Raw genomic sequence first — 72,089 nt, forward strand, 5'->3', positions numbered from 1 at the left:
CTGGAATAAGGTTAATGTTCAGTGTCAGATAACAACGGTGAGGATGACGACTGGAATAAGTTGCAGTTTCAGTGTAGGACAACAAGCATGAGGATGAATGCTCAAATGAGGAGAATGATCAGTAGGAGACAAAAAGCATGATGATGACTATTGAAATAATGTTAAAATTCAGAGCACAATAACAAACATGACGATGAAGGGTGGAATAAGATGAACGTTCAGATAACACAGCAAGCATGAGATGGCTGCTGGAATAATTTTAAAGTTTCAATGGAGATTCCGAGCAAGAAGATGGCTGCTAGCAAAGTGTAAGGTTCGGTGTGTGCCAACAAGCATGAAGATGATGACTGTAATAAGGTTATAGTTCAGTGTGTGACAGCAAGTACAAGGATGAACACTGGAATAATCAATCTCATCTGTAAAACGGAGATAAAAGTAGTACTTATCTTATACGGTTTTTGAGAAGATGAAGTGAGATGGATGAAAAGAGCTGAGCACAATTCTTGGTCCTAGTAAGCTTTAAATCATTGGTAGCAACGGCTGTTTTCTTATGTATCATCACCTCCACCACCAGCAGGAGCGCCATTATCACCATCACAGTGGCCATTTCCAGCAAGTTAGTGCCTCTTTCAAAATGACTGTTGCTGCGTGGCTTCCTCCGTTGGCGAGGTTTAACAGGAACCCTTCTTCTTTCAGGAATGTATATACACACAGCTACACTGTTTTCAGTGGCTAATGTTTCCCATCTGTGGTTGGGACCTAGGCTCCAGAAAAACAACTTAGTCACTAGGAGGATTGAAAGTGGCACTCAAGGTGGGAAGTACAGGCCTGAAGTTCCCGAAGTGGGGAGTGGAGAGTGCCTTGCCTCCACCTATAAATCTGGGAAAAAATAGGACTTCTCTTCTGTTACTTGCACATATCCTCACTTCAGAAGGAGCCTGAGAGAGGCAGACACTTAGCCAAGGGGCAAACACTGAAAACAGTAAATTTGATCTGTCGGGTAGATACCATATTTAGAGAAGGAATGAAGTTACCCTGAGTGGGAGGCTACACAGGTTCCTTTGTGTACGGTGAATAGTCCTGCTTCTCTTTCTGCTCCTTTCCCACCATGCTTCCAGCTGGCATCTCTTACCTGTCTCCTCTAGTGGAATCCTCGCCCAAACATCAATCATTGTGTCATCAAAGGGAGAAGGATCCAAGCAAGGTCTGACTCTGGGAGGAGCGCTGTAGCAGAGGCTCACAGGTCTACTCTTTGGAAATCTCTCAGTTACTAGGCTATTCTGAGCCACTTTATGCAACAGTACAGCAGAGACACCTAAGACCTTCTGCCCAGTCTAGCTAGGGAATGAGGAAAGTCCAACTAGAAATACACTAAAATTCTAACTGTGGGTGTAATTCCAGGTGGATGGATTTTGGATTTTGGGTGTAGACGTCTCTAGACCTTCTACAAAGAACTTATTACATCTATAATTTGAAACATCATTTCCAAAAGAATAAAAATTGAGAACATCTAGCTTTTTTGTATGTTGTGCCTTTTCATCAAGTATTAGCAAAATTGTCTCCTACATAGATAATCCATAGAGTTTGAGTCTATGGCCTTCCCTAAAAGTTTCAATGATAAATCATTCTCTTTCTGATAAGGATAATAACAAGGAAAAGAAAAACACGCTTAATCCAATAATTTGTTTGATGTGGAATACATCGCCTCAATAATTTATAGCAAATTAACATTCTCACCAATGAGGAACCGTTCACTGAACAGAAGGCACATGAGTAAAAGGACAAAGGCTGGCCTAGGAGTCAACTCCTTGCAAATGATCCAAGGAGCCATACGCTACTGTCAATTCCGAGAGGAGTCACCTTCCCTTTCCCGGGGGAAGGGGAGGTTTTCCAATTCTGGAGCTTGCCACCAATTAGAGTCACCCTTCTTGGAGTCCTCTGCCTTGTGACCTCTTTTTCAATACCAATTCTCAGTGGGACTGCTCATTAAACCAAACAATTCATTGAGGACTTCCCCCAACCTACTACAATAAAGACACCCAAGATGACTGGGTTTCTAAGGTAAAAGAGGTTTCACAGATGTATTTTACTTCACAACTTTCTTGGTCTAGCAAATAAGCAACACTTTGGTCAAGAGCCAAATATAAATCTAGGTAGTGAGTGGCTGGCCCTTGGTCACTATCAAAGCCCTCATTGGAAGTTCTCATAGTGAAAGAGCTTGGCTGCCATGGCTCATAAGTGGTCTGGGGTTAAGCTTTTTCAAAATATATGAGGCCTCAGCTTTTCACACCTGGAAAATAACAATGATCTCCACCTTCCTAGGCTTTTACATAATTTAACAAATTATAGTAATAAATCAAAAGTCTTTGAAATGTCAACATGCTCTACAAAAGTGAGGCAGGCTGTTCAGTTTCTAATCAAATAGAAATTTAGGGTGTTGGACCTTCGGTGTGGGGAACAGCTGGCCTCATGGGTATACAACCTGTGCATTCAGAGCCCCATGCTTGGTTTAATGCTTTGCTATTGGTATCTTGAAATTCTTAGTTTTTGAGGAAGAGATCCCTCATTTTCATTTCACACTGGGGCCCTACAAATTATGGAGCTTTACCTGGTATCAGGTGCATGACACCACCTTGTGAATAAAACCTATGCATATAGAAGAATACACTAACCAGAGATGTCTACTAAGAATAAGGGTGAAAAGTCTCTTTGAGAACATTTTCTAATAGTTCATATTTATATTTAACAATCCCTCTGCTCAAATTGTCAAGTCTTCACCTGATCCTCAACGAATTAATCACTGCCTGGAAAAGAACTGAGTTTATATAGGCAAGGAAAGAGCAGAAACTTTTCTGGCACTACCAGTTAATAGGCACTCTCTGTTCTGCACAGTGTACTCATCCTAGAAAGTCCAGATAGGCCCTGGTTGCTGAGCCATATAGACCTCCACACACATAAGGTGTCTAACTGACCAGAGCAGAACCCATCTCAAAGCAAGGAAAAGCCCGGGGTCCTGAGCCACCTCATGCTTCACAGCAAGATTACAGAAGGCTGGCTTCCAACGAGAAGCTCATGTAATCTCTGAGGAAACTTGCTGGCCTTAGGAAAGGAAACAAACAATTAAAGGAAATGATGATAAAGTCTGAAGAGCTTAGGGGGTTGGGATGGGGACAAGGGATGGGAAGACAGTCAGGTAGGAGGAAATGCTAATCTAAACACCAAAATGTTCTGCTCCAAAATATGGATTAAGGATATGGGATACTAATTCCTTGAGTACCTCTGTGTGTTGGGCACTTTACAAAGATATACACACTTGATCCTCATAACATCCCTGATAGCAAAGTCTGATTCCCATTTGATGGCTGAGGAAACTCAGGCTTGAAGATGATATTTAGTGAGAATGAGCCAAAGATCTTTCAGACTCAGATACTGGAGATTTATTGTGAATGAGACATGGTTTGTGGTCCCAGCAACGTCTACAAAGCAAGAAAATGGACAACAATTTATCAAAGGTAACGATGTGGAGGAGTATTGTATCTATTACTTAGATTGCTGGCCTATGCCTCCACATGCCTATTCCACCACTGCAGGAGAGACTGGCAGACCACCACTCCCTGCTCCCCTCTTGGTCCACGTGTCCCATCTTTCCCCTTTCTCATAGATAGAGTTGGCTTTAAATAACATTTCAACCCATGTTCTCACCTCTAAAACAAAGGCCCCTGAGCAGCACACCTGCACTCACTGGGTTCTTGCAGTCGCTTTTCAACAATCCCATGCAGTCATCCTCCTGCTGCTTCCTGCTATGGCATGGCTTTCTAAAATAAGGATAAAAATAAAGATCAAAACTTTGGTGCTTAGGGGCCGGCCCCGTGGCCAAGCAGTTAACTTCGTGTGCTCTTCTTCAGTGGCCCCGGGGTTCGCTGGTTCGGATCCTGTGTGTGGACCTACACACCGCTCATCAAGCCATGGTGTGGCAGCATCCCACATAGAGGAACTAGAATGATCTACAACTAGGATATACAACTATGTACTGGGGCTTTGGGGAGAGAAATAAAAAGAGAAAGATTGGCAACAGATGTTAGCTCAGGGCCACTCTCCTCATGAAAATAAATAAATAGCCAATGAAAAACAAAACTTTAGTGCTTAAAAGGTCAAAGTCAGGTTTATTTTAAATGAGAACCATCTCTTAAAGTCAATTTGTCTGTAACAGCGGTACCCATAGTGGATAGAGGAACACAAATAAGGACTGGAGAAGATGTCACTGTGTAATGACAGGAACAGGTTGTAGAAAAAGGGTCTCTATCATGGACCTAGTCAGCAGTGCCCAGGAGTGACCCTGCCACTGCTGGAGTTCCTGTCTCTAGAGACCCAGAAAAGGGGTTTCAACATCAACACCAACACCATCTTTTTTTTTTTTTTGAGGAAGATTAGCCCTGAGCTAACATCTGCTGCCAATCCTCCTCTTTTTGCTGAGGAAGACTGGCCCTGAGATAATATCCATTTACATCTTCCTCCACTTTATATGTGGGACGCCTACCACAGCATGGCTTGCCAAGCAGTGCCATGTCCATACCCGGGATCTGAACCGGTAAACCCTGGGCCACTGAGAAGCGCAACATGTGCACTTAACCACTGCACCACTGGGGCAGCCCAACACCATCTTTAACAGTGGCACAACGGACAGGAAAAAGGGGCTGCCCTCTGCCCAACTACATAGAGATGCACTTACTTGCCTGGCTGGTCTTAACAATTAGTTCTGGTTCCACTCTCTTCAAGTCACAAACCCATAAGCTGACCACTCTTGGAATTTTTCCATCAGAGGTCCTGCAAAAGATGACCATTGTACATGCTCTGTACATATGACTGTCTCTACATGCTGTCTGCCCTAGAAGGCTGACCCTCATAGACTGCCTTACCTGGGCTTCCTTGCCCTCTGGCTGGTAGTTGGGTTTGGCCAACAGTAAGCAACTTCATGTGATCCAAGGATGGGAAGAGAGAGGCCAAGATGTTTACTCCCTACCACAACCCTAACTTGTCATTGTGTCTCTGGCAGAGGCTATGTCCCTCCACAATTGTAGCTCCTGGTGACTGACCCTTCCTCTATGAATCTACAATAACAGAAGGTAGATCAGTGGTTGCTCAGGTGTGGGAGGCAGGAAAGGATGGGAGGAAGACATTACAAAGGGGCATGAGGAGACTTGAGGGTGATGGATGCATTCATTTGATTGCACTGATGGTTTCAAGGGGGGGTATATACATGTCAAAGCTTATTAAATTATACACTTTAAATATGCTCCATATATTGTATGTCAGTTATACCTCAATAAAGGTGTCTAAAAAATGAAATGAACATTGTCTTTTATTTCATGTGATACACAAAAAATTATTCTTTTTTTGGCTGGAGCAGGAATGTTCTCTTGCTGTGCACAGACACTTCCTGTAGCTCCACTCTCCTACTTTCTGGCATGGTGAGCCAGAAGCACCCAGCTGCCACTCCAGCCGGGCAGAGGAAAACCAAAAATTATTTTGAAATGGGTACCAGATCAAAATGCAAAAGTAAAACTCTAAGACATTGTTACTGAACCAAAGTGGGTCCACTTCTTGGTGAGTTAAAATCAAAGCCTTCACCAGAAATAGTTGTCACACGAAGTAAGATTTATCTTCAGCAACTAACAAGACCATGGAATCGTTTCCAAAGCCATGGCCCCTGAGCAAAGGAAAACAGGTACCTTTTATTTCAGATGAGGAATGAATATTCAAAAGGGAGGTTTCCTCATCACATGTAGAGGTGGGTATTTGCTCACGCCGGTGCAGTTTGAAAATATGCTTCCACATACATTACATGTTATGGCAATAAGGCCTAAGCTCCTCCTAGGACAGAGATCTTAACATTAAAATGCAGCAAAGGTGACTCAGGTACTTCTCAGCCCATCAGAGCAGGTGTTGCTTTTGTGGTCGGGTTTGAACTGGCTCAGGGTGATTGGTAATTGCATCTTTAACATAACTAAAAGAGAAACAGTCAAATGCTTCCCAAACCTCCTTTGAGTTACTCAGGGTGGTTAGTCCGTGATAATTTCCAAAATAAAGCATAGGAGAAGACCTTGGTAACTTTGGGATAGGCACAGATTTCTTACACAGGACCAAAAACTATGAACCATAAAGAAAACATTGATAAATTAAACTTCATCAAAATTGAAAACTTCTGGTCTTTGAAATACACTGCAAAAATTAAAAGGCAAGCCATAGACTGGGAAAAAATATTTGCAAAACATGTATCCAACAAAGGCTTGGTATTTAAAATATATAAATGCCTCTTACAATTCAATTATAAATAGACAACCAAATTTTTTAAAGGTAGTGAAAGATTTGAATGAACACTACAAGAAAATAGATATTGCATGGCAAACAAGCATATGAAAAGATACTCAGCATCATTAGTCAGAAGTGAAACGCAAAAGAAAGCCACAATGAAATATCCGTACACACCCATTAGGATGGCTACAATGAAAAAGACTCCCACTACCAAGTGTTGCTATTAAATGAAGTCGCTAAATCCAGCCCACATTCAAGGCTGTGGACTGCCCAAGGAAGTGAATACCAGGTGGTGGGGGATCACTGGGAGCAGTCTTAAAAGCTGCCTACCACAAGTGACTGAGTCAACAATTTGTAACATAGCCATACGATTGAAAACTACTTAGTGTCGACGAAAATAATCCATAACCAATCTATAAACGAAAATTTGGGTGAGTTTATTCTGAGCTTAAATCTGAGGATTATAACCCGGAAGAGTCCTTCCACAAAGGAACAGAGCACTCCAAAGAAGTGGGGGTATACAGGGTGGTTATATACCCTCACAGAGTATGTTTCACATGTGATTGAAATGTCCCTTTTACAATAGTCACGAGGCTGCTCTGTCAGCACAGCGATTGATGGAAACGGCAGATAGGTCTGCTGTCTCAGTGAACGCTGTGGGGTGGCAGGTGTGTTGCCTCGGGCTGGGCGGTCACAGATGAGCGCTGCAATCCGTTTCCAGCCTAAAGAAAGATGCTTAATCTTTAAGGAGATGCCAACGTTGGGAGGGGGAGAGAAGTTGCACCTCTATCTCAAGGGCCTTTGCGCTTGCCATAGGGAATCTCTAAAGCAGATATACAATGCATGCTCAACAGCCTCGGTCAGGCCCTTTTGGAAAGAAAAGGTCAGGCCGAATTAGGTTTACACAAAATGGCTTCCTCATATACTCCGATACATCCTATTACTTGCCATTTTTATTTGTCATTAGCAATAAAAAGAAACTAAATACTCACATGCAACATGGACAAATCTCAAAAATGTAATGCTTAGCAAAAAAGAGTAGACATAAATGATTTCATATTGTGTGATTCCGTTTATGTGAACCAGCTAGAAAAACAAATCCATAGTGACAAAAGAAAAATCTACAGTGACAGAAAACACACCAGGAGTGGCCTGCTCCAGGATATGGAGGGAAGCAGTTGGTTGAGAGGGGCACAAGGGAACTTTTTGTTGTGATGGAAATATTCTATATCTTGATTGTGGTGATAGCTACACAGATATATAAATGTAACAGAACTCATCAATATGTATCCTCAACATGGTTGCATTTCCTTGTATGTTAATTATACCTCAAACACAGGAAAACTCCGGAAGGTGGGAGTAAGGACTGCCTAGGGACCTTGGGACTTGAGGAAAGACAAGGCAGTGAGTTCCCGGGGCTTTCTTTTGGCCTCCCACAGATCCCTGCCAGGGCACTGGAGAAGCCTGCAACCTAGAACCTCCAACAAAGAAAAGCCTGCTCTCCTGAGTCAAAGAACTGGGAAAAAGGTGGCCTAACAGGACAGGACACCTTGTTAACTGTCCTCGCCTTCCTCCAGTCAAAGCGCCCCACTCCTCTCCACAGTTTCAACAGGGCTAAGTGGGGAGCTGATCTTCAATTCCTTCTCCAACCCCCTCGTGGAAACAGTTGGGCAGGACTGGTCAGCCCTCTGCTTTTCCGTCCACTGACAACCGCCAATTCTATATCCAGCAAATACATCCTTCAGGAATGAAGGCAAGATAAAGACTTCTCAGATGAAGGAAATCTAAGAGAATCAGTTGCCAGCAGACCTACCCTTAAAGAATGGCTAAAGGAAATTCTCTAACCAGAAAGGAAGTTATAACACAAGGAGGATGGGACTTCAGGAAGGAAGACAGACCAATGAGATGAGTAAAAGTCAGGGTAAATATAATAGAATAACCATCTCCTGATTAATTTTTTAAGATCAGGTTTTATAGTGAAAACAAGCTATAACGTCATCTGCTGTGGGTTCAATGTACAGAGAGGAAATACTTAAGCTATTTATATTTAAAAGGGAGAAAGGTAACGGTGTTAACGAAACAAAGGGGATTTGCCTCCTGGCGAATTCAGTCAGACTCTCCACCAGAAGGAAGTAGCTGTCTCACAAAGTAAAGTATATTTGCAGCAAATAAGAGACCATGTGGAATCATTTCCAGAGTCATGGCGTCCCTGAACAAAGGGAAGCAGGGACTTTTATTTCAGATGGGGAATGAATATTCAAAAGACAGAGGTGGGTACTCGCTTGCACAGGCTCAGTTGGAAAACATGCTTCCCCACACTGCGGGTCACATTATGGTAAGAAGGCCTAAGCTCCTCCTGGAGAGATCTTAGCATTGAAAATAAGGCAAAGGCCACAGGCATAGCTCTTGTGGTGAGGCCTGGTCGGTTGAGGGTGGTTGGTGATTGCATTCCTTAGCATAACAAAAGGGGGAAAAAAATTTGGAAGAATAGCTCAATGCTCCAAACCCAGCCTTGAGTTCCTCGGAGCAATTAGCCCATGACAAAGGGACCTAAATGGGAGTAAATTTTCTCCACTTCACTTGGTTTAAGTGCTCATACCAGTAAACAGTGGTATGTATGCATGTATATTGCATTAAAAAACTATAAAGTAAATAATAAAACTATAAAATAAAATACGTGAGATAAAAAGCTATACCAAGAGCTATATTCAAAAACACTATAGAGAAATCAAAATAGAATTTCTAAAAAATGTTCAAATATCCTACAGGACGGCAAGAAAAGGGAAATAGGAATGAGAACAAAATGAACAACCAGAAAACAAATAATGGCAGATTGAAGCTGTAACATGTCAATAACCACTTTAAATGTAAATGGCATAAGAAGAACAATTAAAAGACAGAAATTGTCAGGGTAGATGCTTAAAACACATCACCCATCTCTACACTGCCTGCAAGAACCTCACTTCAGAGTTTTATGTGATTTTAAAGATTTGTTCATTTTAAAGCATAACTTTATGCTTCTTATACAAAAAACATGTTTTCAAAATAAAGTACAAAATAAAATTACTTAGTTTTATAATGAACACAAATATTAGTGAACATGGAAGCAAGAGCCTGGAACTGTAAAGAATCTTTCAGGCCATCTAGTTTAATGGCCCCATCATGGAAAACTTAATTTAGCAATATTCCTGACCAATAATTAATTTCCAGGTGGTGCTAGTGATGCGGACTTGGTGAGTCAAGGAGTTGAAAGAAAGATTTCTTGGACTCTTAAAGTCTGGCAGTAGTGCTCCCTTATTTAGAGAATAGCATGGGGACAGGACCCATGGGCAGTAAGAGCTGCAATGTGTTGAGGGTTAGAGCTAAATTTATAAGGCATAGATAGGTGAGTTATTTCTTTACAAGACAAAGGAAAGATAAAAAAAAATTGTTAAAATGGTAGCAGTGTAGTTAGGGTCTGATTATTGGGCGGTCCTATAACTTCAGATAAGAATCAGATCGGATTAAGTCAGAGCATCCTATACTTCCCAGATCGGTATGTAGGGCAGGTCACCTTGGGCTTCTCTCCCTGGGGCAGCCTTGATTCTCATCACTAGGACACTTGAAATGACAGGGACCTCATTGGTTCTCAAGGCTGCCTACTCCTTATGTTGGCTAAGGACAGTTTCAGCCAATTGGCCTAAATTCTAAACCGTGGAATAGTACAGTAGAAGTTTAATCGCTCTTGAGCCTGGTAAACCTTCAAATATTTGAAGAAGCTCTGATGTTTCCTTTATAAGTTTTGGTTCTCTAAACTACAACCATTTTTTCAATCATTCGTCACAAGACATGGAACCAGTTCCTTCATCACCCACATTGTCTTCCTCTGGAAATACTCCAGAGGAATGCTCTCCTTAAAGTAATAAAACAAAACTAAAAAATATTTAAAAGGGGGGCCAGCCCCGTGTCTGAATGGTTAAGTTCACACACTCCACTTTGGCAGCCCAAGGTTTTGCCAGTTCGGATCCTGGGTGCGGACATGGCACTGCTCTTCAAGCCATGCTGAGGCGATGTCCCACATAGCACAAACAGAAGGACCTACAACTAGAATATACAACTATGTACTGGGGGCTTTGAGGAGAAGAATAAAAAAAAGAAGAAGAAGAAGATTGGAAACAGATGTTAGCTCAGGTGCCAATCTTTAAAAAAATTTTTTTAAAAATCGAAAGCATACAGAGTTTGGTTTCTGACTACAGTGGGATCAAACTAGAAATTAATAGAAAAATAACAAGAAAATCTCCAAAGGTGGAAAATAAACAATACACTCCTAATTAATTCTACATAATTTCTATGTAGTAACAATGAGCATGTACAAACTGAAATGAAAAACACAATATCATTTATAATTGCTTCAAAGAAAATGAATACTTAAGAATAAATTTATTAAACATGTACAGGAATAAGACAGAAAATTATACAAATTTTGATGAAAGAAATCAAAGATCTCGGGGCTGGCCCAGTGGCATAGCTGTTAAGTTCACACATTTTGCTTCTCGGCGGCCCGGAGTTTGCCGGTTCGGATCCCGGGTGCGGACATGGCACCGCTTGGCAAAAAGCCATGCTGTGGTAGGCATCCCACATATAAAGTAGAGGAAGATGGGAATTGATGTTAGCTCAGGGCCAGTCTTCCTCAACAAAAAAAGAGGAGGATTGGCAGTAGTTAGCTCAGGGCTAATCTTCCTCAAAAAAAAAAAAAAATCAAAGATCTAAATAAATAAATAAATAGACATACTGAGTTCATGAATTTGAAGACTAAGTATAGAAATGGTGTCAATTCTCCCTCAAATTGGTGTGTGAGCTTAACTATTTCTAGCAAGACTTAATGTACCCATAGACAAGCTTATTCTAAAATTTATATGAGCAAACACAAGTCCTAGAATAGCTAAAGAAATGCTGAAAACGAAAAATAAAGTGGGATGACTCACTCTACCTGAAATGAACACATACTATAGATGTAGCTACAGTAATCAAGACACTGTAGTATCGGAGAAAAGATAAACACATAGACCAATGCAACAGAACAGAGCACAGCAAAATAGACCCATAGAAATATGCTCAACTGATCTTTGACAAAGATGAAAAAGAAATTCAGTGGAGGAAGGATAACCTTTTCAACAAATTGTGAGCTAGCAATTGGACATATAGTCAAAAACTGAACCTGATGGGGGCCAGCCCAATGGCTGAGTGGTGAAAGTTCCACATGCTTCAGCAGCCCAGTTCGCCAGTTCGGATCTTGGGCACAGACCTACTCCACTCATCAGCCATACTGTGGCAGTGTCCACATACAAAATAGAGGAAGACTGGCACAGATGTGAGCTCAGGGCTAATCTTCCTCAGTGAAAAGAGGAGGATTGGCAGCAGTTAGCTCAGGGCTAATCTTCCTCAAAAAAAAAAAAAAGATTTTCATCATCGTTAGCTATTAGGGAAACACAAAATAAAATTACAATGAGCTATCACGATACACCTATCAGAATGGCTAAAATAAAAAATAGTAATAACACCAAATGCTGACAAAGATGCAGAAAAATTGGATATATTCATAAATTGCTGATGGGAACATAAAATGTTACAGCCACTCTGCAAAACAATTTGGAAGAGTCTTTCAAAACTAAACATGCATTTACCTTTCGACACAGCAATCACACTCTTGGGCATTTACCCCCAAGAAATGGAAATTTTTGTTCACACAGTAACCTGTAAACAAATATTCACAGCCTAATAGCCAAAACCTGGAAACAACCCTGATGTCTTTCTCGGGTGAATGGTTACAAAACTATGGTCCAATCATACCATACTACTCAGCAATAAAAAGAAAGAAACTATTGACACTCGACATTCCCAACAACTTGGATGACTCTCCAGAGAATGATGCTGAGTGAAAAATGTCAATCCCAAAAGGTTCCATACTATATAATTTCATTTGTATAACATTCTTGAAAAGACAAAATTATAGAAACAGACAACAGATTAGTGGTTGCCAGGCATTAAGGAGGGAGAACCAGATGAAAGTGAGTGTGGTCAAAAAGGGGCAACATGAGGGATCTTTTTGGTGATGGAACTATTCTGTATCTTTTTTAAAAATTTTATTTTTATTTATTTTTTGAGGAAGATTAGCCCTGAGCTAACTGCTACCAATCCTCCACTTTTCGCTGAGGAAGACTGGCCCTGAGCTAACATCTGTGCCCATCTTTCTCTACTTTATATGTGGGACGCCTGCCACAGCATAGTGTGCCGAGCGGTGCCATGTCCACACCCGGGATCCAGGCCAGCGAACCCTGGGCCGTGGAAGCGGAATGTGCGCACTTAACCGCTGCACCACCGGGCCAGCCCCACTATTCTGTATCTTGACTGTGGTAGAGGATGCATGAACCTACACATATGATAAAATTGCATGGAACTAATACACACACACACAAGATCAAATAAATTGGGGAAATCTGAACAAGATAGATGGATTGCATCGATATCCTGATTTTAAGACCATACTATAGTTTTTTTAAATTTAAAAATTTTTTTTTATTATTTTTTATTTTTTCCTTTTTCTTCCCAAAGCCCCCCGGTACATAGTTGTATATTCCTCATTGTGGGTCCTTCTTGTTGCGGCATGTGGGATGCCACCCTGCAGCGGAGTGCGCGAACTTAACCACTCGGCCACGGGGCCAGCTCCCTACTATAGTTTTGAAAGATGCTACGCCTGTGGGAAACTGAGTAAAAGGTATATGGGGTTGCTCTGTATTTTTTCTTACAACTGCATGTAAATCTCAAAATAAAAAAGTTTAATTAAAAAATCAATTGCAGTTCTGTATACTAACAATGAACATGTAGAAACCAAAATTAAACACACTTACAGCCACTCCAAAGAAAATGAAATAGATATAACCAACAAAATATGTACAGGGTCACTGACTGAGTACAAAGAAGTAGCCCAAAGGAGTTCTTTTGTGGTGATGAAATATTTTTGTGCTTGATTGTAGTTGTGGTTACACAAACCCTGACATGGAATAAAATTGCTAGAGCTATACATGTGCACACACACAAATTAATGCAGGTTACAAAAATGCTGGCAGCTGAATTAGGCCTGTAGTCTAGTTAATGGTAATGTTCCAATTTCAATTTCCTGGTTTTGATATTATGCTGCATCTATAGAAAATATCACCATTGGGGAAGCTGGGTGAAAGGCACAAGGTCTTTTTTGTACTATTTTCGCAACTTCCTGTGAGTCTATAATTATTTCAAAATAAAATGTTAAAAATAAATGAGATGAGGACAAGGAGAAGTTTCAGAAATGAGTGGAGGAAAAAGGCTCTGGGAATGAATGAGGCTGGATCCAGACTGGAACAAAGGGCTCCTATGTGGTTTAGGTCTCTATTTCTGTGGCCCCTTCTTTTTCAAATAATTAATTTTTTCATTGTATTATACAAGTAATACTTATAGATATACATATACATAGAGAGTAAGAAGTATGTCTTCCTTCCTACTGCCTTCACCAGAAGTAAAGTGTGGAGTAGTTTGACATATCTGCGCTGGCATTTTTTCATGCATTCATACCCACGCATGGTTATGTTGATAAAATCATGATGCCACACAATAATCCAGTGTCTCTGAAACTCGCTTTTTTCCTTGACCATGTAGGAATGACCATTGCTCAATCCGTGTATATGAAGCTGCTGGGTTCCTTAAATAGTTATACAGAAGCCACAGAGATGTTCAGGTGTGACAGTGAACAGGCATTTTGAGAGGGTCTTAATACTCAGCCCAGCCTTCCCTGTGAAAACTGGGATGAGTTCGTGGTAAATCTACTTCTTGCAGACAGCTTTTAAAACTCATGACTATGAGGAAGCGTGAGCATTTCAACAGTCTTGAAAACATGGTGGAGTTTCGGTTAGATTTGGCTTAGACTAACAAATTTAGATGCAACAGTGAAAAGGCCTTTATGCCCAGGAGCAAGAAAAAGGCTATGAACCAGAGCAAATGAGACCCTGAGAAGCTCCTGTGCAGCTCGCAGGGCAAACAATGGATGAAGAGGAGTGTTTAGAAATCACTAGGGGGGAGCAAGGAGTTCAGGACAGGCCACTCCAAAGTATGCCACCTTAGATATTTTGATTATTTTGAGCTGAAGCCACTTGAAAAACAGCAAATGCAGGGAGAGGCTTTCTCTGAAATCCCCTTATCTGCCTAAAGACAGATCCTCCAGAAGGAACTTGACCGGCCTAAGTCCCTTCCTTGGAAGTTTCATCAGCCGGGGAAGATAGCCTCTTACTAGAGGAGAGGGGCCTATTAGTGCACACCACCCCAGGCAAACTGGCACAAATCACCGCGCCTTCCATCTGCTCTTCTAAGGACCCGTTCATCTTTTCTGAAAATCATTCTCTCCCCGAAATTGCCTACATCTTCCTTCCTCCTCCCCTTTTAAGATTACAGTATATAAGCTTGCAAATCTCACTGCCTTTCTGAGTGTTCACTGTTTTTTCCCTGTGATGCTCCTGTGCACGTAATATTAAGAATTAATGAATGTGTATCCTTTTTCTCCTGTTAATCTGCCTGTAGTGGGTTTATTGCACAGACCGAAGAGGGGTACTGAACCTAGGAGAGTAGAGGGAAAGTGTTTCAACCCCTACAGGTGAAAGGAAGGACAATGGGGCAATTCACGAATAAAGAAATACACATGAGCAGCAAACACACCAGAAAGGAAAAAACGCTCGTGTGGGTTTGCTGACGCTCCACAGAGTTACCAGAGAAATGAATGCGAATTAGAGAAAGCTACAACGGGTTGGCTGGCCGGGTTTTCTGCGGAGACGCGGGGGAATGGTGTGAACGGCGGAGCGCGCTGTACAGAATCAGCATGGCGGTGCAGACCCCCGGCCCTCCACTCTGCCCTAGAGCGTTCCGCTAGAGCGATCTCTGCGGGTCACCGACTTCCAAGCCGCTCAGGCCCTGGGCTCCGCTCGCAGGAGCCCGGGAGGGGACGGCCTCATGGGTGGGGCTTGCCGTGGGCGTGGCCGTGGGCGGGGCTGTGTCGGCGGCGGCTCTGCGGCCCCCGGCAAGGGGCGGGGCTCCGCTGGGGGCGGGGCTCCGCCGGCGGCCTCCACTTAGGGAGCCGGCGAGGGGGCGGAGCCGTCCCTGGGCCGCGGAGGAGGGGTGGCGGCTGCGGCGCTGGCTGTGGCCCGAGCCCAGCCGGGGAGCTGGAGGCTGAGGGCTGGCCGGGGCGGGTCGCTCTAGACCTCGCGTCCACCTGCCCGCCCGCTCGCGCTCCGGCCGGTCGGCGGGGCCTGCCCGGGCCCGGGCCCATGGCGGCGTCGGTGGCTCTGACCGCGGCGGCGGCGGCGGCGGCCCTGTCGGGCCTGGCGGTGCGGCTGTCGCGCTCGGTGGCGGCCCGAGGCTCCTATGGCGCCTTCTGCAAGGGGCTCACGCGCACGCTGCTCACCTTCTTCGACCTGGCCTGGCGGCTGCGCATGAACTTCCCCTACTTCTACGTCGTGGCCTCCGTGATGCTCAACGTCCGCCTGCAGGTGCGGATCGAGTGAGCGCCCGCGGCCACAGCGGCCCGGCCCGACCCCCTACCGCCACCGACCCCCTGCGCCAGACCCCGACCCCTAGCCACCGACCCCCTGCGCCAGACCCGAGCTCCAGCCTGGGCCGTCACCAGCCCACACGCGTCGCGGCCGATGACAGATTGCACAGAAACTCGCAAGAGGGGCCCTTTCGGTCGGGCTCGAGAAAATTATTTGAGTGCAGCCAACCTGTTGCCTCACATTGGCCGAGGGGGGAGGGGACCAGAAAGAAGCAATTCTGCAGCAGGAGCTCGACTCAGCTGGCCCTGACCACCAAGGTAGGTGACCAGAGGTTGGACTGGCGGGCTGGAGGGAGGCGGTTGCCATGACATCTAGATGTCCAAGTCCCTTGGGGGTTTGGGGGAAGGGACCCCAGGAAGCCCTCCCGCAAAGCTGCGGAGCCGAGCAGGGGCAAGGCAGGGCAGACGCAGGCTCTCTGGATCCCCGTGTCATGATGGCAAGATGGGGGGAGGGGCGGCGGCAGCCTAGGCAGCTCACATCTGCATCTCGGAGGGTCAGCCCATCACCGACAGAGACCGGGGCGTCCCCTCCAGTCCACAGCCCAGTCCCCACCCCCCTGGGCCCGGAGCAGACCCTAGAGGAGAAAAGATGCTGCCACCCTTCTCCTCCACCCCCTGGGGTAGACCACCTGGAAGGATGGTTGTATTCTTGGCCACACATTCCCCAGGTCTGTCCCCTTCTGGGTCCTCAGGCCCCTGGGGCTCTCTGCAGCTCCTGGTACAGCCCTTTGCAGACTGCCTCCTGCCCTGTCTTTGGGGCCAGGGACCGCTCTCTGCCTGCTCCTGCTGTCCCGGTTGCTCCCCTCCGCCCTCTCTGAGGACCTCCCCCAAAGCCCTGCGTTTGCAGACAGGGAAGAGTGGGAAAGACTCTTCCTCTCTCGCCCTCCCCCTAGGGTCTTGCTGTTCCACCATCTCAGCCATGCTCCCTCCAGCCCTCCCGGGGCCCTCCCGGTGCCACAGAATGCCCTCCGCCAGCCCTGGACGGCCTCCAGCAGCCCACCGTGTACCCAGAGGATCTGGGGAAATGGGAATCTCCTTGAGCAGAGGGCAGCTCTCCGGCTGGGTGGGGAGAGCAGAGGGAGAAGGGGCTTGTAGAGGAATCAACAGTTGGGGAAACAGGGACCTCTCGGGGTGGCGAGCAACTCTCAAGTCTCCCTCTCTTTCTATCTTTCAGGAACTGCTGTGTGTAGGTGGTGACCCGCCCCTTCTCTGGCCTTGTCAAGAGAGTCAAATTGCTGCCCAGGGGCGCCCCTGGCCCTAGAGCTGCCTGGGGAGCAGCTGAGGGAAGGGCCTGATGGAGGAGGAGAGGAAGGGCCTTCCAGGCAGAGGCCCTGAAGGGTGAGGTAGCCCAGTGGTCAGGTTCCGGCATGCGGAAGGACAGACCCTGTCATCTGGGCCCTAAGATCTCCCAGCAATACCATGAAGGGGTTCTGTTCTCCCCTATGGATTGGAGAAACTGGGGCTCTGTGGGAGATAGGGATTGTCCCTTGTCACACAGATAAGAAGTGGTGGAGCTGAATCTGCCCTTAGGCCTGCACTCCCCCAGCTGACCCTCAGGCTTCTCCAAGACCTGGCACAGTGGGATGTGGGAGGGGAGCACAAGGCTCCCAGGGGACCTAGGGGGAGAGAGGTCCAGGGTGGGGAAGGTGTGGAACCAGCTTTCATTGGAGCCGTATGAGAGGTCAGAGGGAAAACCAGGAGGCCAGTCTGAGCTGAGAAGGGCGCAAGAGAGATGAATCCCAGCACCCCCCCCCGCCCCCCACAGGGAGCCCAGGTCCTCACCCACAGAGCCTGGCCTCCCCAATCCCCACCCCCACCTCAGGCTTGACCAAGGGCTCCACAGCAGTTGGGTGGCACAAGCCTCTGAGTTTGGGTGGAGGGGTGGGGTGGGACATGATGTAACCAGGAGGGTGAAGGGCTAACCCTGGGGTGGGATGGGACATGACCCCATCTCTCTGTCCCCAGTTTCAGCCCAGGATCACACAGGAGAATCTCCTCTGGATGGGCTTGGATTGGTCCTAGAGGCCCTGGGTGTGCTGCTGACTGGCATACCAGGATGGCCAGGGGCAGCCCAGAGGGGCGCCAGGAGAGACCCTGGCCCTCACCACCCACCCCGCTCCCACAGCTGCTCTGACACTGGTTGCTCCAGGCCCATGTACTCAGAGTCCCTGGGACTGAAAACCGCAGCAGCCTGTTCAAGCCCAGAGACAGTGGCCCACTCCCACACCATGTGCCCTCTTCAGCTGCCCAGCAGGAGCCTGAGTCCTGGGTGAAGATCTCCGCCTCTCATCCCAGGGACTGAGGCTGGACCAGAGCCACCATGTGGCCCCCGCAGTTTCCCACAGACGGGGCCTGATGGCTTCCTTCCTTGTGCCAAGTCTCCTGGGAGCCCCCGTCCCAGTGGTCCCCTTCCACCCCAACTCTGTCCACCCAGGACCACTTCTGGGAGCCTGCCAGCCTGCTGACTCCATCCGTCGATCTCCGGGGCAGCCTCTGAGAGATGAGAGCAACACGGGGCTGCATGAGAGGAGAGGAGGACGAGGGGCCTCCTTGGGGCTGACACACAGATGTGCCCCTTTCAAGCCCAGGTGTCACCCTCTGGGTGACTCCAGCATCTTTCTGAGCCAGCCAGGCGGGGAGGAGGAAGGCCTGAGAATGGCATGAGGGAGGCTCTTCACTGAACGTGTGTGCGAGTGTGAGTGTGTGTGCGTGTGTGGTGGGGTGGGGTGCTGCTGTGGGGCAGGATGAGCGCACTGGGTGCCTGGCCCTCCCTGGGCAAGCGGCTCAGCTCGACCTGCCTGGGGCCTAGGAGGCCACTTCCCCACAGACAGGGCACAGCCTCAGGGTCCCTGGCTCAGAGACCTCCTCTCCTCAGAGAGCCCCACCCCACACAGAGGGGCGCAGCAAGTCCAGATGGCTCTGGCTCTGGCTGGCTGGGCTCAGAGGGGTTGGCGGTGGGTGGGTCCTCAGCCTGAGTTCCTGCCCCTGCTTTCCTTACCGTCTGGCCTTGAGTAGTTAGCACGCTTCTGCTCTCCCCCCTTCCCTCCTCCCCTGGGCCCTGGCTGCTCGACGGGCTCTCAGTGCACTTTATTTATTTGCAGCCTGCTTTTCAGGTAGCAGAGCTTCTACAAAATCAAAGACCGACCTGAGTAAGACGACTTTCACTTTTCTGTGTGTGAACTCTGTACTGGCAGCACAATCTGGTCAGAGATAATGGTCTTGTTCCTGGTGTTGTCACATCTTGTTGTCTAAGTAAAAAATAATAAGTCCTTGAGTTCAATAAAATACAATAAAACTGGAGGCCTCCTGTTTCTGGTGTGATGCGGTAGCTTGTAGCTTTGGAGGAGAGAGGGGCGGGTGGTGAGGTCACCCTGCTGATGGCCAGGAGCTACGGAGGGGAGCACCCTCAGAGGGCTGTAGGGGGGTCGGGCTGTGGCGGGGATGTCGGGCCTGTTCAGAGGATGCTCGGAGGCCCGACTTGACCTGGACCACTGTCCCCGTGAGGAGAAGTCAGCAGCATAGGCCTGGCCTGAGAGGTGACAGTTTGTCCCATACAGAACGTTCGTTTGAATAACCTAATACCTAAGTCTTCATTGTAGAGCCTGGTGTTAGAAAGCACTTACTTCAGTTCAACCCCCAGGGTGGGCTGGGGGAGGTGAGGTGAAATAGACTGCAGATGGTTTTGTGTCACCTGGAGGCCCCCCAGCGGCAGCAGATGGCAAGGTCCCCTGCCTCCCTGCTGGCTAGGAGGATGCGGAGTTTTGGAGAGGATAAACCACCAGGACCAGAAACCTGCTTCCCTTCCCCCATTCTAGACCCAACCTGCCTCTTCAGAGCCCCCCTCAGGGCCTCCCCAGAGAAGCCGGGCCAGGGGCGCTGAGGCTGCTGCAGGGTAAGGGTGGGCAGGCGGGCAGAGGGCTGGATGAGGGAGGCCGGGGCGGAGCGCAGCATCTGCAACCGAGGAAGGAAGGCTCACAGGCCCCAGGAGGGAGGTGGCCTGAGGACACGGGGTTATGGCCACTGAGGAGCACAGCCTGGGGCAAGGCACCCTGACAAGAGGGACCCTTCCAATATCTGCCACCTGTCAACCAATTATGAGGTAGACTCTGATAGACTTAACATGAGAGACTCCATCTTTCTTCTATTCCCACACCATAGGAGGGATGGACCCCAGTCCCTGCCAGTGCCCTGAGCCTCACTCTCCTTTGTCCAGATGATCCTGTTCAGTCCTTGATGGTCCCGCACCCACTCCAGGGTTCATGTAGGCTGGCACAACCAAGTCAGGACAGGATCAGACCAGAGCTCGGGGTCCAAGGCCCGCTGAGGAGGGAGGACCACCCTTTCCTGCTATGGAAGAAGGCAGGCAGGGTCGTCCTGCTCTGGGTAAGAGTGGAGCCCTGAGCCTAGCCCTTCCACTGAGCACGGCATGGCCCCAGGCCAGCCTTGCACACTCATGCATTTTCAGCAAGGAGCCTTCAGGGTGGTTGTGGGCATTCAGTATGATGATCCCTATCCAATGTTTGTCCTCATGTCTCACCTGGAGCAGCCTTGTCACTATGAGGAGAAGAAACCAAGTAAAGGGAACCGACATGTGATAAGAGCCCACCCAGTGCCAGGCACATGCTGGGTGCTTTGCTTCTGCAATCTCATCATAGTCACCACAGCTGCCTGTTGGAAGAGGTCATCAAGAGGACATGACTGCTGGTTGACCCACAAGCTGGACCTGGGCAATCAGAGGCTCCTCAGCCCCTCCCCTGTCCTTGAAATGGATCTTCCACCCACCGTTCCCATAGTCGGAGCTGTTTCAAGGACACAGCCAGGAGAGAGTAAGGTGCTGTTGAGAACATGTGACAAACTCCATTTAACCTCTATATAAACTTTCAAGATTCTGGGGGACGGGGGCAGGGGCAGAGATCTACTCATCTTTCGGCCTCCCAAGACAAGCTTCATATGTAAGTTCCCTTGCTCATTATACCTGCCACCTACCAATCTGGAGTGGTCTGCCTCTATCTTCAGTTCTCCTTGCCCTCTGTGTACGGGGGCCAGTTTGTGAACCAACACCACCCAACCATTATTCCCATTTTACAGAGAAACTGAGGATTGGGCCCCAGTCTTAACTAGAACGCCAAGCAGAAGCTTTTTTCCTGAGGGCCCAGTGCCCTCTGGAGGGTCAGGGAATTGGGCTGGAGGAGTGGGGGAATGGCACAGGCTGAAGATGACCCTGTCCTTTCTAGGTAGGGGCCAGGAGACAGATAAGAAATCCAGGGCTTGGGGGTCAGAACTGGGGGCCTTCTCAGTATGGAGCTCCCCAATGGCAGCAGCTAGGGCCACGCTGAGATGGGCCCACCTGTCTTCTCCCCTACCTCCCACCTCTGGAGATTGACTGGGATCTAAGCAACTGAGTCAGGAGAGGGCAAAACAGCAGCCGAGTTGGCAATTCCTGGAGCACTAGAGCCCATACAGTAGAACACGAGAAATAGAAACAGTGCACAGAATCCCAGCCCACCCTACCCCTAAGGGAAACTGCTAAATTTGGGGTGAATTTTCACTTTGTGTGTATGTCTTTTATATATGCAACATTAGGAACATATGACTTTGAAACCTACTCCCCCCTTCACGTGTATCTTAGCATGTGATTAATTTTTTTTCTGCATCTAAAGCTGCACAGTATCTCTTGTATGAAGGTTTCATCATGTGTTTCCCAATGCCTCGCGGTTGTTTTCCTTTATTGTTGTTTGTGGGGTTGGGTTTTGGTTGTTGTGAGGATTTGGTTTGCTTTTTGTTGTTTTTGTTCACGATGCAGTGACAGATGCCATTGTGGATAAATGCTGTGGCGTATGATCAATTTCTTAACATATATTCCTAGAAGAGGGCCAAAGGATATGCAAGCTTTAGCGCTTTTGACACCCTCCAGAGTCGTGGTGCCAAGTTACTCACTCCACTCAGGAATGAGAGTGTTTTGAGACAAGGGTGGCAATTCTGGGTAACAACAGATGTTTCAAAATTTGTTACTGCCTTTCATTGCCTCAAGCTGAGTGTATTTCTCTCTCCTCAAGATCAGTGTAATCTTTCATTTAACCCATTATTTCCCTAAAACTCTTGCTTCCCCAATATCCCCAGTTTATAGTCAGAGTTAAATCCAGTCTCCAAGTGTCTTGGGATAAGGACCCAGATCCTTTCCTTCTTCTCCTCCCCTTTACATGGACCGAAGTCTTGTTCTTAAATCTCAATTGGATAAGCCAAATAATTTACTTTGATAGTAGTTTGCATGCCTTTGAATACATATCAAGATTAAATTTTTTCATATGCCCATTGGCCATTTGTATTTCTCTTTTCAACTACAGGGAGTAATTTTTTTATTGAGATACAATTGACATATAAATTGTGTAAGTTTAAGGTGTACAACATGTTGGTTTGATACATTTATATATTGCAATATGATTACCACTGTAGTGTTAGCTAACACCTCCACCACATCACATAATTATCATTTCTTTTTTGTGGTGAGAACATTTAAGACCTAGTCTATTAGCAACTTTGGAGTCTATGATACAATGTTTTTGACTATAATCACTATGCTGTGCATTACATCTCCAGAACTTATTTATCTACTACTTGCAAGTTTACACCCTTAAACAACATCTCCCCAGGTCCCCCCACCCAGCAGCCCCTGGTAACCAGCATTCTACTCTTTGTTTTTACAAAATTGGCTTTTTTAGATTCCATATGTCATATCATACAGTATTTGTCTTTCTCTGTTTTTCTTATCTCACTTAGCATAATGCCCTCAAGGTCCATCCATGTTGTCACAAATGGAAGAACTTCCTTCTTTCTCATGATTGAATAATATTCCATTGTGTGTGTATATGTATGTGTGTGAGTGTGTTTGTGTATATATACATACACACATATATATATATTGCATCTTCTTTATCCATTTGTCCATTGATGGACACATAGGTTGTTTCCATATCTTGGCTATTGTGAATAATGCTGCAAGGAACATAGGAATGCAGACGTCTTTTCAATATCCTGTTTTCATTTCCTTCAGATATATACCCAGAAGTGAGATTGCTGGATCATATGTAGTTCTATTTTTAGAACCTAGGACCTAGGGGCAGGGGAGTGGGCCTGGTTCTGAGGCCAGCTTGCTCTGTGGTCTGCTGTGAAGTCGGGTGCTCACTTGACACTCCTCCCATGGGTGAGGTTTCTCTCTCTGTGCTGGGCTGATAGGGCTTGGGGGAGCGGGGAGGGGGCCACGTAAATCTATCTTTCCTACTCTCCTCAATGCATCTTTTCTTATTTCTGTGCTTCACCCACGTGTTGTAATCCCTCACCTGGAATCCTTCGCTCTTATGAAGATATTTTCGTGTGCAGGGGGAACACACACTAGAAATCCCCATGTCACCATTTTGCTGATGTCACTCCCTCTTCTCCATTATTGATATGTTTCCAAAAGTCTTGGCCGCCTCTCCGCACTTCCATGTCAGCTCCATGAGGGCAAGGATTCCTTTTGTTGTTCTCTGCTGTGCCCCCAGCACCCAGAACAGTGCCTGGCACGTAGTGGGTGTTCATAATACTGGGGGAATAAACTGAGTAAGAGAAGGGTAAGGTCTTGGGCAAGTCCAGGCAACCTAGGGAGAAGATCCGGTTTCGAGGCAAATCAGACCAAACCAGAAGATTTCACTTTTGCACTTGCCTCTTTCTCAATAGTATTCGTCCTTACTCATGACAACGTTACGGCTGGCTATAAACACAAGACCTACAGCTCAGAAGGCATGAGATCCAGTCCCAACTCAGCTTTTTCCTGGCTTCATGATCTGTCTGCAGGGCTCTGGCTATGACAAAAACTTAAAAATAAATCAGCCAATAACCTGGGTTTTCTGTAATCTCAGTAACTCAACCTCCCTGGTGAAGATGAGCTGCACCACACAGTAAAATGGTATTGTTTCAAACATAAAAGCTAATTTGGAAAGAAATATTTGATTAATGTTTAGACAAACATTTCTGTAAACTTAAAATGACATTGCTCTAGATGACATATGTCATTAACTGTATTTTTTATTAAGATTTAATGGATGGGGAAATTCTCATCTATATCATTTTGTTCAGCCCTCAATTAGTCCTGCGTATCTATTTTTTCCCCTTTGGTCAGGGAATGTCAGTTGATGTTACCTTTTCGACTGTGAAGCATGTTCTTTACACCATCAAAACAACGTGTACCTTTGGTGTAGTTTCAACAGTAAAATTACACTTCTCACCAGTTGCGTACACAGTACCTCCTCAAACATCCCGAGCAGGTGAGGAACGAAATGTTCTTTCCACGTAATTGGCAGTTAACTGGGGCAACGCTCTCACAGGAAACTGCCCCGGGAGGAGCTGAGAGAACGTTCCACTCCCCGATAACTGATCCGAGTCCTTGCTTATGCATGTTTAGAACTAACGGCCTTTACCAACCCCGAGACCTCACTTTGCAGCCAGCCCAGCAGCCCTGGGGTCAGCTCACTTGGGAGGATGCTCCTGGAGAACTAAAGTCCAGCTATCTGAAGTGGCAGTTACAACAGAGTGGTGAATGCAAGCCAGCTCTGTGACAGGGTTCCAGAGGCAAGGAGATCCCCCTGCTCTCCCCAAGCCTTCCTTCCTTGGAGGACAGGGCCCTCCTTCCTTCCTTCCTTGTTGTCTAAACACCCAAGGGTAGAATGGTGGCTGCGAGCCTGCCCCCAAAAGGTGCGAAGGCAGCCCGATGGCAGCCAGGGCCTGTGAGAGGAGTGAGTGAGGGTCTGGTGGGAAGGCTGCCCGAGGGTTAGAGTGCATGCAGCAGGACTGTGCACAGTAGCAAATGTGCGAGGAGGCCCGGAGGCAGGGGTCTCCACCTCTGCAGGAGCTAGAAACACGGAAAGGTGGAAAGAGAGCGAAACCTGTGTTATCCCTCTGCTCTTGGACTGATACCAGAGGTACCGATGCAATCTCAGGGTTTTCAATGGATATAGAAATAAGATCTTGGTTTCTAAACACGAATATCTCCAGGAAACAGGGCCACAGAACCTTGGAGAAATGGCTGAAGAAATGACATTTTTAATTCCCGACAAAACAAACCAAAGAACCACACATGAAACATCTATTAGTAAGATGGACAGTCCAACCTGTACGCGTCTAACGACAGCAGTGAAACGAATAAATCACAGCCTATTAGGAATCCAAATAGTAATAGAAGGAACCACAATGTCGATGAGAGACTTCAGTTAATACATGAGCCCTTCTGTTAATACAGCCACCACAATGATGACGACGGGGACAGCAGGGTCAGCGCGTCATCCCCTGATTAGGTTCCAGGTACTTGAATGCAGCTTCATTTGTTAAGAACCATCCCAGGCACCACAGCAGATGTGGGAAATGCAGGGGAGGGGAAGTGTCCTCACGCACTTCTCTGCCACCACCATCCCACCTTTGGACCGATTGGGGACTTTGGCGCTCGGGTGGGTGCAGGCCCAGCTCTCGGGGATCAGGGACACGCCCCCCCCCATGCACATAAGATGGAGCCACGCCCTACCACCCGGGCAGGGGTGGGGGAGCCCCCTGGGGAGGGTCCTTGTGTAGGGGACAAGGGGACTGAGAGGGTACCTGGTGGGACCCCAGGCTGCCTCGGGCACTCCTCCTCCGCAGAGTCCACCCTCCTCTGGAAGAAGGTCACAGCCCTGGGCAGAAGCCTAACCATGGTCCTGATGTCCCCAAGGCCTGGGCACACACCACAGAGACGAAGCACAAGGCCTGCCTTTGTGGCAGCTGCTGCCTCACAGATGCCCTCTAGCCACAGTGGCCTTTTAAGAGCTCGTGCCTCCTGCTTCCATTCCTCAGTCTCTGTGCTCCTGCCCCAAGGGACACTGCTGTCACCATAGGAGTTGGCACGTGCCCTACCTCGGTGCCTTTGAGCACGTGTCATGCGGGGCCCAGCCCCACTGCCATCCAGCCAATAGGCGTGGAGTGGGTGGGCTCTTGCGGCCAGTAAGAGGTGGTGGGTGGGGACATTCTGGCTCCTCTCTTCACTGGTGAGGGCACAAATATGGTGGCCATAGGGAAATGGGCTGGGGTTTGGGCCTCAGGGGTAGAGGGGCTCCTCTGTGGGGTCCCTGGGAGCATAGGAGCCTGGCATGGAAGGTATGGCTTTTTGAGCAGGGCTGCAGTCTTAGAAGAGGCTGGTGGCTCCACATCCCCCTACACTGGGAGTCTTTTTCTTCTGCCTCATAGACAACATCCTCTGTGAATGGGAATTAAGGAGACCAGGGAAGACCTGGTCCAAACATCCTAGAGATATATACCATGAGCAAGTGGGATTTATCCCAGGAATGCAAAGTTGGTTTAACATCTGAAAATCAACTAATGTTATACTCTATATTAATAGAACAAGGAGGGGGAAACATGCCCACTGCAGTAGATGCAGAAAACAGATTTGACAAAATCCAACGGCCATTCGTGATAAAAAAAAACTTTCAACAAATTTGGAATAGAAGGGAACTTCCTCAACTTAATAAAGTGTCTACATAAACTCACAGCGTGCATCATACTTACTGGTGAAAGAGTGAATGTTTGCCCTAATATTGAGGACAATGCAGAATGTCCACTTTTGCCATTTCTATGAAACATTGTACGGGAGGTTCTAGCCAGTGGAATAAGCTCCCCACCAACACCAAAACAAAACCCTACTGATTGGAAAGGAAGAAATAAAACTGTTTTTGCTCACAGATGATCGTATATGGAGAAAATCCCAAGACATGCACACACACAAAAAAGCTACAAGACCTGTAAACAAATTTAGCAAGGTCACAGGACACAAGATCAATATTACAATATCAATTGTATTTCTATATACTAGCAACAAAAATTCCAAAAATGAAATTAAGAAAATAATTTGATTCACAAAAGCCTTAAAAAGAATAAAAGACTTAGGGAGAAGTCAGATAAAATATGTGTGAGACTTGCATACTAAAAATCATAAAACATTGCTGGGAACATTTAAAGAAGCTCTAAATGAAGAGACATTTCATGGATTGGTAGACTCAATATTGTCAAGATGGCAGTCTTCCCCAAATTTATCCGTAGATTGAACACAATGTCTATCAAAATCTCAGCGGACTTTCCTGTAGAAATCGATGAGCTGATCCTAAAATGTATGTGGAAATGTATATTAACTTAAACAGCCCTACACTTTGAAAGAGAAGAACAAAGTTGAAGGACTTACCGCATCTATTTCAGAACTTCTTAGAGAGCCACAGTAATGAACACAGTGTGGCATTGGTGCAGAGATAGGTGCACGATCAAGGGAACAGACTGAGAGACTATAAACATAGCCTTACATTCGTGATCAATTGACCTTTTTATTGTGGCAAAACACATATAACATAAAATTTGCCATTTTAACCATTTTAAAGTAGGCAATTCAGTGGCATGAAGCACATTCACAATGTTGTGCAGCATCACCACTATCTAGTTCCAGAACATTTTCATCACCACAAAGGGAAACGTCATACCCATTAAGCAGTCAGTCCATGTTCTTTCCCCACCCCAGCCCCTGGCAACCACAAATATGCTTTCTGTCTCTGTGTATATGCCTATGCTGGATATTTCGTAAAAATGGGATCAAATGACATGTGACCTTTTATATCTGGCTTCTTTAACTTAGCATAACGTTTTGGAGGTTCATCCACATTGTTGTGTGTATCAGTACCTTGTTCCTTTTTATGGCTAAATGATATTCCATTTTATGGATAGAGCACATTTTGTTTATCCATTCATCTGGTGATGGACGTTTGTATTGTTTCCACCTTTGGGCCATCGTGAATAGTGCTACTGTGAACATTCATGTACAAGTTTTGTTTGAACACCTGATTTTAACGTTGGGGGTCCATATCTAGGATTAGAATTACTGGGTCACATGGTAGTTCTGTGTTTAACTCACTGAAGAACCACCACACTGTTTTACAGAGAGGCTGCACCATTTTACACCCCCACTAGTAACGGATGATGGTCCTAATTTTTCCACATCCTCTCCAACACTTGTTATTTTCCTTTTTTAAAATTATGGCTATCCTAGCGTGAAGTAGCATCTCATTGTAATGTTAATTTGCACTTCCCTAAAGACTAATGATGTCAAACATCTTTTCATTTGCTTGTTGGCCATTTGTATCTTTTTTGTAGAAATATGAACTTAGGGATAAATTCGACAAAAGATATGGAAGAACTGAAAACTACAAAAAATTAAAGAATACATCCACAAACCAATGGAGAAATATACCATGCTCACAGATTTGAAGACAATGTTGCTAGAGGTCAGCTCTCCCAACCTGATCTGTCGATTCAGCGCATTCCCAATAAAGTCACAGCAGGACTTTTTAAAGAAACCGAAAGGTGATTCCAACGTTTCCATAGAAATGCAAAAGGCTTGGGACAGCAAAACAATTTTGAAAAAGAACAAAGTTGCAGGACTTACACCACCTGGTTTTAAGACTCGCCATACAACAATAATGCAGGCAGTGTGGTATCGCATAAAGCAGAGATCAATGGAACAGAACAGAGAGTCCAGAACATTCTCACAACTATGTGGACAACTGACTTTTGACAGAAGCGTCAAGGCAATCCAACAGAGAAGGGATAATATTTTCAACAAATAGTGCTGGAAACATTGGGAAAGCATCTCTTTAAAAACGAAACCTGACCCTTACTTCACACCATATATGAAAATTAACTCAAAATCATGACATACATGTAAGAGACAAAACCGTAATACATGCCACCTTCGAGTTAGTGCAGTTCGAGGACGCTCTGCTGGGCGCGCTTAGCCCCGATGTGACATTTAATAAAAAGTCAGACCACATCACCCTGGGAGTCGCAGCCAAACGGGCTAAAGCCGAGGCTCTGCAGTTTCACACTGACGCTCACTGCCCTCACTCCCTTCCTGTGCCCCAAGATCTTTCTTCCCTTCCCCTTACCCAAACCTGCTTGCCAGGGTGACTGTCCCTCTCCCGGAAGGCCTTAGGACCACCACCCCACCCCACCACTTCCCCTCCCCTCCCACGCGCCGGGGCTCTCTGATGTAGGTCAAGGGAGCAGCCAGTAGATGGCGCTGCTCCACTAGCACAGGCCAGACTAGGGCTGGCGCAAGGAGCATTTCACGCTGCTTTGACACTATTAACTTTCCGTAAATGAATAAGCCGTGAAGATGAGATACGTAGGTTTTCAAAAGTTATACAAGGTGCAAGATCTTGAGCAAATAAGAACCTACGAACTGATTATGTGCTTCCGATTTCTCTGCAGGCCACAACAGTGATTCTCACACACAACCAGGAGCAAGGCTGCCCCGGAAGGCACCAGGGTCTTTTCAGAACACCATTAACACGGGGAGCTGGTCAGTCTCATCTTTAAACTAGGCGCAATGCGGTTCCAGCAGGCTCCAGAGGGGGAAACCAGCGGGGTTTGAACCCTGGCTTTCCGGTTATGAGTGGGGGGACACTGTCCAGGTCCCCTACACTCTCTGAGCTTCACTTTCTCTAGCTGCAAAATGATTAGTAATTCAAAATAACTAGTAATTCTCTGAGGAATCAGTGAAATAACGCAATCAGTCAATAAACGCTGAGCACGGTGCCTGGCAGGTGGAAGCGGTCAGCAAATGAGGGCTAGTCTTTACTAGCCATTAACCTTATTCGTAGTGAGTCCTACGAGCTGTTCAGTCTCAGGGACGGCAAAAGGCCGCGCTCTGTCAGTAGCAAGGGCGCAAACTGTGTCCTTAGATACAGCAGCTCCACCACCTTACAGGGGCTGTGGGAATACCACTCCGCCTCTCTGAGCCCAGCTTCGTGACTGTAAAAGCAGTATGTGCAGTGGCCGCCTCGCAGGATGTCATAGGGATCAGGGGCCGCTGTGTGAGTGCAAGTGCCTGGCATGTCGGAAGGGCCCAGAGGTGGTGGCTGGGGCAGCCACCTGCACAGCAATGGCACCACCACAACGCACTGGCCCGCAGAAACAACTCATTCCCTCCGCCTTGTCTGCACCTCGTTCATCTATTTCTCATGGGCTCGCTCTCAGCTACACGGAGGGGTAGCAGACATCAAATAGGAGAAAAAAGGAAACATAAAACAGAGGGAATTCTATCCATGCACAGTTTTCCAGCTTTGGAAAAGACAAAGCCACACTTCGACGGTTGTACTACTGCTTGAATCCGCAATGAGCCTCCCTGAAGCTCACAGTCTTCCTCTGCTGGCTCCCAGTTTTGCGAGAAACATCCTGAGACCTAGTGTGCCTGCACCCCTGGCCTCTGGCAGCCATGGGAGCAAGCCTCTTGCTGCTGTCTCTCCTCACCAGCCGCTCTGTGAGGACAATTGAAGGACAAGAGCTTGGCCACGTTCCTGCCCCTACTCCGTTCCTTCCTGTAACTTCGCCTTTTCCCCTGCCTGGGAGCAGGCCTTGTCATACTGTGTGCAGTTTCCTGTCCCTGCTTCCGGGGAACTCCTCAAACCTGGGCCACTTCATCGCCATGTGGGGGGTCAGCCCAGTGAGGCTCTGGAGCCAGACTCGTTTGTAGTGGGAAGAATTTTGAATCCCAGCATTCGAGAGACCAAAGAGAATCTTTATGTTTCTTTTGTTGTCGTTGCTTTTTGTTTGGTTTGGTTTGGTTTCATCGTCATCACTAATAATATTTATTGGAAACTGAAGAGGAGCAAGGCCCTGGCCTAGGCACCATATAGTACTGGATTCCACAAGGCTCCTTATAGCTGAACCAGAATGGCTCTGGGTCAGGTAAACATAAAGCATTCAAGAAACAACTAGGGGCGGGCCCATGGCCAAGCAGTTCGGTTCGCTGGCTCAGATCCTGGGCGCAGACCTACACACTGCTCATCAGGCCATGCTGTGGCAGCATCCCACATAGAGGAACTGGAATGACGTACAACTGGGATATATAACTATGTACTGGGGCTTTGGGGAGAAACAAAAGGAAGATTGGCAACAGATGTTAGCTCAGGGCCCATCTTCCTCACCAAAAAGCATACTTAAAAAAAAAGAACTAAGATTTCTCGTTTTTAATCTTGAAAGCTATTTTTTTCCTCCCAGTGTTTCAAATCTGGATTTGAGCTGAGCAATAGAATAAATGCAGTTAAAATTATGCCAGAAAGATGGTAACAAGGCGCAGTTGGAGGGGAAAAAATAGGTTGGACAAGGAGAGGCATTTTATAGCCATCTCCTTGACCATTTCCTGAGTCCAAGCTGCCTCCATGTCTTGCTTGGATGAAGGTGACAGCCTCCTAACCGGAAGCTTTCTTGTCTCTATTCTTGCCCCTCCATTCTATACACAGCAGCAAGGTCAAATCTTGAAAAACATAAATCCCACTTCTTCCCTGCCCAAAGCTCTGTGAGTTTACACTTAGACCCCGCCCCAAATCCCGTTCTTGTGTCGTTCTCCTGTGCTCTCCCAGTGATCCTGCCACGTGTGCTTTGGCTATCCCTTTTGAATGGAAAGCCTTGACCTGATTGCCTTGACCATCTCATGGGACCTCCCTCTTGTCATTCAGACCTCACCTTAGTGTGACATCTCAAAGAGGCCTTTCCTGACTACCCTCTGCCATGCTTGCTCAGTTCTTCATCACACGGCGCTTAGTTGACATCGCTCATTGTCTGTCTCTCACTGGAGAATTTGAGCCGCAGGAGGGCAGCATCCTTGCCTGTCCTGTCCCCCAGTTATCTCCAGCCCTTAGAACAATGGCTGCCACATGGCGGGTGACTGATAAATATTGGTTTAATGATCATCAAAATGATCCCACTATATTTTCCCCTTTCCTTAAACATACAGTGATTCTCCACCTGGTTTTGTGACGCTTCATGGTGGCTTTAAGCTCGTAAGTGGAAAAGGGAGCCAGGAGTGGACTCGCGTCCTTGAGAAACCTTGGATAAGTGCCTTGGTGTTTCTGAACTTCAGTTCCACTTAAGCCCTACTTCCTTTGTGGGCTGTGAGGATTAGCTAATAAATGTAAAAGCCCTTATGAACTGCAAAGCACTGTATGGACCACGAGAGTGGAATGCTCCGTCATTTTAAAGGTGAAGAAGAGGAAGCCCAGAAAAATTAAGTGATAGTGAGTAAACAGATTTGCCTACTGCCCCAAGCTATAAAGCACAAATATTAAATGATATTTAAATGCATTGATTTTAAGCAGATTAAATACCAAAACAACACTTTCAGGAGAGGGAAGAGGTGTTGAACAACTTGGAAGTTTTTTTAATGGATTTTTTTCCTTTTTTCACAAATTTTTTTCAGATTTCTCAAATTGCTTGGCCTTGAGGATTTTAAATGAACTCACAGCACCGTTGTCTGTTTTTCACTCCCTCCCTACAGTCCACACTACATGAACTGCCTTCAAACATCCAATAGTATTGCGTATAACTTGCTGTCCTATTTTTTTTTTGACCTGGGATAGAATTCTGAATAGAATTTCTGAAATTCTATTTAAATCATCAATTACCTCAACTTTTATCTTATTTTGCTTTATTTTTTTTGGTCTATGGCACTAACCGTTAAGTGATACTGCCTCTCTTCTGGAGCAAGGTCTACAATCTATGGTAGTATCCTTTATGTTCGAGATTGTAAATTGTCCTCCGTTGTCCATTCTTACCAGTGCTATTTTGTAGTTTTCGTCACATGCAGCCAGATTGACTCCTACTTGTTTTTTAAACTGAGATATAATCGACAGATAACATTGCATTAGTTTTAGGTGTACAGCATGAAGATTTGATGTACGTGTATATTGTGAAATGATGACCACAACAAGTCTAGGTAACATCCATCACCACACATACTTACAATTTGTGTGTGTGTGTTGAGGACTTTTAAGATCTACTCTTTTAGCAACTTTCAAATACACAATACGGTATTGTTAACTATAGTCACCATGCTGTACGTTACAGCCCCAGGATTTATTTATCTTATAACTAGAAATTTGGACCTTTTGACCACCTTCACCCATTTCACTCACCCCCTCACCCCCTCCCTCTGGCAACCACCAATCTGTTCTCTGTATCGATGAGTTTCTTTGTTTTTGTTTTAGATTCCACATATAAGTGAGATCACATGGTTTTTGACTTTCCCTGTCTGACTTATTTCATTGAGCATAATGCCCTTAAGGTCCAACTATGTTTTCGCAAATGGCAGCATGCTCTCCTTTTTTACAGCTGAATAATATTCCGTTGTTTACACCACATCTTCTTTATCTCTTCATCTGTTGACAGACACTTAGCTTGTTTCTATATCTTAGCTATTGTAAATAATGCTGCAACATCTTCTATTTTTTTTTTACCTGGGAAAGAATTTCCTGAAACTTTATTCAAATAATCAATTATCTCAATTATTTTAAACTTCAAAAATGACTACAGAGTTATGTTATAATGTAATGGAAATGTCTTGACTCTTTCAGGCATTTGGGGCTTTTCATAGAGACAGCACAGCAGTTCCAGCACTATAAGCTCTGGAGTTGGGTGTCCCAGGTTGGAATTCCAACTGGCACTTATTAATAGTGACTCTGATCAATTACTCAACTATGTGGAGCTCTGTTCCCCCGTTTGAAATACAAGGCTAATGGAAACCTGTCTCACAAGGTTACTGGGAGGATCCAATAAAAATTATGTATGTGCAGTGCTTCACACACAGTAAATGTTCAGTAACTATTCTTTTCTGCAGAATTTTGCCTCTTCTTAGAAGCTTAGATCAATAAGATGTTTAGTGTTTTCTCTGGTACATTCTATGTTTATAACTCAATAGTTTAAATCTCTGACTTATTAGAAGCCTGAAAAAGGGCATAACTAGCTTTTACTGCATAATGAAGTTAAAACATACTTAAAAGTTTTGAAGGACGCTGTCTCATATATGTGAAAAATCAATTTTACCATGAAATCTGAATTAATGAAGTTGAAAACCTGAAAAAAGGACTATCCCCAGCTACCACTGATTTGTCTAACTTGCCATTATATCCCATTTGAGTCAGAATAATCTTCATTTCAAAATATCATTTTCATTGTATAAAAATGTAAAAAATCCAGCAAGACCAGAAATACGGATACATTTTCCTGGGCTGTCACATTTGTTGATTTTTATTCACAATCTCTTTTTCAACATGATTTACAACCTCACCCCCATTTCCAGTCTCATTATACAAGTGCTAAGTAGCAGAAAGGTCTAGAATAAATACATCAGAAGAAAAGGTAAAGCTGTGAAACTAAATGACATTCAACTGGTTTATGAAGGTGGCGGTAGGTGGCTGGGAAGTAAAATACAGTAAGACACACTAATTGGAAGGTTTTAGCTAAAGTTCTTTCAATGATCTTTGTCTTTTGCTCCATGTTTAAGGATGTTCATGTACTCAATGTAATTGTAATTTCCCCTTTTGTCAATGGTCTCTGTACAGCTCATCTACTTCCTCATCTATAAATTGATCTCTCGTTGTTGTCAACCGCTTTCTCAGGTAATCTTCCTGAATGGTGCCTGTTGCTTCTTCATCAAAGCAAGCAAAAGCATTTCTTTTTAAGAAAAGAACAAAGGGAAACAATTTCTTCTTGTGCTGCAAACTCTTAAGATCTACTCTCTTAACACCTTTCCTACGTTTCATACAGCAGTATTAGCTACAGTCATCATGTTGTACATTACATCCCTAGTATTATTTATCTTATAACTGAAAGCTTGTACCTTTTGGCCACCTTGCAAAAGCATTTCTGATGACATCTTCTGAGTCTGCGCCATTTAACTTCTCACCAAACATCGTGAGGAGCACTGTGAAATTTATGGGTCCTGAGGCTTCATTGATCATGGCATTGAGGCATGCATCAGTTGGATGCTTCCCTAGAGAAAAAAGCATATCATGCAAATTTTTTTTGTTGATGAAACCATCTTTGTTCTGATCAATCATGTCGAAGGCCTCCTTGAATTCCTGAATCTGTGGCTGGTCCAACATGGCGAGCATGTTGGATGTTGCGTGTTGAGGGCACTTCTTGGTGGTCTTAGTCTTTGCCTTTTTGCTCAACATGGTGGCTATTTAATTCTGGGAATCTGTCCTTCAGAAGTTGCAGTCCATCTTGTCCAAACTCAGTCTCATTAAAGCACAAATGAGTATCGAGTCAACCATCATGGGAGTTGTATCATTCAACAGAGCCCAATGCCACACACTAGAACCAGGGCTGCCCTGTGCCCTAGTTTTTTAAGCTCCTATCACTTGGATATGAAACAAGATGGACAAAATGGTGGTACTTGTTGAAGCTGGGTAGTGGGTACATTCGAGTTCGTTATACTTTTCTTTCAAATTTGGTGTATGTTTGAAATTTTCCATAAGAAAAATAGGTTAAAACATCCCCTTCCCAAAAGGGCTGTGATCCAATGGTTTTCAACCTCTTCTAAAAAATAAACAAAAGGACTCCCTTTATTTTTCAAATAAAATCTTAGGTGGAACTCTAATATGTAAAGCAAGTCAAAGGCAAGCTGCTCTGGCTGAAGCTGGGGAGGAAATGCTGACTAGAGTCCTGCCTGCTTGTCTCCCATCTACACCAGCAGAGGGAGCCCTTGAGCTATTTCTGTAGTCCTCTATGCTTGCTTGCTACTCAAAGTGTGGTCCAGGGAGCAGGGGCATTAGCATCACCTGGAAGCTTGTGACTCTGAGGCCCCCACCCCAGACCTACTGAATCAGGATTTGCATTTTAACAAGATCCCTGGTGATTCAAGCACACGTTATGGTTTGAGAAGCGAAGCTCTGCAGTAGCTTGAGGCTTCCAAGGTTGACATAAATGAATTTCTTTATTGTACAAATGAACTAAGGAAGGCTCACAATGATGCACACAAAGCCATACAACCAGCAGGTGGGAGAGCCAAGGTTAGCAGACAGGTTGCCTGACTTTCAGCCCAGGCGTTTCTGCACCATTTTGTCAATTGCACCCTGTGGCAAATCCCTCTCTGGTCCAGAGGCCAGGCTCATGCTTTGCTTCTGGGACCAAGCCCCAGCCTTATGCCTGGTGCCTGTCACAGGGCCAGTGTCTCATGTCCCTTCATCTAAATCCATGACTTGCTTCCTTGCCTAACACCAAGTTCCTTCAGAACTGAGGTTAAACCTTGTCCCTACTACTCTCCACTCCCAACACATTCCTCATCCCAGTCCTTACTAGAAATATCTTTGGTGAGTCTGGCAGCCTAATGGGAAAAGGTGTGGGAGAGTAGGCATTTGGCAGTGTGAAGTCCCCAGGCTGGATTCCAGTTTCCAGTGAGGACTGGGATGAGCACCGTGGGGCCTGCTGTCGCCTTCTCCTGCTCCTTGGTTAGAGTACTCTTGGAACATGTGATTATCAACTGCTTTTGCTTCTGCCGAAGCTGTCAGGCAGGGCAGCTGCCACTGACAACAAACATTTCAGCCCCCTTCCTTCCAAAGACCATTTTAAAATATAATGGATACACCAGAATATTCTTAAATAAAAAGCCTTATTTTCTTGATTCCTGATCCCAGAACCACTCCCACTGAGGCTAGGAATGCTTGATGCAGCCCTTATATTGGGCGACACTGGCTTGGGTAAAACAAAGAGTAGGGGTTCATGGTGGCTGTGGTGTGTCCTGCCCCAGGCCTGCAGGAATGGATCCCTCTGTAAAGTCTTGGCACCCTGTTGCCAGCAGCAGGCTGCCACTGTATACTTAATGGAACTCTCCATATGCATCTGAAATGCAGCAGCCTACCAGCAGATGGAGGTGAGGAGGGAAGAAAACAAATATTACAAGATCTAAACATCTGAGTCCTCTGCCTCAGGACTCTCAGAACTCACTCAAGTAGGAGAGCCTTGGGGGGAGCCTTCTATCTAGTACCAAAGTGTATTTTTCTCAGCACGAATGGGACGTGTATATGTATCAGGGGAGGAACACCTTACATTTTGAAATGACGCTTTTTTGGACATGATTTGCTGGAGATGAATGAATATGTTAAAGAACTGCTCTGAGCATTTCCAAAGCTCAAGTCCATGCGCATGTCCAATCGTGCAAGTAAGAAAGAAGCTGGCAAAATTTGAACGTTCATGGGGTTCTTTCTATACCTTTCCTGGCCAGCATGAGGCTGTCTCATATACGGTATCCATGAACGCAAGCCACGCAACTCTGCTGGGGAAGAAGGCAGTGGTCCTTATGCTTGTGAGATGAACTGGGGTGGTATTACTAGGCACCTATGGCTGCTGATCAGCAGAAGCAGCCTTCATGTACCAGTGAGGTTTTAAGAATTTGAGATAAATCCCAAGCTATCTCAGGCACTCCTGCTGGATTTCAGCACACAAAGCAGAGCGTGACTGGGGCCGTGGACTGCTTAGAGTTATCCCTTGAAGTCTGTGTTCGGTTATTAGATTAACGTGGAAGTGGCTGCTGAAATCTCTACAGCTCCTGGGTGAAGCTGAGGAATAACAATCCTCTAACAAGAGGCATTTCTCCAGGCCTCTGTAAATTACGAGCATCTACTAGTATTCTGGAGGGGATAATAAGTGCTACTCGGAAAAAAAATTCTTTCCTCACCACCTCGCCACTTCCCAGCGGCGGCTACCAAGAATGCAAGACTTCTGGTTTCCATGGATCCTAGAAGATGTTTGTGAAAACTAACTCCATTATTTCACATCTCCTTAAATGTCCTGGATTAAGGGTGTCTGTTCTGAACTGGGGCCTTGGCAGGGAAAGGGACAGGTCAAGGATAAGAAGGACAAGGGTCGAGAGTCTGGGAACAGGTTAGCTGGGTCCTCTGCTCTAGGCCTGAACCAGACTGCAAATTTCATCTGGGGCTCAGGGTCCTCTTCCAAGCTCACTGGTTGTTAACAGAATTCCTTTCCTGTGGTTTTTGGAATTTCTTGCTGGCTATAACTTGGGGCGGGGGGGGGGGGGGTGGGGATCACTCTCAGCTCTAGAGGCTGCCCATAGTTCCTTGCCAAGTGGCCCTCATACTTTTTACAAAAAGAACAATGCAAAAGCCTTGGACAGTGGAGGGAGGGTGAGGATCTCCATAAACCTGCCCCTCCGTAAAAGCAACAAAAACACCAGCAGAAACTGTCAATGTGTCCAGAACCCTGGAAATTAACCAAAGGCTTGCAACAATCTGAGACGCTTTGATCCAAGAACAACTGCTGAATCTCAGTAAGAACAACAGGGTTTATGGCTTTCTAACTTGGACTATTCCCATCCTCTTCTCCCCAGCTTCACGGGAGCCTTAAAATCCAGCAGCCTCGCAATCACAGTAGCTACGAAAACCATCGACCTGAAAGATGAACCAAAAAAAAAAGAAAAAGCCAAAATAGAAACAGCCCAAATGTTCTTCCATTAACACTGATTATCTCTGAGTGGGAAGTAAGATTGGAGAGACTTTTGCTTTTTACTTTGTAGCGCTTCTACACAGTTAAACTGTTACAAACACTAATAAAGATAAAGCAGAGGAAGAGAGAGTTCCTCAAAATGCTTTAATGATTAAGGAATGGTGGGTGGAAATTGTACAGGACTATTTATGGCTATTTCTAATATACGACCTATATAAAACATTGACGTTCTTTTTATTTGATGTCCCATCTTTAACATTTCATTTTGAGAGCCAAAAATGTTTCTAAGAGCATTTATAGACTCACATTTGACCTTTGGTTCTAAGTTGGTCAGCTGTAAACTCTCTTACCGTGGTGGTTTTCAGGGACACAGCCATAACAAGTGGAGCAAGGGCTTTATACGGTCTAGGGCTTTATCTGGCAAGCTTGCTCTACTACTCCTTGCAAAAATAACTGAGTTAACCCAGCTGTAATCTTAAAAGCTAACTAGAAGCCATCATAAGCAGATTTTTGTTCCCAATGGTATAGCCTGATCTGGAGCCTAAAACTATTTTTGACAGTGCAGAATAATGCCCCCTGTGCCCAAGAGATACATTAGCAAGAAGACTTTAGGCAGCCACCAATTGTGATAATGTCCCCACAATTATTTAGGAGGCCATCTGTGTGAATGAGCCTAGGAAAAACCCTGCCACGAAAAACATCCCCTACCTCTCACTCCAGACGCAGCAGTTATCCATGTTTTGTTTGAGACAAGGAAGTAACCTGCAGGATTCAAATTTTCCCCATAATTATTAGAAAGTATCTCTGGTTAAAACCAGGAAGTAACCACTGTGATCAAATCTCCCACAATTATCTGTTGATCATGAACGGGAATCAGATGTCTTTGATGGCCCTGAAATTGTAGATATAATTTCATACTAATGCAAATTTGAGAGCATGTCCATTGCTTTCGTCAGTTTACTAAGGTGGCCTATGGCCAAAAGAAATATAAGATCCACTGATCTAAGGGTTTCCTGGATTGAGACCAGGAAGTAACAGACTGATAAAAGACATTCTTTCACCCCACCTCCGCGAGATTCTTCAAAGACAGCTCTGACACTACAGAGACAGCTCTGTACCAGCAGTTTCTTTGACACCATATCCAGGCAGAGGATGCAAGTACTGAGGGGAGGTGGAGGCAGGAAAACATGACAAGACAGAGGGGTGCTTCCAAGCTCCTGACCTGAAACGGTCTTCACGGAGAAGGATCGGTCCCAGCTTGGAGAGTAACCCCAGTCTTAACTAGGTCGTGGAGCCTAGAGGAGAGGGAAGCTGGATGTTTCTGGATGTGAGGATCAGACAAGGAGTAACTGCCATGTTAGGGATCATCATAGATCCAGTTTCTGTGGTTGGATTCAGGGGAATTGTCCCTGGAGCTGAGCCAAGATAGGACCAAGGGCCAGGGCTGAGGGAGATAACCTGCCCGGCCTAGACTGAAATGGCTGGAATAAAGCAGCAGCATCATGTACAGGGAGAACAGAGGGGCAGCACAAGTCCAGAAATCTCAGTCCTTGGATAACGGTGTGCATTTGGGCAAGACCTTTAACCTTTTCAGATCTCAGTTCCTTCTCTGCAGACTAATGACACTCACAAGCGTGTATCATTTAGAGTTTCAGGTCGAAAGCCTTTGCTTACGTCTCCAAAACTTGGAAAAGCCTGACTTAGAAGCTAATTTGAGCCAAGTAAGATGTGACTAAGCTGCTCACCTATATAGTGTACCTACCTGGGACCCTGAGATGCCTCACACTGTACTAGAGTAGATTTTGATGTCTCAATTGCTATCTCAAAGTGTCCAGATTTGAATGAAATGCCAAGGAGGAAAGGGCTGGAAGTGGAATGATGCTCAGAGCTCAGCCAGAAAATCGTTGTCTTCAGAGGAGAAATAAAGGCATTAATCCCTCTGGCGGAGGCAGCAGAATTGATCAGAGGGAAACTGGGAGAAGATCCTGTTTGGGGATGCAGCTTTAAAACCCTTGGATCAGAAAACCCCTCAAGGGATGATTCTTAGTCAATCTATGTAGAGGATCACCATAGAGTCTCACCTCTACCCTCGAAACTGAAGGATATACTCATGGAGCATTAAACTTCAGAAGAAGTTCATGAAATATCTAGTGATAGTCTCCTAAATCCCTGGTAGGAATTTCAATTGCTCTAACCCTTTTGGGAAACAGTTTTCAAATATTTAGTAAGAGCCATGAAACCATATGTACACTCTGACATCGCAGTTCCCATTTTGGAGACTGTCCTAAAGGAAATGATCCAAATTGATGTTCCCTGTAGTCCAACCCCACCTCACTTCCCCAGCCCCCACCAGCATCCACACACACCCTATTCTTCCCACTCACTTACTTTCAAAAAGGCCCCCTAACGTAATGTCACTATCTCACATGTATTATGTCAAAGGCACTCACCTCACTCCCAAAGGAGACCACCCAAAGTCTCATCCTTGCTTTGCATCAAGCTTAAAGTGCAGTACCTCTGGGTGATGGTCCTTCCTCTTGTTCATTTCTGGATGTAACATCTTATAATTCAAAGACCTACAGTTAAAGGATAACATTAACCATCCCAAACAGTCCCAATACAAGATGAGAGTAAGATAACAGAATACCTGTAATACAGTTCCCATCTAGAAAGGGGAAGAGGGGAAACCACCTTGGGTGGTGACCCCAAGTTGTTGCATGCCTCACATTCGGCTGTAGAGAAGCAGGGGCTCCTCGTTCTCACTGAGGAGTGAGCTTCTTGGGCAACCTTTCTGCCGCCCCTGGTTTCTGCGCTCTGAGAAGATTGATTTTGCCCATTTTCTTTGTGGCCACATCTGAGGAGGACACGGGGAAGGAGTCTCTTTCTGGGGGGTGTAGCAGCCTGCTTCCTGGTAGCAGGCTAGGTGCCTGATGGGGTAAGCACTCACAGGTCCTTGGTGGTGAGGCTGGAGGTTTCTCCAGCAAGATGATCCCTTTATCAACTTAGGAGGTTGGGGATCTCTTTGCTTCTGGTCAATTCTATAGGCTGATTACTAAAGCGGACAGTTACCAAACACTAAATTCCAGACTGGATGGTTTTATCTCTTAGCATTAATCCTTGTTGCTAAACCCATTCTCCTGGCTCTGAGCTTAATGACCTCCTTGGTTGCTGCTTTAGGATAATTCAAAACAATATCTTGAGATAGAGAGGCTCCACGGGGATAATTGGTATCTTTCCCAGGCAGGGAATGTTCAGCCTAAGGTGCCGGGGAAAGGCTGGGAGGATAAGGGTCTGGCTCCTCCTAGCTCTCTGCCTTCACTGGCCCTACCTTCACCTTGGGGCAGATAATGGGAGTTTGTCCACCTCGCACAGTTGTGTGACTCAGCCATCTTGGAGTGTAGACTGCAGGGCTTTTATTAGGAAAGCTGTATTTTCTTCCCTCTCTGCTTTCAGATAGATCAGCTTCACCACCCAAAACTTGTCTCTTCCTTGTGGAACCTTTCTGAATGCCACAAGGAGCAACCAAAACGACACCTGTATCTCAACTCTCTACAAATCCCCATGAGGCCCTGGCCTCTGTAGGCACAAGTTTACCAAAAAATGACCACTTTGAAGCCGTATAACCAGGTTTGCCCATTTCCCCATTCAAGATGGAAGACGTTTCACTGCCACTCACCCAACCTTGCCTTAGGCAATTCCACATTGTTTGGCTTGTCCCTTGCTAGGCCCCACTTCTAGGGACCAATTTCTGCATAGGATCTCTTCAGTTGCCTATGACAGAAAAATCTAATTGCTGTGTTCTTGTGATAACCTCAACTGACTGGGTGTCGAGTAATGCTGGATGGTGAGGTGAGGGTGGAGGGGTGAAAACTTTCCATACTTCAATTCTAGTCTTTTTGATGCCTGCCAGTGCTTCTTATGCCCCAATATTTGGGTAGTTTGGAAGTGTCAGTGCCCTTCAGCCAACGACCACCAGGAGCACACCTGTAGTTGAACAAGTTTTTAAGAATGAACACCATGGGAGAACAATGAGGTCTTTCAGCAACAGAAGCGTGATGAGGTTCTTCCAAGTTGGTAAGACTAAAGGGTAAGGGGACCCAGAAAGCAATGATATTAGCAAGAAAGTAACTGAAGGATTGGATCTCTCAATCCAGGCTGGATAAGAAGTCAAATCATAGAAAAATAATTTTGACGGCAGAGGGAGAGGAGGACAGGTGTCAACAGTGTCCAATACTATGGAGATGACCAGAAAGAAAAAGACTGAATTTTGTCAAGACCATTATCAACTGAGCGATGGGAGTAGAAGCCAGATTGCAGTTGAGGAGTGGACAGGAAAGCAAGATGTGGAGGCAGCGACTATAGACAATTCTTTTGAGAAGCATGACGTTGAAGGAAGAAGAAAGGGCAATAGCTAGAAAGAGACAGGGTCAAGAGTGCTGATTATGTTGGTGTTGTTTTAATGGGAAACACTTGAGTTTGTTTAAATGCTGTTGAGAAACATTAAAGAGTGAAGAAGGGGGTAAAAATAGAGGGGAAAAGGGGGGGATGGACAAAGGGTCAGGAGGAGATTCATTCAGTCAGTCAACAAATGTTTCAGGGGCTACCGTATTCCTCACACTGTATAGGTCCTGAAAATGCAGCGGTAATCAAAACCCAGAGCACAGATGGCGAGACTGGGCTCAGAAGGAACAGCCCCTCTTCCTATGTGACAAGGAACGAGGAGGCAAGTGTGACTGCTGAAGTGGGTGGGTTTTTAGTGACGTGAAAGTAGAAAGCTGAAGGACTTCCTGCCTAAAAATGCCCATTTTCCCTAAAGAGTAGGAAGCAAAGTCCTTTTTTACTGCAATTGGGGGTTACAAGTGGAGAAGGTTTCAAATAGTTCCTGCAGGACATGGAAAAATGTGATGGTTAATTTTATGTTTCAATCTGGCTGGGCCACAGTACCCAGATATTTAGTCAAAAACTAGTCTAGAGGTTGCTGTGAAGGTATTTTTTAGATGAGATTCACATTTAAATGAGTAGATTTTGAGTAAAGAAGATTACCTTCCATGATATTACTGAGTAGGCCTCATCAGTTGAAGGCCTTAAGAACAAAAGACTGAGGTTGGCTGAGGAAGAAAGGATTCTGTCAACAGACTGCCTTCAGACTCAAGCTGCGCCATCAGCTCTTCCTTGTGTCTTCAGTCTTCCAGCATGCCCTGAAGAATTCCAACTTGCCAGCTCCCACAATCATGTAGGCCCATTCCTTAAAATCTCTCTAGATAGATAGATAGATAGATAAACAGATGATAGATGGATGATAGATAGATAGATGACAGATAGATAAAGATAAAGATAGATCCTATTGGATCCATTTCTCTGGAGAATGCTGACTAATACAGAGAGAGACTGCTGGCTTGAGCTCAGAGAAATACTGGTGGATGGCATCAAGGACTGAGGCAGGGTTAGAGACCACGAATTTGTAGCGGCTGGCACCCCTCCATGTGGTTGCAGGATTCCCCCTTGCAGCACTCAGCAGTCCTAGAGTAAGAAGGTAGAGGGAAGGCCGGTGCAGTTGGATTGATCCAGGATTGGAGTTTTCTTCTGGGGAAGTGGAATGGAAACATAAGGGGGATAAGGAGTCATTGAATGATAGACCACAGGTCCAGTCTGGATTGGGAAGGAACTGAAGACAGAAATGGGTTAATTGACTAGGAGAACATGGAAGGGTCAGGGGACTGAAATCTGGTGAGATTAAAAACCCAAAATAACAACAAACGGGTATGGTATAGGTTGAAGTGTGTCCCCTCCAAAAAAGATACGTTGAAGACCTAATCTCCAGTACCTCAGAACGTGACCTTATTTGGAAATAGGGTCTTTACAGAGGCAATCCAGTTAAAATGAGGTCATTAGTATGGGCTCTAATCCAATATGACTTTATACGTCCTTATAAAGTGGGAAAGTTTGGACACGGAGACAGACATGTGTAGAGGGAAGACAATATGAAGACGCAGGAGGAAGGCCCTGTGAAGATAGAGGATTGGAGTGATGCAGCTACAATCCAAGGCACGACAAAGATTGCTGGCAACCCACCAGAAGCTAGTAAGAGGCAAGAAAGGAACCCCTTAGAGGTTTCAGAGGGAGCATGATCCTGCCAACACTTTAATTTCAGACTTCCAGCCTCCAGAACCGTGAGACAATAAATTTGTGTTATTTTAAGGCACCCAGTCTGTGGTACTTGTTATGGTAGCCCTAGGAAACTAATACTAGGTATACAGAGAGTAAGGGAGTCAAAGAGCCCGAAGATAAGAGTTGATAAAAGAGTAGACTCTAATTGAGTCCAGACCCCTGAAGCAGTTAGGAAATCTTGAGAGGGTGCACAGAATAATCAGCTCCCTCGGAGTTTCTGAAAAACCCAGATTTGTAGAGGGTGATGCCAAGTAACTAGGGGGCTTCTCTGGAGCCACTGGACCCTTTCCTATCTCAACCCACATCTCGCTGGTGGTCTTAGGGCACCCCACAGCAAACCAGGGGTTTAGAATGTAGGACCTCCCCAAGGTAATCATTTTGAGATCAAATGAGCACTGTACTGCTTACACCAAACATTGCTACAAGGTCATTTTGTGTGAAACTATAATGGCAAACAGACTTGTGGTTCACCATAGGATGGCTTCCCTCAGCTGTCACTAAGCAACAAATCAGGATGGATCCATCTGTGGCCAATTACGTGCTCTCCAGAAAAAGACACTTTCTTTAGGAAGCAAACCTGAAAGTCCTGTATAGTACCATACACACAGCAGAAATCCTTTACTCAGCTAAAAAACACTTTCAACTTTTGAAATTTCTTCGAAACAAAGGCCAAAGTTTCATGCCATACATTGGGTTATAAGTGTAGTTAAGACACTCATGATTGTATGAGAAGTGTCTGGTTTTGCTTTGTAAAGCTAGGGTGGCAGGTGACCCATTTCACTGACCTACTTTCAATATAAATAGAAAGTGTCAACTAAAACCCAACTCATGTCAGTTGCAGAGATCTGTCTTTCAAAATTCATGTGATAAGAAAAAAATATTACTTCAGGTTTCCTCATAATCAACAACAAATGCCTATTGGACGTCAACTCTAAAGATGAATAGGACACAGTTCCTGCCCTCGGTGATAGGTGCTACAATCTCACTGGGGAGACAGTGCACGTAAAAAGAAAGATAGTAATACAAAGTAGCATAGGGCTTATCTGATGTAATCCTAACAACAATCCTATGAGGGAGGTTATATCATTATGGCCATTTTACAGATGAGGAAATCAAGTTGAGAGAGAAAAGCCTTTTGAACATGATATCACATTCAGGTCCATAGTAGCGACATTATGTGGATAGCTTTTTCAAAGTACACTAGGTTATTATAGAAGGTCAGCCAGTACCAATCAATTATTATAAAAACCCTCAGACATAGGTGAGCTTGATGAAGGCTCTAGGTCATCCATACCTCAGGGGGGACTCTTCTCCTCTCTGGCTTCTTGCCTTAACCATTTCCATCATCATCCTCTGACTCCACTGTGATGGTCTGCCATCTGGCCATTTGAGAAAATATTACAACTAATAAGGGACATAGAACCTTACATTTGCATTTAAGGAACAATAGCTATTATGTATTTAGCACTATCATATATCAGCCTGTTTGTATCTATTATCTAAATCTTCATCAAAAACCTATGGAATTAATATTACTATCACTCCATTTCACATCTGAGGAAACCGAGGCACAGAGAGGTTAAATTACACAGCTAGTAAGTAGTGGCTGGGGCTTGAGCCAGCTCTAACTGACTACAGTCTGTTCTCTTTAAATGTCACACCCTGATGAGTTCCATATAATATTGAATGAGAAAATTATGTCTACATGTCAATTGACCATGCTGTTTTATATTCCTATTAATGTTTATTTGTCCCTTCTGAATACATCTTCTTAGCTTATTTTAAGACTCACTCTCATTAATTTTTGTAGAGAAACCAGAACTCCCTTATTTCTATATTGTATGGCAGACATGTCTAATTTGGGCTACTCGTTCAATCCATCCACTCTCCCTATTTAGGGGTGCACATGTGTATGTGTGTACATGTGTGCGCACACATGTGTGTTTCTCTGTGTTAAGCACCAATTCATTTCAGGATATCTACCAAATGAAGGACCTTACCTAGAACAGCCCTGCAATTCTAGATGCTATTGCTATGAGAGAGCTATTACGCACATACACTTGCACACAAGCCCACATGCAAATACACGCACACAAACAACTTGTGTCAAGTCAGCAGAATCATCCCTACCTAAAGGCCAATTGGGGAGATGGCTTTGGGAGTCCCACCTTGCTGGAAATCATGTAAAGGGAGCGCTGGGGGAGGGAATAAGTCACTGACATAGAAAAATAAAACTTACTGGGGCTCGCACAGTGAGACTGTAAAGTGGTGAGACCAGCTTCCCCGGCAGCCGCTCTTCTGCAGCCACCCTCAACCATCCTGATCTGTGACTCCTTTCCCCTTTAGGCTATCTTGGTGTGTATTTTAACTCGATTTGTTTCTGGATTTGAAAAATCGACTGCAACGATCAGAGAAGGCATTGTGAGGTGATTTTTCCCAGGCTCCTGTTCATGATAACTGAAAATGTTCTATCACTACCTATTCTCCAGTCCCACTGCCTCCAACCTAGCCCAGGCCCTCCTTTTCTCCTGCCTGAATGATCACAAGCTGGCCTGGATAACCACAATGACCCCCACCTTCAATCCATCCCACATCACCTCCTGATACCAGAGTAATGGTCCTTAGACATCACACATGACACCCACTTCCCTGTGCTAAACTTTTCAGTGGCTCCCCAGATTTTCAATAGCAGATAGTCTAAACTTATCCGCTAGCCTATCAAGACCCTTCCCCGTCAGGCCTCATCCTGGCCCCCACCTACCTTATTTCCCACAACTCCTAACATACTTCTTCTACTCTGATCAGGCCTGTCCCGTCGGTGTCCCATGAACCCAGCAAGTTCATTCATTCACAAGTTGTCATATTACAATGAGATGCTGTGTTTCATTCAAAAAAGTATTGTAGGCCTACTTTGATCTTGATGAGATGCTAGATCACCAGGTGACCAAGATAACCCCTAGCCATTTGGTAGAGGCAACAGACAGCTGAACTGGCGATCCTATTGCAGCCTGATAGGTGCTGTGATGAAGGGGGCCCAGGGAGCTGTGGAAGCCCAGAGGAGAGGCATCTACCCCAGACTGGGGAGAGCTGGAAAGGATTCAAGAAGAAGAGACATCGCAATCCTGAGACACGAAGAATGAGTAAGAGCTAGCCGGGCAAGGACCCAGAGAGGGGAAGTGACTTTCCCAGCAGAAAGAACAGCATTGACAAAGGCCTGGAGAGAGATCCTGACCCGTTCACAGGACTGCAAGTAGTTTAGCGTGGCTGAAGGGTTGAGAGTGAGGAGGGGAGGCAAAAGCGTCCTGAGAGCACACAAGAGGAAGCATTTAATTCTGCCCATTGTGTGTGGGGGGAGAGGGTGTGGAGGGGATCAAAGAAGACAACAGAGACAGTGAGAGTTTGAATATGTTTCAGACATCTTTGCATTGTGCGTGTACCTAGCACTCTCTTGGGCACATAAGAAGCACTCTAAAATTGATTCATAGGTGACCATTCTGCCTCTTCACCTGCTAGGCTATTTAACAGATTCATTTCGGCCAAGGGACGTTGTATTAGTTATGCTGTGGTAACAAAAAACACCAAAATCTCAGTGGCTGAGTACAAGAAAATTGAATTTCTTGCTCTCACGAAGTCCATTGCAAATCCATGTGACACTCTGGGGCAGCTTTCCTCCACGTGGTGACTCAGTGATACTTGCTGCTCTGATTTTGTGGCACTTGCCTCTCCACGTGTGCTTCCACCATCACTGTGAGAGTGGGAAGAGAAAGTGGAGGGTCTCACACAGGCAGTTAAATGCCACAGTCATGAAATATGTCACTTCATCTTTCATGGGCCGGAATGAGTCACATGGCCCCTTCCAACAGCAAGGGGGCGTGGAGATGAGGAGTCCTCCAGTGTGCTCAGAAGGAGAAGAGAACCAGTTAGGCTAACACCAGCGAGGTGAGTGGTAGACTTCTCTTAAATAGACATTCTTTATGATTATTGTGTGCCAAGTTGGTCTGTCGGTTATTGTGTTCAGAGAGCCAGCTACTCAGATGTTTGAGCTTGGATGGTTGTGTTAGAGTTGTTACTTTTCCTGACTGGAATTTATGCCATCATCTATTCTTGAGTTTGAGCCAAGAATGCTAAGTCATTTGGCAAAGAGATTACATTGCTTGAGCCACAGTATTAGCGAAGTTGTTGTCACCATTTGGGAAATGTGATTTGTACATGGTGAAAATGAAACAAGACAAACAGCCAAGTGGCAGACCCAGGACAGATCCACTACCTTGCCTAGGTCTTGGTTACCTGATCAAGAGTTTCTTCATTAATGTCTTTTGATGGGTGATTCAGCTATTTCCTTGGATCAGACTAGGGTGCAACCTAAGCCACACCTATTATCCATTTCTATCATCTATATTTCCCATATAGAAACTCTACAAAGCAACATATACCAGACATATGTCTTGGTGTGTGTTCCCAGAGTGGGTATCTAACATGCCAGGCCCTGAGAAATGGCTGTAAGAACTTTTTGAAGATATTTGCAGGTTATATGGAAGAACAATAAAGGCTGGTTAACACCTGCTTTCTAATTCACCCTATATATGGATGCTTAACGTATATTGATTATTGATAACAATAAGATATCCTTTTTCATCCATCACAGTAGGGAAGATTTAAAAGTTTGATAGTATTGAAGAGGATGTGGACAAGCCAGCAGGCTGTTGCCGAAAATGAAAATTGGTATAACATTTTCAAAGAGCAATTTGAATATCTATTAAAACATAACTTTGGGGCTGGCTGGTGGCGCAGCGGTTAAGTGCGCATGTTCTGCTTCGGCAGCCCAGGGTTCGCCGGTTCAGATCCCGAGGGCAGACATGGCACCACTTGGCAAGCCATGCTGTGGCAGGCATCCCACATATAAAGTAGAGGAAGATGGGCATGGATGTTAGCTCAGGGCCAGTCTTCCTCAGCAAAAAGAGGAGGATTGGCAGCAGATGTTAGCTCAGGGCTAATCTTTCTCAAAAATAAATAAATAACACAAAAAAGAAGGAACATATTAAAAAAAAAGATAACTTTTTAGACCTTATGATCCAAGATTTCCAGTGCCAGAAGTTTATCCTATAGAAACATTGCCAGAAATGTGCAAAGATTTACGTACAAGGATGTTTATTGCAGTGTTGTCAATAATAGAAAAAAATGGAAACAACCCAAATATCTATTCCTAGAAGAACTGAGAAAATATACAATACTGCATTATTTTTTAAAAATTAAATAGCTCTACATGTACTAATATGCAAAAGTGTCCATGCTGCATAGATCAGTCAAGAAAGAAAGTTAAAAAATAGCATGAATAGTTCATTTAAAAAATTGTCTTAATAAATGCTATCATACAAGAAAAAAGAATATTTGGAGGGCTCGATACCAACTTAACAGTAGTTATCTTTGTAGGACCAGGACTATGGGACACTTTCACTTTCTATAATGCTTGTATACTTCTGTAATGTTAGCAAATTTTGGAATCAGGAAGTGACATGAAATTTTTTCTAATTTAAAAAATAATGTAAAACCTTCTTCCAAGAAAATTCTGTGACTAAAAGCTGACTTCTGAGAAAATCCTGGTTTACTCTGTAGCTCAGAGAGTAGATTTGACAGAGCTTAACTCGAGCAGCCAAGTGTAACAGAGTTGAGCTTAGCAAGAGGCTCTGAGCAATTAAAGCTGCAGAATAATTACCAGCCATCAGGGCTTCTGATGGAACCCAGGCCTCTGCACTGTCGTCTTTGATCTGCTCTCAGGGCGTAATGTTCTAAGCATTTAGCACTCTGGGCACAAAAGTAAAGTTCTCATTCAGACCACACTCTTTAAAACCGCCCATGGCTACCATTTGCCTACAGAATAAACCCAAATCATTTAGCATGGCATTCAAGGCTCTATGCCATTTCCCAACCCTAAATCCCAACCTAGTCAAAGGGCTTATACGGCATAATGTTTAAGAGTTCAGGCTTTAGATCTTTAGCCAGATCTAAGATTTAATTTTCTGCCTCAGCTCCATTTCAAGAAACCCTAAACTATTTGTTGTTCAAAGCCAAGTTCACCTGTCCTTTCTCCATACCTGGCCCTTCCCAGATCCCTGTCAGAAAGCATTAAACTGGCTTTCCCTAAACTCCTGCATGGCTTTGCCTATACTGCTTTTATGGCACTTATACTTTCTTACAAAGCAATTTTTTTAATGACCTCCCTAATAAAATGTCAGCCCTGTGAGTGTAAGACCCCCCACCCCGCCATAGCGTGCAGCACATTGCTTGCACATGCCAGGCTGACAGTAAATATTTACAGAATTGAATGACAAATGAATGAATGGATTTCCCTTTCAACAACTGCCCGCCGGTTTTCACATGCTGCCAGCAAGTGGCAGCAGTCACCTTTGGCTCTTCTACAGTTCAGCACACTGCTGCTCGTCAGAGCCTGAAATCATTCTGCAAGTAGAACAATTCCCAGCTCAAGATCCTTTGGCAGAGATGAAAGTGCTGAACTCAGACTCAGGTAACCTGGCCTTTTAGCCCCAGATCTGCCACTAACCAGATAGGTGACTTTCAAGCCAGTTCCTTCACTTTCTGAATCTCTTTCCACGTCTTCAAAATGAAGGAGTAAGTTTGGATGATTTCCAGTCTGACATTCTATGATTTTCGTACTCTGCAAACTCAAGATAACTAGAGCTATGAGACCCTTGGATAGTTGCCACCATCATTTCTCATCCATTCTAGAATGTACTTATGATAACAATATGGACAGAGGCATTTCCTTAAAAATCCTCTCCAAATGTTCTTTCCTTGTTTGGATATAATGGGACACACCAGGGCCCGACCATTCCAAGTCTCTGACTAGTGTTGACTTTCAGGAGGAAACTGAGTAGTGATCCCTAGAAGTGGGGGAAGGAAGAAGATGAGGGGAGGAAACGCAGTTCAAGAACCATGGAATCAGCCAAAGCCCCTAGTAGAGGAGAGGAGCTCTGCTGTATTTATTTTGAAACCTCTCTTTTTCTTCTGTATAAATACGCTTAAAAAGTTATTTTCTGGAGCAAAGGAGTAGTTATTTTTTATCATTACTATTATAATTCAGCCATTTAAATCTTTTTTAAACTTCAGTTCTGTATCAAAACACTGCCCCTGCTTTCCCAGGTGAAGAGCAGACAGGAGGCCAGGGGAAGTGCAGGTAGGCACAAGGAGAAGAGAAATTCCTATTGTGCAGCTCAGGCTTTAAAGGCAAGAAAGGGCAAAGGGTTGCCAAGTTACTTAGAAAAAGATGTCCATAAACAGGGTTTTATATTTGGTTAACAGATTTAATGGATATTGCATTTAAAGTTTGGGTACTCATAAAGTTATAAAAAAAAAAAAGATATGTTCTTTTTTATTAAAAAGTTAAACTTGGTGTAGAAGTCTGATTCTAGCTCCAAGAGAAAATCTTCCCCCGTCTCCATTGTCTAGTGACAGAGGGTGCAAATTACAAGAACAATGATGAAATCTGGAATAAGGGTCTTCTCTGAGAAGGAAACTAAAAGGTGGGAAAAACGTTTCCTAATTACAAGGAACAACTGCTTTAACTTTAGCTGAGCCACTGATATTAGCACATGTAAAGAAATAATATCTATCGAACACAGCACGAGCAAGAGAGATTCTATTTGCGTGTGTGCAGCACTAAGGGAGAGAGAAACTGAAACTCACAATATTAAGTGAAACAAACCAGATTTCAACCTCTTTACACAACATGATCCATTGTCTTTAATTGTAGTGTGTACCCACAGAAAAATGAATGGCAGAAAATATATAAAATATGTTCACAGTGGTTATAATGGAATTATAGGTGATAAATAATTTTTAATTTCTTCTGCATAATTTTCTGTATCTTCTCAATTCTCTATGGAACTTGTAGAACTTTTACGATATAAACAGTAAAATTAATGTCAAGGCCTATTAGGTTAATAGTGAAAAAGGCAGGTATGGTTGAAGTTCTCTGGATCCTTGAAGCCCAACTTGCTGCCCAACCCCCACAGATTCCCAGAGTGGGATATGATCACAAAGGTGCCCCGGGAGAGAGCCCACTTAGTACTGAATCGCTAAGTAGTTACATCTGCTGGTAAACTGGCCTGCACTATGTGTGAGCTGAAAGGACTCATTTGTCCCTTGAGCTGAAAGGGATTTAGGCTAGAGGTAGGCCTAAGGTAGGCTTATGGTAGGCCTGCTTTTTTCTCCTTGGCCCACTCTGGTTTCCTCTTTGGGTAAGGCCAAGGGTGCCTGCTCATAACAGGAGGTGATCCTGGTCTGTCTTGTCATAACAGCCAGATGAGAGGCAGGGGTTAAGGGGGAATGCGAAGACAACTTGCACCACGCTGAAGAGCTGGCCCCCGTCCTGTTCTAACTAAAATCACTTTACTCCTCCCAGGGGCTGGCCCCGTGGCCGAGCGGTTAAGTTCGCGCACTCCGCTGCAGGCGGCCCAGTGTTTCGTTGGTTCCAATCCTGGGCGCGGACATGGCACTGCTCATCAAACCACGCTGAGGCAGCGTCCCACATGCCACAACTAGAAGGACCCACAACAAAGAATATACAACTATGTACCGGGGAGCTTGGGGGAGAAAAAGGAAAAAATAAAAAAATCTTTAAAAAAAAAAATAAATATAAAAAAATAAAATCACTTTACTCCTCCCAAAGAAAGTTCTCACCCCTAGCGGAGGAGAGGAAGGGGAGAAGCAGGGGCTGCCACGCTTTGATGACAATCCCAATACACACTTACCACACACTCGCACACACACCTGAAATAAAACATTCACGAACAATACCTCATCATCATGACTGGCTTCCTAGGCGGTGACCTATATGGTAGCATAGGGCTCCACACTCAGGCCCCATGCTTGGTTTAATGCTCTGCTGTCGCTGTTGTGAAATTCTTAATTTTATTTTTGAACTTGTGTTTTGCAAGTGAAGCCAGATGGAACAGTGGAGCATGCCTGTGAGCAGACAAGATTTGGGCACTATGTGTGTCTGCTGCCATTTCTTGCTGCCCCATTTGCATATAGCATTTGTGATGCCCCATGAGCACCGAACTCCAGCAGACCCACAATGCGTGGGAGTTCAGCAAGACTCAAAGCAAGGACAAGGTCAGTGTATCGCATCGCATCAACAACTGTGGAAGGTGGGGGTGGGGTGGGGGAGTGGAGGTGGTGACAAACCAAAGAGGCCACACTTTCCTTTCAAACCAGAACTTGTTTCCAGTGCAGAAAGAATGCAATAGAGTTCTGAGAAACACGAAGACCAAGGAACCCTATCACATCCTATTGTGTTACTTTCCTGTATTAGCTAACCACTTATGCTGAAAATGATGACATAGAAGGAAAGGGAAAAAGAAGCCAAGCCTTTCCTCTTCATCCTTCTTCACTCATCGGTAAGCTGAAGGTAGAGACTGATGGTAGAATGCTCATGTATCAAGAAATGAAATAAAATATTTTTTTGTCTTGTGATGAGAATATTGAATCATCATGCTGTACACCTGAAACTAATATATTATGTGTCAATTTTACTACCTCAACAAAAATTTTTTTAAAAATAAATTAAAATTAAAAAAATTTTTAAATAAATTAAAATTGAAAAATTAAAAACTGAAATAAAAACAGTTGAATTTGTTTTGTGCAGCATGTCTACTGTTCTAGTAAGAACTAAATACACAGTATTTATGCATATATGAGCTATAAAATATGAATTATGTAATTTTGGTGATTATGCATATAAGTTAAATGGTCTTATACTTGCATTTTAAACTGGCATTGCGAAACAAAGATGTATGGTAAAATTCATGTTAGCAATTTTAAAATTTGTTTTTTAAAAAAATAAAGATAAATAGGGTGATAAATAGCAAATAAAAAACACTATAACAAGTCAAGAGAGAGACTGCAAAAGAAAGAAAAAAGCTTTATATTTGAAGACCTTTAACAACACCTTTCCTGCTTTTTGATCATGGAGTCCCACAGTTCCATTTTGCCCTGGGCCCTGAAAATTCTGTAGCCAGTCCTGCTTATGATGCGTGAGGCCCTGTGATGCTTTCTACTCTGGTCTTCTCTGTTTTTAAATGTTGCTCACGATCCACTAAATTGATTTCCTGACCCCTAAATGGTTGTGATGGGCAGTGGGAAGAACACTGCCCTAGAGGTTAGAGTGCACAGTTAACATTCCCCCAACATTTTTCTCCTTAACTAAAGCAAAGGGCTTAACAGACAGGCCTAAGGTCAATCAGAGGTGGTATTGTTCCCCCTTGGGGGAGATAATCAGAGGTATCAGAAAAGTCCTGCCAGCACCTTCACAAGACTGCTTGATTAATTATTGCCATGGCTTCTAGAACCAATGAGATGGGTAATTTGGTCCCTCAAGGCCTTATACATATGTCTCTTTGATCTTACCTCAGAAGTCTCTGCAATCCATCACAGTAATGCTTCAATTAAGTTCACCCCACAGCTATCCCAGGTACTAGGTCAAGAAGTCATCCCCTATTCTATTTACCATCTAAAATCATGCATGACTCTATTATCCAAATAAGGTCATCAGATGGGACGATACGATGTTGGCTGGATATTACCATCTTATGGAGGAAACTACATTTCTAACAAAACTAAGAATATGGTGGTTCAGAGCATAAATTTAGGAGTCAGTTAGAGGCAGATACTAACCCCAGCTCTACCCCTCTCTTGGGCAAGTGGCTTAATCTTTCTGCATTTTGATTTTCTCATCTGTAAAATGGGCATATTAACACCTACCCCATAGTGTTGCTGTGAGGATTAAATTAGTTAATGTTTGCAAAGTGCCTAACAGTAGTTAGTAAATGATAGCTGTTAGTGTTGTTGTTGTCATTTGTATTCCAACAGAGAAATTTAAGTAAAGTTATCTACAAAAACATGTTCCTTACTCAACTTTCATCCTGAATTTTTCAGTCTGGCCAAAAGGGTCTTCCCTGAGTGCCTCTTCAGTGGTTCTTAATCAGGGGCAACTTTGCCCCACCAGGCAATATTTGGCAATGTCTGAAGATATTTTTGATTGTCACATTGTGGGGGAGGTGTTACTGACATCTAGCGGGTAGAGGCCAGCGATGCTGCTGAACATCCTACAATGCGCACTATGCCTCCCCCCACCCCAACACACAACAAAGAATGATCCCATACAAACTGTCAATAGAGCTGAAGATGAAGAGCCCTGCCCTGGCTGAAACCTAGACCAGCATCTAGAGGAAAGTACGCAGCTTCTTCAACACCTCCCAAATTGGATGCCTTCAACTTCATGACTCCTATTTTCCAAAATTCCCAGAGCTATCGGAATATATGATGCATGGTGCAGTATCAAAGAAGAATACCTATAATTATCGGAAAAAGTTGTTAAAATACACCTCTTTTCTCCAACTACATACCTATGGGAGTCCTGATTCTCTTCACATACTGTAACCAAAACAACATATGGCAAGTGATTGAACACAGAAGCAGATATGAGAATCTGGCTGTCTTTTATTACACCGGACATTAAAGAGATTTTCAAAAATGCAAAACAACGCCACTTTTCTCAATATTTTTTTTGTCTTAGAAAATACAAGGTTTTTTAAAAATTCATTTTATCAGTCTTGAGAACTACCTGTATTTGATTTGAACTTAAAATTGCAAGTCATCACGTACCTGGATTACTATCACACCTATGAATCATCATTCTGGGAGGAAATATATTCTAAACAAGAGTCTAACTGTTTTCTAGGGATAGACACAACTGGAGTGAGAATATGAGGATTCCTGGAAAATATGTAACTGGAACTGCTTTGCATAAAAAAGAGTATTCCCATGAAAAAGGTTAAAAAAATGTAAGGAAGGGAATTGATAAACAGAAGGATAAATATATAAGAATGGAAATTTAAAGTAGGAAATGATGAGATAAGGCTAAAAAGTGAAAAATGATTTGAAGCTGTATCTTACTCTACTAATGAAACTGGAGTCAGACTGAACGATAACCAGTGGGAAACTATTCAAATGTCCATTAACAGGAGGATGGATAAACAAATTGTGGTGTATTCATACAATGGAATGCTATTCAGCAACAGAAAGGAACGGACTGCTGATACACACAACATTGGATGAATCTCAAAAATATTATGATGAGTGAAAAAAGCCAGACACAAAATAATATATACAGTATGATTCCATTTATAGAAAGCTAAAGAACAGGCAAAAATAACTGATGCTGATATAGTTCAGAACAGTGGGTACCTATGAGGGGGTAGGGATGGACTGGAAGGAGGCAAAAGGACACTCTTTGGAGTTACTTGGATAATAGTAACACGGGTATATACATTTTTCAAAGATCATAAAACTGTACACTCAAGATCCATGCCTTTTACTGAATTAAACTGTAAATAAAAAAAAAAATGAGTTAAACCAATGGATCAACCACACTTTGAAAGAATCTGTTTGTCACTGATTTCACCTAAGATGCTTGTTTCTTTCCAACTGAAATGGTTGAAGCAAGGCTGTCACCACCTGGGTTGTGTTCTTGTGCACCTGAGGCAATCCCCACCCCCCGACCCTAGAGTATTTCTAGCCTTACACGTATGAGCCCCAGTGCCCCACCATGGAGCTTTATACGATTTCTCACTCTCAGAGTACACAGAGGGCTAGGCTGGGGGAAAAGACTTGTTTCTCCAGCAAAATCATCCCAAATCATCTACTTTTCTCCACCTCCACTACTCTGCCTGGAGTACACGAGGAGCCTCCATGTGAACTCCCTGCTTCCCATCCTGCCCTGCTACAATTTTTTGTCTACACGGCAACTACGCCAGTCAGATCATGCCATTTCTCCGCTCAAACCTTCCAGTGGCTTCCCACCACATTCAGGAAGAAACCCTAGCTCTTTCCTCTCTCCTACGAAGCCCTGCATGATCTGGTCCTGCCCTCCTCACCAGCCCCTCTGCCACGTATTACTGTGTTCTGGCTACCCTGACCTTTCAGTTCCAAAGCACCGAGTTCCTTCCTGGCTCTGGACACTCACACAGACTGTTTCCTCTGCCTAGAAAGCTCTTCTCTGCCCCCCTTCACCTGACTAACTTTCACCCATTCTACAAATCCACTGGAATGTTACTTTCTCAGAGAGGCCTTTCTTGACTCTCCAGTCTGTTAGGTGGTATCATGATTCACTCTTCATAGCACATCACATTCTTTTCTTTCATGGAACTTCTCATGATTTACAGTTATATACTTATTAGTGTGTTCATTTGTTTACTGTATGTGTTCCCTACTAGAATGCTCTTTCACCAGAGTCTAGCGCTTATTCACCAATAAATATTTGGTGAAGGAATGAATGAATGCGCTCATCCTGCTAACTAGAAAGGGTTCTATAATGGAGTCCTTTGCAGGATGCTATGAAGATTGGCCTAGTGAAAAAAGACAGGAGAGCATCCGTAGAACTACTCTGGACAGAATAGAAAGAGCAATAGTGTAATAATGAAGGGCATCTGTTTTACTGAGCATCCCAGGTGACTCTGAGGCAAACGGTCGCCAAATAGGACTCATTCTTTAGTTGGTGCTACAAGTACTTAACTAGCACTAGGTGCTGGGGATACAGGAGGGAACAAGATAGACAGTCCCTGCCCTCACGGAGTCCACATTCTAGTGGAGCAAATGACCGTATAACCTAACATCAGAGCTTGAGCTGCAGCAGTGGTGGTGCCTACTCTAGCTCCACCCCCACCACGAGAAGCCTGGCGAGTACCACGATGTACCACCCCGGCCTGATCATGTTGCTTCTCTCTGCCTTCTCGCTATTTTAAACTAAATCCTGAGCAGGTCTCGGCATTTTCTATTTTCGCTGTTTCCCAACCATGGCTGCACAATGGAATTGTTTCAGAGCTTTTAAAAATACTGATACCCTGGACTCCCCTCCCTCAGACATTCGGTTTTAATTGTTCTGGCCTGTGGTCTGGGCAGGCGGATTTTTTAAAGTTCCCAAGGTGGTTCTGTGTAGGGAAGGTTGTGATACTGCATTAGAAAGAATACTTTCAAGACACACTAAGTCTTGGACATTGGTGATTTTTAACAAGCCCTTCCCCTTGGCTGAACACTTCAACCCTAACCAGAGGTTCTCAATGTGCAGTCCTCTGAGCGCCTGAACCTGCTGGAGAGCTTGTTAAATGTAGACTTCTTGATTCCACACCCAGAGTTTGAGATGAGGCTCATCAACCCACATTGAAACAAGCATCCTCCATGGCTCTTAGGCACACTACAGTCTGAGAACCTTGAGTCCAAGAGATTGACCGCTCCCTCCCAACTGGGGCTGCAAAGCCCTGCTCTAGGTGATGTAGTGGCTTAGGAAAAGAAAGACTAAATCAAGGACCTCACAACACAGGATGGGAGGGGAAAGCTGGACGTGATAGCTCCAAGTCAAGCTACAGTGAGGGGGATGTCATAGCAGAGATATTTAGGTAGAAAAACAGGAAATTACTGATATTCAGACATTTTAAGGTTGGGCAAAACTTTAATAGTTAGAAATAGAGCTAGACAGGGGAAGGTCCAGATAGCCTCCCACCCGCTTTGCCTGGTCTGGTACACTGGATCTCAACAGTGCCAGGTCTTAAGTGTGGAGTGTTCTTCTCCACGACAGATGCCCAGGAGTGGCATTTATCATGGGTCATATGAGAAGTAGATGTTTATTTATTAAGAAATTTCCAAACTATTTTCCAGAGTGGCTATACCATTTTACATTCTCATCAGCAATGTATAAGCAATTGAGTTTCTCCACATCCTGGCAAGCATTTGGTGGTGTTACTATGGTTTTTTTTTTTCGTTTTAGCCCTTCTGATAGATGTACTGTAGTGATATTTCATTGTTGTTTTAATTTATATTTCCCTAATGGCTAACGATGTTGAACATCTTTTCATGCTTGCCTTCCATCTGTATATCCCCTTCAGTGAAACGTCTGTTCACGTGTTTTGCTCATTTTCTAATTGAATTGTTTGCTTCTTTCCTGTTGACTTATAAAAGTTGTTTACATATTCTAGATACCAGTCATTTGTCAGATGTGTGGCTTGCAAATATCTTCTTTCAGTCTGTAGCTAGTCTTGTCATCTTCTTCACAGGGTCTTTCACAGAGCAAAAGTTTTTCCTTTTGATGAAATCCAACTTATTGATTTTTTTCCTTTATGAATCATACTTTTGGGGTCATGAGTTAATTTTTGTACAAAGTGTGAAGTTTAGATCAAGGTTAGTGTTTTTGCCTATGGATACCTAATTGCACTATTAGCATTTGTTGAAAAGACTATCCTCCTTCCATTGAATTGCTTTCACACCTTGGAAAAACAATCAGCTGGCTGTACTTACATGGGGCCATTTCTGAGTTCTTTATACTGTTTCATTGATCTATCTCACAGCCAACACCACACAGTCTTGATTACTGTAACTTGAAATATTAGCAAATAGAATTCAGCAATAAATAACAATTCTACACCATGAGATTGGGTAGGCTGATTGTTCCCGTTTCATTGTTTTCAAAATTGTTTTGGCTATTCTGATTCATTTCCCTCTCCATAAGAATTTTAGAATAATCTTGTTTATATCTGCAAAACATCTTGCTAGGATTTTGAATTGTGTTAAACCAGTACCTCAATTTTAGGAGAATTGAAATCTTGACTATGTTGAGTCTTGCAATCCATTAACATGCTATCTCTCTCCATTTATTTAGATAGTCTTTGATTTCTCGATCAGTCTTGTGTAGTTTTCAACATAAAAGTCCTAGTCCTGTACATGTTTTGTTAGATTTACACTTAGGTATTTCATTTTTGAACAAATGTAAATGGCATTGTATTTTTAATTTTGGTGTCCACGTATTCATTGCTAGTATACAGATATGTAATTAATTTATATGTCTATCCTGTATCCCATGACCTTAATGAACTCACTTATTAGTTCTGGGAGGTTTTTGTAGATTCCTTGGGGTTTTCTACATAGACAATCATATCGTCTGCAAATAGAAACAGTTTTACCTCTTCCTTTCTGATCTGTATGCCTTTTGTTTCCTTGCCTTGCCTTATGGCACTGTAGAGAACTTCTGGTACCATGTTGAACAGCAGAGGTAAGAATGGAAATTCTTGCCTTCTTCCCGATCTTAGGGGGAAACATTCATTCTTTCCCCACGAAGCATGATGTTAGCTGAAGGATTTTTGCAGATGTTCTTTATTAAGTTGAGAAAGTTATCCTCTATTCCTATCTTTTGATAGTTTTTTGTCATAAATAGGTGTTAGATGTTGTCAAATTGTTTTCTGCAGCGATTGATATGATGATACGATTTTTCTTATTTAGCCAATTATTATAAGGGATTATATTGATTCATTTTTTAAAACTACTGAAGCAGCCTTGCGTCCCTGAAATAAAACTCATTTGGTTATGGTGTAGAATTGTTATATTGCTGGATTCTATTTGCTAATATTTTCTTGGGTATTTTTGCATCTAAGTTTATGAGGGATATTGGTCTATAGTTTTTGTTTTTGTTTTTGCCATGTCTTTGTCGGGTTTTGATATCAGAGTAAAGCTGTCCTCATAAAGCAAGTTTAAAAAGTGTGCCCCTCTCCTATTTTCTGGAAGATATGGTGGATTATTAGTGTTTAATTGTTCGTCAAAAGTTTGGTAAAATTCTTTAGTGAAACCATCTGGGCTAGCAGATGTCTTTTTACGGAGATTTAAAGTTACCAATTCAATTTCCTTCATTGTTATAGTGCTATTCAAATTATCTATTTCATATTGAGTGACTTTGGTTGTTTGTGCTTTTCAAGAAATTGGCCTATTTTATCAAAGTTTTCAAAGTTACGTGTGCAGAGTTTAATGGCAATAGCTTCTGTAGTGCTGTCCCCTGTTTCATTCCTGATGTTAGTCCTTTGTGTCACCTTTTTTTATTTTTCAGTCTTGCTAGAGGTTTGTTAATTTTGTATACTTTTTCAAAGAACCAGTTTCTTGTTTCATTGCCTTTCTCTAATGTTTTTTCTATTTTCAATTTCATCAATTTCTGCTCTTTATGATTTCCATTCTTCCCCTTGTTTTGGGTTGATTTTGCTCTGCTTTTTCTGGGTTCTTAAAGTGGGAGCTTAGATTATTGATATGATACTTTTCTTCATTTCCAATGTAAGCATTTAGTGCCATAAATTTTCTCTTTGATACTGCTTTAGCTGGATCTCAAACATTATGATATGTTGTATTTTAATTTTCATTCAGTTCAATATATTTTTTAATTTCCCTTGAAACTTCTTTGATCTATGGATTATTTAGAAGGGTGTTCTGTAGTTTCCAAGTGTTTAAAAATTTTCCTGTTATCTTTCTCTTATTAATTTCTAGTTTGATTCCATTGTGGTCAGAGAACAAACTCTGTATGCTTTTAATTCTTTTCAACTTATTGTGGTTCGCTTTATGGTCCACAAAAGGGTCTATCATGGTATTACGTTCCATGGGTGCTTGAAAAGAATGTGAATTCTGCTGTTGTTGGATAGAGTATTCTAGAAATGTTGATTAGATCATTTTGGTTCTAATGGTATTGAATTCTTCTACAGCTTTGCTGGTTTTGTGCCTGGTTGTTCTGTCAATTGTTGAGAGAGGAGTGTTAAAGTTTCGACTCTAATGGTGGATCTGTCTATTTTTCCTTTCAGTTCTATCACTTTTTGCTTCCCAAATTGCTCAGCTCTGCTGTTTGGTGCATACACATTTAGGATTCTTAGCGGATTGGCTCTTTTGTCATTATGTAATGATCCTCTGTCCCTGATACTTTTCTCTGTTTTATTGCTCCTGCCTTCCTGTAGGTTATTTGAACATTTTTAGAATTCTATTTTGAGTTATCTATAGTGGTTTTTAGTGTATCTCTTTGTCTAGCTTTCTAGTGGCTGCTCTAGGTATGATATTATACATACATAACATATCACAGTCTTCTGGTATCTCATTTTATCAGTTCAAGTGGGTGTAGGAAATTTATCTCCCTTTATGTCCCTTTGTCTTCCCCATTTATAATATAATTTTCTTAAATAATTGACAACCAGGTCAAGGTAGTATTGTAGTTTTTGCTTCAACCATCAAACATAATTTAGAAAACTCAAAAGAAGACAAAAAGTCTATTGTATTTACCCATAGTTTCATTCATTCTGTTATTCTTCCTTCCTGATAATATGAAAGTCCTTTTATTATTTCCTATCTTTTCATAGAAGTTCCTGTAACCATTCTTTTCCACTGGCATTGCATTCTTAGTTCATCGTCATCTGAGAATGCCTTGATTATACCTTCATTCCTGGAAGACGTTTTTGTTGGATATAAAATTTTGGATTGCCAGTTCTTTTCTTTCAGTGCTTGAAAATGTTGCCACTTCATTCTGAGCTCCATGGTTTCTGGTGAGAAATTAGCTGTTATTTGAATTGTTTTTCTCTTGTTGGTAAGGTGTCATTTCTCTCTTTCCAATTTCAAGATTTTCTTGTTGTATTTAGTTTTCAGAATTTTTACTATGATTTATCTTGGCCTGAATTTCTTTGGATTTATCCTGTTTGGGGTTTGTGCAGCTTCTTGGAGTTGTAGGTTTGTTTCTTTTGCAAAATTTTGGGAATTTCACCCATTATTGTTTTGAATACTTTTTAAGTCCCTCCCTCTTTCACCTCTGTTGGGACTCTATTGACATGAATGTTAGATCTTTTGTTATAGCCCCATATATCTCTGTTATACAAGTTTTAATAAAAGGAAAATTTTATTGCTCTATTTTCAACTCCCACACTTCTTTCCTCTGTCTTGTCCATTCTGCTGATAGGCCATCCATTGAATTTTTTATTTTTGTTTTTGTATTTTTCGATTCTAAAATTTCAATTTGCTTATTCTTTATATCTTTTTTTTTTAAAGATTGGCACCTGAGCTAACAACTCTTGCCAATCTTCCCCCCCCCCCCCGCAAAATCCCCTCAGTACATAGTTGTATATTTTAGTTGTGGGTCCTTTTAATTGTGGCATGTGGGATGCCGCCTCAGTGTGGCCTGATGAGTGGTGCCATGTCTGTGCCCAGGAAATGAACCAGCGAAACCCTGGGCTGCCGAAGCGGAGCATGTGCACTTAACCACTCAGCCATGGGGCCAGCCCCTATTCTTTATATCTTTGATTTCTTTTCTGGGATTTCTCTATTTTTAATTTGTTTCAAATATGTCCCTAATTGCTCCTTGATGCATTTTTACGATGACTCCTTTAAAATCTTCATTGGCTAATTCTAACATCTCTGTCATCTTGATGTTGGCAGCTACTGATTGTCTTTTTCCATTGTTAGAGATCTTCCTGGTTCTTTGTATAAGAAGTGATTTTTTATTGAAACATGGACCTTTTTGCATTATCTTGTGAGGTTTTGACTCATTTAAACCTTCTGTTTTACCTGGTTTCTTCTGACACTGCTCTGGCAGGGCGAAGGGAGACACTGCCTCCTTCCTGATAGGTGGAGGTAGAAGTCCAGATTTTCCATTCGGGCTCCATTGACACCTGGAGTGGCTCCTGATTACTGTTATGCAGGGATGGTAGTTCTGACTCCTCATGTGGTGTCCTTGGATGTCTGCTTGGCTGGAAGTGGTTGGAGTACCTTGTTACTGCTCCTCATAGGCCTTTACTGATGTTGAGGGAGTGTGGATGATATGAGGTGACCTATTTTCCACTGAGCAGTGGTAAAGTCCTGTCTCTTCACTAGGCCTCCTCTGACCCCACCCTAGCAGAGGGATCGGGATGCTTTGTCACAGTTTATTGAGGGAGGAAGTCTGGGTTCCACACTAGGACTTCACTAGCGTGGGTGGGTTGGGGCCACAGTATTTTCTGTGAGGTTTGGCTAGAGTAGAGTGATTATTGTCTAAAAGGTTTCTATCTTGCTAAGCTGACCCTCTCCTTGTCCTTTGGCTAGAGAGAGCAGGCTTTCCTGTCTGTGCCTTTTGGCATTTGGGGTTGCCAGCTTCTCCAGCACCCAGCCTGGAAAATAGGAGGCAAAAAGAAAACTGAGAGAATTCAGCATTGTTTAGTTCCTTGCATCCGGCGGCTCCTACTCCATCTTCCTTTTTATCTCCACCTTTCAGTATCTTCTTGGGTTCGTTTTGTAAATAATGACCAGGGTTTTTAGCTTTACTTAGTGGGAGGAATGGGGGAAAGCACACTCCATCTTTCTGGAAATGGAAGTCTCCAAATGTGCTTTGAAATTCAGAATTTGGGAAATTTTGAGATGGTAATATGATGCACAGTGGTTCTCAAACTTGAGTGTGCATCAGAATTGCCTGGAGGGCTTGTTAAAGCACGGTTTGCTGGACACATCCCTCAGATATTCTGATTGGGTAAATGTGGGGTGGGGCTTGGAAATTTGCATTTCTAACAAGTCCTAGTCAATATGGCAAGTTCAGGGACCACATATTAAGACCACTCCCTTAGTGATATCCAGCCCAATAATTCTTAACTCTGGCTGCTCATTAGAATCACCTGATGAGCTTAATCTTTAAAAAAGAATGTCCAGGCACTACCTGCCCCCCACCTCACAGGTACTTCTATTCCATTGATCTGAGGCAAGACCTGGGAATCGGGTCGTTTTTAAAGCTTCACAGACGTGAATGTTCATAGCAGCATTATTCATACTAGCTAAAAAGTGGAAATAACCCAAATATCCATCAACAGATGAATGGATAAGTAAAATGTGTTATATTCATATGATGGAATAATATTCAGCCATGAAAAGGAAAGATGTACTGATTCCTGCTACAGCATGGATGAACCTTGAAAACAATATGTCAAGTGAAATAAGTCAAAGGGCCACACATTATTTGATTCCGTTTATATGAAATGTCTAGAATAGTGAAACACATAGAGCCAGACCTTAGATTAGTGGTCGTCAGTGCTGGTGGAAATGGGAGGAAGTGAGGAGTGACTGCTAATGGCCGTGGGGTTTCCTTGCGGGGATGATGAAATGTTTTGAAATTACAGAGTGGTGATGGTTGCACAATCTTGTGAATATGCTAAACACCACTGCATTGTACTCTTTAGAAGGATGAATTTTGTGGCATGTGAATTCTATCTCAATTTTTTAAAATTCCTCAGGTGATACCCCAACATGTTCCAACAACGGGAACAATGCAGTATTATACCTCACACGATGCTGCAAATGCTGACAGGAATAACAGACATTTTTAAATGTCCATGTAAAGGGTTTATATTTATTTCTGTAGGTCGCAAATTTAGTTTTCTAAATTTGTCTGATTAGAAGAATCACCTGAGAGCTTGTTAAAAATATAGAGTTCCTTGGGGCTGGCCAGGTGGCACACCAGTTAAGTTTGCACACTCTGCTTTGGCAGCCCAGGGTTCACTGGTTCAGATCCCAGGCGCAGACCTACCTACCGCTTACCAGGCCATGCTGTGGCAGGCCTTCCTGCCACATATAAAATAGAGGAAGATGGGCATGGATGTTAGCTCAGGGCCAGTCTCCCTCAAAAAAAAAAGGGGGGGGGATATAGAGTTCCAGACACCTTTGGTGAGGATTTAGATTCTGGGTTATAATTAGATTCATGTCTGGGATGGTGCCTGAAAGATCTGTTCCTTTAACAACACCTGGAGTGATTTTGATGTTCAAGCAAGTATGGGAAACAGTCTTAATGATGGGGAGCCACTGATGGTTGTTTTCTCTTTTAATTGAAAATTATGTTATTTTCTGAAACGTCTCATTGTCTCAGTAGCCTATTAGTTAATTTAATCAGAATTTTGATTTACCACACATTTTCCAGAGTGCAATTAAGTGCTCTTATATTTGAACCACGTTAAACAATGGGAAACGGCCTGTGTATTTGTAAAGCCCATTGGATGCTCACCTTCATCGCGTCTCCAGTCAGTTCCCGCAGGTCACAGAGGTGAACTGACGTCAGCAGTAGATTTCTAACTGCTTTCCCATTGTTTCTTCCATCTTGTTCCTTTTTTCTTTTATCCATGTGCAGCACATTTCTAACATTTCTATCATTTATGCAGTGTTTTTCAGAATGGGAAATGTCTTTCCTTTCTGACAATATTAAATATTTTTTAACTATAAAGAAAAGAATTAAAGTTCCCCATAGACTGCCTACTTCCCAGAACTTCATTAATGCTGTGGTATATATACTTCCAGACACTTTATGCATATATCCGAAAATGAAATTTTACCATGCCTTTTGTCTTTTTCACTTAATTTGGCAAACATCTTTTCATGTCAGTGCTTTAAACATCTACGTTATCTATCTTAGTGACTGTATGGTATGTAGGCAGATGCCATAATTTACTTAATCAGTAACCTTTGAGAGACTTAAGTTGTAATCCATTTTATTGCTTATGTGGCTTTTTTGCCTTTGGAGTAAAGATTTAAACATTTAAAAAATAAAACCATGAACGTACTAGGAGAAAATATAGAACATTTTTATAAGCGTGGATTAGGGAGGGCTTCCTAAACCACAACAAAAACTCAGAAACCGCAAAGAATGTGAACCAAATCTGACAGCAGAAAAGTTAAAACTTCTAACTGACACCATTAACAAAGTTAAAATACGTTTTAACAGATTGGATTAAACAGTTACAACATACAAGAGAATTAATAGTCATACTGTATAAAAAAGCACGTAGAAAGTATTGAGAAATATTCAAAATTCAATAGGAAAATGGATAAAGGATATGAACCAACTCATGGGAAGGGAAATATAGATGGCCTGTAAACATGAAAAGCTGTTCAACTGCACTAATTCAATAAGTACAAATTAAAACAACAATGCAGTAGCATTTTTGCCTATTAGCTTTGCAAAACTTTAAAAAGATTAATAGTACCCTGCTTGGGCTAGAGTTTGGGGAAATGGGCACTGAGACATTGTTATGAGGGTGGAAATTGGGACAACCACATCATGACAATTTTGCATTCCCTATCAATATTTACGTTGTCCATACTCTATGACCCAGTAGGTGCCTTTCTAGGACTCTAACCTACAGAAATGGCACACGTGCATAAAGACATTTGCAAAGCAATACCCACTGCAGCACTATTGGATAGCAAAATGTAGAAACAACCCAATGTTTTTCAATAGGGAAATGGGTAAATAAATTATGGCGAAATACTGTGCAACTTTTAAAGTGAATGAAGTAGATCTGCATGTGCTGTCATGAAAAGATAACCAGGAAGTAATTTTAGGTCAAAAACAAAATTGCAGAACAGTTTGTGTGCTGTGATCCTGTTTTTGTAAAAAGTGTTTCTTAAATGCATCTATTGTACATGTGTATATAATATGTAGCTCTGTGTGTGTGTAAGACACACACATAGAATACACACGCACCCCTAGAATAATGTCTGGAACATAGCATAGCAAATGTTAACAGTAATTACCTCTGGTGAGTGAGACATTCACTTTTTTTGTGCACATCTGTATTGTAAGAAATCTGAATTTGTTAATGAACAAGAAAAGCATTATTTCTGTATATATATTTAGAATATATACATATTTAGAATATATGTATATTCCAGATGAGATTATATAATTCCATCCGGAAGTTGTGTTTTTGTGAAAGTTGATGGTTTTAGAGCAGGGGCTATGAAAATGGTTAGAGATGGGCTTTAGTTTAATCTGAAGAGAGACAAGTATCAAGGAAAAGGATAGATGGCAGAGAAACTGTAGAAAGGAAAATCTATAGGACCTGACAACTAATTATATGTAAGTGGAGAGAGAAGGGCGAGTTAAAAATAGCTCAGTCCCTGAAAGAACTTGGAGCTACCAGTAACCTGGGTAGGGAAGCTGGAGGAGCTCATTTCGAAGGGGAAGTCACAGCTTCAGAGTCTGGACAGATGTATTAGTTATCTATTGCTACAAAATAAATTACTCCAAAGCTTAGTGGCTTAAAATAACAATAATCAGGTATTATCTCTTCTGTTTCTTTGAGTTGGGAATTCAGACTAGGCACAATAGGGAAAACATGTTTCTGCTCGATGATGTCTGCACTCCCAGCTGGAAGATCCAAAAGCTGGAAGCTGGAATCATCTGATCACTCTTTCACTCACATGTCTGACAATTGCTGCTGGTGTCGGCTGGAGGCCTGGCTGGGACTGTGTGCCAGAAGGCCAACATGTGGCCTCTTCATGTGGCCTGGCTTCCTCACAACATGGTGGCTGTGTTCCAAGAGTGAGTGTCCTGAGAGAGAGAGCGCCAGGTGGAAGCCATATTGGCTTTATGACCTTGCCCTGGACATCTCCCAGCATTGCTCCCACTGCATGCCATTGGCCAGTGCACTCACAAGCCCCCATCCCTAAATTCAAGGCAGGAAGCATAGCCTCCATCTCCTAGTGGGAAGAAGGTGAGTCACATTGTAAGAGCACGTGGTGAGACAAATACATAGGTATGGCCATCTCTGGAAAATACAATCTCTCACACTACATCATCCCTTAAAGTGAATTAGACTATTAATGGCTCAATGGATTATCACTTTCAGAGAGATTTGCTTTCAACCAAGGACCCCATACCTTAACCTAAATAAGTTACTAAAGGTGGGGAGGCTACATCATTAAAGGTGGGAAGCATGATTTGAGGAAGAGTGCTTTAGTCTTTAATATAAAAAGACGTAATATAAAAAAGAGGGGGGGCTGGCCCGGTGGCACAGCAGTTAAGTTTGCACGCTCTGCTTTGGTGGCCTGGGGTTCAATGTTTCGGATCCCAGGCACGGACCTAGGCACTGCTTATCAAGCCATGCTGTGGCAGGTGTCCCACATATAAAATAGAGGAAGATGAGCATGGATGTTAGCTCAGGGCCAATCTTCCTCAAAAAGTAAAAAAGACTCAAAGGTCTTTAATGTGGCATGCAAGGATGTCTCTGATCTGGCTCTTGGGTTTAATTCTTGGTTTAATTTTCCCAATTCTTGGGAAATTCCTTAAAATTCCCAAATTCTTGGGCTTAATTTTCCAATTATTCCTTAACTCACACCTTAAATACAAGGTATGCCAAATACAAAGCATGCCAAATTTCTAGAAGTTTTACCCAACATATTATCTTAAGTTCCCTAGAAGCAGAGCCAGAGACAAGGATCTGGGTCCTTGTAATTTACTGAGGGAGAGCTCTCAGAAAGAAGGGAGGGAGGGAAGCAGGAGAGGGCACAGAAGGGAGCTAAGCCATGATATCATCTCATTTAGAGTCCAGCTTTCGCCAGATCGCTAAAGCTGTGAAGTACGAATGACACCACAAGGTGATCCCCCTCTGAGGCCAGGGGGCTGTGTCAGTCAGTCATTGGCTGCAGGTTGGGGGAGGGGAGGTGGGCAGGCTGCCCACGTGGCATGGTGCCTAACCTTCGGGCCAAGGCAGCTCGCACTCCTGAGGGCAATTTTCCAGAGAAGGGGGAGCAGCTGCGAGCCTTTAGCAGCCCACATTAGCAGCAGCTGTGGGACGGGTGCCCTGGCCACCTAAAGGGGACCTGGGCCAGCCAGCAGCAGGGGCCGTCATGCACCTTAATCTGTTTCAAGGCCTCAGAGCCTGGCTCGCACTAGTCCTTTATCCTGGGATACAGCTGCCTTGCCTTTTCCTCTCTGCTCTCACCTCCTCCAGGAGGCTTTCCCTAACTAGCCGGCTACAGCCTCCCTTGCTGTGCTGGCAGACAACCTTGTGCAACTCCCTCCTGGCTCAGCATTAACCACATTGTCCTGGAAGTAACTGTTTATTTACCCGGCCTTCATCTGCGGAATAGAAGCTCACCAACGCAGGAACCATGCCCTGTTCAGCTTTTTCGCCCCAGGCACTTAGCAGAGTGCCAAGCAGAGCAAGCCTAAGTAAATATCTGGTGACCTGAACACCAGGTAAGTGACTGAGCTGGCAGTGCACGGCCAGCCAGCTCTGCTGTGAAGAGCTCTTCCATTCCCGTGTGGTAGGAGGGAAAATGGGAAAACTAGCAACATATTTGGGACAAATTAAGTGATTTAGAACAAACTAGCTGGGGGGGGGGCGGGGAGGTGGTTCTTGCTACACCTAAGTATAAACATGGTTCTACCATTGTTACATTTTAAAGGACATGTTCTAACATGGTTTAAATATTGTCAATTTTTAAAAAAAATAGCCTTAAGAAGAGGGAAGAGGGGCCGGCCTGGTGGCACAGCGGTTAAGTGCATACATTCCGCTTCAGCGGCCCGGGGTTCGCCGGTTCGGATCCCAGGTGCGGACATGGCACCGCTTGGCACGCCATGCTGTGGTAGGCATCCTACATATAAAGTAGAGGAAGATGGGCATGGATGTTAGCTCAGGGCCAGTCTTCCTCAGGAAAAAGAGGAGGATTGGCAGCAGTTAGCTCAGGGCTAATCTTCCTCAAAAAAAAAAAAAGAAGAGGGAAGAATTATGCCATCTATGCATTAGTAGGACTAGAAATGTTTCTCTTTGGGTCATTAGAAATGGCTCGGTGTAAGAGCTGTGGAAGAATTTTTCACAGCACTAATACTCCCCAGAAGTCAAAAGGGAATCTAAAGGTAGTCAGTAGTATGGGCTACCTAAGAGGCAAAAGGCCTAAACCCAAGGCAAAGGAGTGAGATGAATTTGAGTAGTAACTGCAAGGTGAAGCCTCCCCAGCGCTTGATGGCCTGGTGGATGTGGGGGAGGAGAGGCGGAGGGCTCCAGGTTGCCAGAGGCAGGAGAGGCCGAGGCTGGCCGTGGCAGGCACTGCCTTCCCCATCGCTGTGCTGGGAATCGCTCTCTGTGTATGACGTGCACCCCAGGAGCTCCACAGACAGAGTGAGGATGCTCTTGCCTTGTGAGTTCCTGACTGAATTTCCTTACCACAGGGGCCATGGGGCGGTGGCCTCAGGGTGGTGAGGTGCAAGGAGAACAAGACAGAAGATGTGAAGGAGAAAGACCTAGATTCCGGGACCTCAGCCCAGAAGCTCCTACACCCTCGCTGGTGACAGGAAGTTACCCAAGTGGCAAAACTCACTGGGGAGCTTGCCTGGGGGCTGCCCTGGGCCAAGTTTCATTACCAGCTATTTTTATTTTTAGCCTTCATCATCTCTCAGAGTAACCAGGTCTATAAATGTCCATACAATTCGCTGCGCCTGGGCCTAGGGCAGAAGGGAGAAGCTAAAAAGGATTGTGCTAGGCCTTGTGCTGGGTACTTTGCTGCCCTCGATTGGCAGATGCCTGGATCTCGGGTGTCCCCGGTTACCTCTAGGTTACTCACCTTGATTCTCGGGGCATCCCACCATTGCCACCACCCCTCATCAGCTCTCCTCCCATTAGGTTTTAGAAAGAGGGTCCCTGAGCACAGGTCAGTCCATAGGTGTCAGCAGGCAGATCCTAGCCAACCCATGTCCCACACAAGCCCACAGGATGGGTTATCTGAGGCCAATGTTTTGGGGAATGAGAGGGCAGTCTCAGGCCTGGGGCTGGCTGGGGCTGGCTGGGGCTGGTGGACTCACTCATGTGCTCCTCTCTCTTCTGGCTCCTCTGCGCTCTGCCGGGCAGCTGCTTCCAGGCTGGGCTGCTTCTAACGTGTGTCTGGGATCCCAAGCACCCAGCACACACCCTCTCGTTCTGCTATTGTTCCTGTAGAGTGGGGAAAGAGAGCTTGGGCTCTGCAGTCAGGCAGCTGAGCAACTGAGGGACCTCAGTTTCCTCCCCTGGAAAAATGG

At 44.1% G+C, this 72,089-nt stretch overlaps 1 protein-coding gene and 1 pseudogene across 1 annotated transcript; one reads left to right on the plus strand and one right to left on the minus strand.

Moving 5' to 3' along the window:
- The first annotated feature begins 15,441 nt into the window (after positions 1 to 15,441).
- Positions 15,442 to 19,233, plus strand: SMIM10L2A (small integral membrane protein 10 like 2A). The gene is made up of 3 exons (XM_044764014.2): positions 15,442 to 16,180; positions 17,097 to 17,260; positions 17,888 to 19,233. The coding sequence occupies exon 1, from the start codon at positions 15,639 to 15,641 to the stop codon at positions 15,873 to 15,875; it is 237 nt and encodes a 78-aa protein (XP_044619949.1). The 5' UTR covers positions 15,442 to 15,638; the 3' UTR covers positions 15,876 to 16,180; positions 17,097 to 17,260; positions 17,888 to 19,233.
- A 14,831-nt stretch (positions 19,234 to 34,064) lies between these two features.
- LOC106837055 (myosin regulatory light chain 12B-like) lies at positions 34,065 to 34,980 on the minus strand (annotated as a pseudogene).
- Positions 34,981 to 72,089: the final 37,109 nt, after the last annotated feature.

This window comes from Equus asinus, chromosome X (genome assembly GCF_041296235.1).
Source record: "Equus asinus isolate D_3611 breed Donkey chromosome X, EquAss-T2T_v2, whole genome shotgun sequence".
NCBI classification, from domain to species: Eukaryota; Metazoa; Chordata; class Mammalia; order Perissodactyla; family Equidae; genus Equus; species Equus asinus.

Excerpts from the sequence above, each read along its gene's own strand:
- SMIM10L2A (XM_044764014.2), top strand. The coding sequence starts at position 15,639 with ATGGCGGCGTCGGTGGCTCTGACCGCGGCGGCGGCGGCGGCGGCCCTG.